The sequence below is a fragment of the Dendrobates tinctorius genome, unplaced genomic scaffold (assembly GCF_039654945.1).
Source record: "Dendrobates tinctorius isolate UK_male_01 unplaced genomic scaffold, ASM3965494v1 ptg000022l, whole genome shotgun sequence".
Lineage (NCBI taxonomy): Eukaryota > Metazoa > Chordata > Amphibia > Anura > Dendrobatidae > Dendrobates > Dendrobates tinctorius.
Window position 1 is genome coordinate 84977216 of NW_027361690.1, and position 72089 is coordinate 85049304.

Here is a 72089-nt window from a genome sequence, read left to right on the forward strand (position 1 = left end):
TAAGCACCTTCTTCTCCACGTTATTCACGGTGGAAAATGAAATGCTTGGTGAAATGCCGAGAGACAAAGAAAACCCTATATTAAGGGTCACCAACCTAACCCAAGAAGAGGTGCAAAACCGGCTAAATAAGATTAACCCCTTAACGACCGCCAATACGCCTTTTAACGGCGGTAGTTAAGGGTACTAAAACCACAGCGCCGTTAATTCACGGCGCTGTGATTTAAGTGAATAGCGCCCCCCAGTGTCGGATTTTCTCCGGGGTCTCGGCTGCCAGGGGTAGCCGAGACCCCAGAGAACATGAATCGGTTGGTTTTTACCGACCCCGCTTTTGCGATCGCCGTTATTAACCCTATAACGGCGACCGCAAAAAAAAAAAAAGCCGCGATTTTACATTTAATTTCTCTCTCCTCTGATGTGATCGCACATCAGAGGAGAGAGAAATAGGGTCCCCGATCCCCCCCCGGTACCTCTCTGTGGCCCTCCGTCCCCTCCCGGTGGTCCCACGTCCCGCCAGCGTCCTCCGATGGGCGCCGCCATCTTGAAAATGCTCCGGCTGGCAGATTCCATTCATTATTTTGATCACTATGATAAACGATCATAGTGATCAAAATAAAAAAAATAGTACATAACCCCCCCGTTTATCACCCCCTTATATAGGCAAATATAATGAAATAAAGAAAATATTTTTTTTCAGTTTTCCATTAGGGTTGGGGTTGGGGTAGGGTTAGGGTTAGTGTTGGGGTAGGGTTAGGGTTGGGGTAGGGTTAAGGTTAGGGTTAGGGTTAGGGTTGGGTAGGGTTAGGGTTGGGCTAGGGTTAGGGTTAGGGTTGGGGTAGGGTTAGGGTTAGGGTTGGGCTAGGGTTAGGGTTGGGCTAGGGTTAGGGTTAGGGTTGGGCTAGGGTTAGGCTAGGGTTAGGGCTCGGGTCACGGCTAGGGTTAGAATTAGGGTTAGGGCGAACTAGGATTAGGGTTAGAATTAGGGTTAGGGTTAGGGTTGGGATTAGGGCTAAGGGTGTGTTGGGGTTAGGGATGGAGCAAGAATTGAGGGGTTTCCACTATTTACCAACTTTGGGGGTCTAAAAATTGGAGTCTAAAAAATCACTTTTGTTGAAATGAAAAAGACTTTTTATTTTCACGGCTCTGCGTTTATAAACTTTTGTGAAGCGCTTGGGGGTTCAAAGTGCTCACCACACATCTAGATAAGTTCCTTAGGGGGTCTAATTTCCAAAATGGGGTCACTTGTGGGGGATTTACACTGTTTAGGCCCATCAGGGGCTCTGTAAATGCAACATGATGCCCGCAGACCATTCCATCAAAGTCAGCATTCAAAAATGGCACTCCTTCCCTTCCGAGCTCTCCCATGCGCCCAAACAGTGGTTCCCCCCACATATGGGGTATCGGCATACTCGGGACAAATCGCACAACAACTGTGCGCATATGATTTCTCCTGTTACCCTTGTAGAAATAAAAATTTGTGGGCAAAAAGATCATTTTTGTGGAAAAAAAATGGATTTTTTATTTTCATGGCTCTACATTATAAACTTCTGTGAAGCACTTGAAGGTTCAATGTGCTCACCACACATCTAGATAAGTTCCTCAATGGGTCTAGTTTCCAAAATGGGGTCACTTGTTGGGGGTTTCCACTGTTTAGGCCCATCAGGGGCTCTTCAAACGCAACATGATGCCCGCAGACCACTCCATTAAAGTCTTCATTCCAAAATGGCACTCCTTCCCTTCCAAGCTCTCCCATGCGCCCAAACAGTGGTTCCCCACCACATATGGGGTATCAGCATACTCAGGACAAATCGCACAACAACTGTGCGGGTATGATTTCTCCTGTTACCCTTGTAAAAATAAAAATTTGGGGGCGAAAAGATCATTTTTGTGGAAAAAAAATAGATTTCTTATTTTCACGGCTCTACGTTATAAACTTCTGTGAAGCACTTGGAGGTTCAAAGTGCTCACCACATATCTAGATAAGTTCCTTAATGAGTCTAGTTTCAAAAATGGGGTCACTTGTTGGAGTTTTCCACTGTTTAGGCACATTAAGGGCTCTCCGAACGCAACATGGCATCCGATCTCAATTCCAGCCAATTCTGCGTTGAAAAAGTCAAACGGCGCTCCATCCCTTGCGAGCTCTGCCGTGTGCTGAAAAAGTGGTTTACCCCCACAAATGGGGTATCGGCGTATTCAGGGGAAATTGTACAACAAATTTTGTGGTGGATTTTCTCTTTTAACACTTGTGAAAATAAAAAAAATTGGTTCTGAAATAAATTTTTTGCAAAAAAAAGTTAAATGTTAATTTTTTCCTTCCACATTGCTTTAGTTCCTGTGAAGCACTTAAAGGGTTAATAAACTTCTTGAATGTGGTTTTGAGCACCTTGAGGGGTCTAGTGTTTAGAATGGTGCCACTTTTGGGTTTTTTCTGTCGTGTACACCCCTCAAAATGACTTTAAATATGATGTGGTCCTTAAAAAAAAATGGTTTTGTAAATTTTGTTGTAAAAATGAGAAATCGCTGGTCAACTTTTAACCCTTATAACTTCCTAGCAAAAACAAATTTTGCTTCTAAAATTGTGCTGATGTAAAGTAGACATTTGGGAAATGTTATTTATTAAGAAATTTGTGTGACACATCTCTCTAATTTAAGGGCATAAAAATTTAAAATTTTAAAATTGCAAAATTTTCAAAATTTTCACCATATTTCTGTTTTTTTCATAAATAAACACCAGACTTATCGAAGAAATTTTACCACTAACATGAAGTACAATATGTCACGAAAAAACAGTCTTAGAATCAGCAGGATCCATTAAAGCGTTCCAGAGTTATAACCTCATAAAGGGACAGTGGTCAGAATTGTAAAAATTGGCCTGGTCATTAAGCTGCAAATTGGCTCTGTCGCTAAGGGGTTAAAATAGATAAATCTCCAGGTCTGGATGGCATACACCCACGAGTACTAAGAGAACTAAGTAATGTAATAGACAAACCATTATTTCTTATTTAGAGACTCTATAGCGAAGGGGTCTGTTCCACAGGACTGGTGCATAGCAAATGTGGTACCAATAATAAAAAAATGGCTCTAAAGTGAACCTGAAAATTATAGGCCAGTAAGTTTAACCTCTATTGTTGGTAAAATATTTGAAGGGTTTCTGAGGGATGTTATTCTGGATTATCTCAATGAGAATAACTGTTTAACGCCATATCAGCATGGGTTTATGAGGAATTGCTCCTGTCAAACCAATCTAATCAGCTTTTATGAAGAGGTAAGCTATAGACTGGACCAAGGTGAGTCATTGGATGTGGTATATTTTGATTTTTTCAAAGCTTTTAATACAGTGCCACACAAGAGGTTGGTACACAAAATGAGAATGCTGGGTCTGGGGGAAAATGTGTGTAAATGGGTAAGTAACTGGCTTAGTGATAGAAAGCAGAGGGTGGTTATAAATGGTATATTCTCTAACTGGGTCACTGTGACCAGTGGGGTACAGCAGGGGTTGTTGTTGGGAAATATTCTCTTCAACAAATTTATTACCAATCTGGTAGAAGGTTTGCACAGTAAAATATCGATATTTGCAGATGATACAAAACTATGTAAAGCAGTCAATACAAGAGAAGATAGTATTCTGCTACAGATGGATCTGGGTAAGTTGGGAACTTGAGCCGAAAGGTGGCAGATGCAGTTTAACAATGATAAATGTAAGGTTATACACATGGGAAGAAGGAATCAATATCACCATTGCACACTGAACGGTAAACCACTGGGTAAATCTGACATAGGGAAGGACTTGGGGATCCTAGTTAATGATAAACTTACCTGGAGCAGCCAGTGCCAGGCAGCGGCTGCCAAGGCAAACAGGATCATGGGGTGCATTAAAAGAGATCTGGATACACATGATGAGAGCATTATACTGCCTCTGTACAAATCTCTGGTTAGACCGCACATGGAGTATTGTGTACAGTTTTGGGCACCGGTGCTCATGAAGAATATAATGGAACTAAGCGGGTACAAAGGAGGGCAACAAAATTAATAAAGGGGATGGGAGAACTACAATACCCAGAGAGATTAGCAAAATTAGGATTATTTAGTCTAGAAAAAAGACAACTGAGGGGCGATCTAATAACCATGTATAAGTATATAAGGGGACAATACAAATATCTCTCAGAGGATCTGTTTATACCAAGGAAGGTGACGGTCACAAGGGGGCATTCTCTGCGTCTGGAGGAAAAAAGGTTTTTCCACCAACATAGAAGTGGATTCTTTACTGTTAGGCCAGTGAGAATCTGGAATTCCCTGCCTGAGGAGGTGGTGATGGCGAACTCAGTTGAAGGGTTCAAGAGAGGCCTGGATGTCTTCCTGGAGCGTAACAATATTGTATCTTACAGTTATTGTTAGGTTCTTTAGAAGGACGTAGATTTGGGAATTTATTCTGACAGAATTTTATAGGCTGAACTGGATGGAGTAATGTCTTTTTTCGGCTTTACTATCTGTGTTACTATGACCTCCGCTTTCACGAATGAAGGTTGGAGCGTGCCCAGTGTAGGCAAAGGTTTCGGCTGGCACCCACCTTCGCCAAACCTCTGGAACCTCCGGTCCAGGCGTCCGAGCCACATGAGGCCATGGAGACGCATCGAGCGGGATCCAAGTCCCGGACCGCTCGTGCACGCTTGGTCTATCATGTCTGCCGACAATCAAGAGCTCTCGCCTCCAGATGTCCTCGGCAACTGGGAGAGCGTCCGCGTTTGGTGACCTTGGGAGCTGGTTCACTAAACACAATGGCGCCTTCTTCCAAGCTGACCTTTAAAGGGACAATTTCCATTGGTCCATCCACCCATGTGGTAGAGCTTTAGATTCCGGGGCGGAGGGCAACTTTGTCTTCTGTCTTCGCCCGATGGCACGCAATTCCTCTTGTTATGCTTGCCAAGCCAGTGACCATACGGGTGATAAATGGATCAACACTACCATCGCAGATAACCCATCCCTTTTTCTTTATCCATGTCTCCTTCCCATCAGGAGATCATCTCCCTGCTAGTCATTCCCGAAGGAATTGACGAGATCCTCTTAGAAATGCCGTGGCTACGATATCATTCCCCTCATATAGAGTGGTCCTCATGGAGAATTCTGGGATGGAGTAAATCCTGTGTTGGTAGATGTCATAGGGAGCGTCTTCAGGTTGCTACTACCAAGGTACCTGCAGATCTCTCCTCTCTCCCCTAGCATTATTGGCCCTATGCGGATGTGTTCTCCAAGAAGGCGGCGGAGACCCTTCCGCCTCAGCGCCCGTTTATCCACTCTCTCTCCCGGAGACGGAGGCAATGTCTCAGTACATCAGGGAGAATCTGGCAAGAGGCTTTATTAGGAAGTCAGTGTCACCTGCAGGGGCCGGGTTTTCCTTCGTGCAGAAGAACGGAGAACTACGTCCATGCATAGATTACAGGGGTCTTAATGCCATCACCGTTAAGAACAAGTACTCTTTGCCCCTGATATCTGAGCTTTTTGATAGGTTGCGGGGAGCGAGGGTCTTCACTAAGCTGGATCTGCGGGGTGCTTACAACCTGATTCGCATCCGTGAGGGAGACGAATGGAAGACGGCCTTTAACACCAGGGATGGGTATTCTGACTCATGGATATGTAAAATGTATGGTACCTGGATAGACCTCTCTTTCTGGGCCCCTTCCGTATTGACCTGTACTCACGTTCATACCGATTAATCAGACAGCTTAACTCAGCCACGATCTCATGTAAGAAGACTCCAGGAAAAGAGGGATGCTTTAACTGAAATTCTTGTATTATGATGAATGCAGCAGGTAAAAAGGAATATTCTTCAGATGACATGTAAAAGGAAGCATACAGATGGAGGGACAATCACATAATGGAGAATAAAGGAGGAAACAAACATACATCACAGGACTACAGGGAGAGAGTTGGAACAAAATACAGGGAAAGGCAAACTTCTGCCTAGCAACAGAGATGCAACACAAACAATGCAAATATTAAATGATTTCCCAAGTCGTGGGACATGACACTCCCCGTCTGAAATGCTTGGATTTCACGATATCCGTAATTCTTCGAAGTCGTTCGAACCTGAAAAACAAGAAAAAAAGAGAAAAAAAACATGTATGCAATAATAAACATCAAGCATTTTTAAAGTCCAACTCGTTGTTGTTGACCCGTAGATCACACCGGGAGATAAGTCCAAGACTATAAACCCATCTTCGGATTGGGGAAGCCGGAAACATGCCAACTCTTCCACCAACCCAGCAATCCAATGGAAAATGTCAATGTTCAATAAAAAACTGGGGAATGAGGAGGAATGCTCCCCGCCGTGAGCAACGTCCAGGAGCAATGTTCAGTTCATGTGACGTCCTCCTTTGGCAGTAGCAGCACGAGATCGGTGACCGGACGGAGGAAGGTTCGGGTAGAGCCCCCTTTTGTCACCTTAACTTCTGTCTTACGAGTCTTTCCGTCCTCGCTGGGCATGACCTTGTTGATAAGACCCATTGGCCAGTAGTTACGATGAGCCTCTTTGTCTTTTAAGAGAACAAGGTCTCCTTCTTGGAGATTGGGACTGGGTGTCTGCCATTTGTGACGGTTTTGAAGCAGGTGCAAGTATTCGGTCTTCCAACGGTGCCAAAACACGTTGGCTATGTGTTGTACTTGCTTCCACTGACGTTTGTAAATGTCCTTGTTATCGAAATTCCCGGGAGGAACTGTAGCAGCTCCAATCTTCTGTGTAAGAAGTGTAGCTGGGTTTAGATCGGTGGAGATGTGATACCACTGCTCGGGGGTAGAAAAACTTCTGATGCGCTCTACTCTGTTGCTCACATATACATAGAACTGCTTTGTTTGGTTGTGTATGTACCCGAGTACCACTCTGCTGTCTGTGTAGAAGGTAAAGGAATCAATTGCAATGTCCATTTCGTCTCTTACAACTTCATCAATTTCTACTGCCAGTACTGCAGCGCAAAGTTCGAGTCTGGGTACAGAGTGTTCAGGCTTCGGAGTTAAATTGGCCTTACCCAGGACGAAACCACAATGCACCTTATCAGCTTCTATGGTCTTCAGATAAGCTACTGCGGCTATGACTTCTGTAGATGCATCACAGAAAATATGGACTTCTCTTCTGGTTGCAGCCAAAGATGATCTTGGAGAATAACAACGTGGGACTTGGAGTTGCTCTAAGAACTTCAAGGACTTCTTCCATGTCTCCCACCTTTGCTGTTTCTGAGTCGGAAGCGGGGTGTCCCAATCAGTGTTCTCGGCAGTGAGCTGTCTTAACAGTATCTTGCCTTGAATAGTGATGGATGCTACAAACCCGAGAGGATCGTAGATGCTGTTTATGACAGATAGGACTCCTCGTTTGGTAAAGGGTTTGTGACAGGGCGACACTCGGAAGGTGAAGGTGTCCTGTTTGATATCCCACAGTAGACCAAGGCTGCGCTGTGTGGGAGGAACATCAGAACCTAGGTTGAGGTCCTTTAGGTTCGTGGCATGGTCCTCAGATGGAAACGCACTCATTACTTCTTGACTGTTAGAGATGATCTTGTGGAGTCTGAGGTTTGATGTGGATAGCATTTCCTGTGTCCTGGAGAGTAGGTCAATTGCCTCTTCACTTGTGGGCAAGGACTTGAGCCCGTCGTCTACGTAGAAGTTCTTCTCTACGAATTGACGAGCATCGGATCCGTACTCTCTCTCACCTTCCTGGGCTGTCCGTCTCAGTCCGTAGATCGCCACAGCAGGTGAAGGACTGTTGCCGAAGACATGGACCTTCATCCGGTAGTCTATGACTTGATTGTTGACATTGTTGTCTTTGTGCCATAGGAACCTAAGAGAGTTTCTGCTGTCTTCCTTCATGATGAAGCAATGAAACATCTGCTGGATGTCTGCCATTATAGCAACAGGTTCTTGTCTGAAGCGGATCAGTACTCCAAGGAGGCTGTTGTTCAGGTTGGGTCCAGTTAGTAACAGGTTGTTGAGAGAGAGGCCTTCATACTGAGCACTGGAGTCAAACACCACTCTGATCTGGTTAGGCTTGCGAGGGTGATAGACGCCAAAGGATGGAAGGTACCAACATTCTTCTCCTTCCTTCAGTGGTGGCACAGGTTCAGCATGATCTTTGTCAAAGATGTTCTGCATAAAGTCAATGAAATGCTTCTCCATCTCTGGTTTCCCCTTTAGGGTACGTTTTAAGGATGAGAACCTTGCAGTTGCTTGCTGCAGGTTGTTTGGCAACCTCGCTCTTGGGAAACGAAAGGGTAAAGGAGCTACCCAACTGTTGGAGTCATCTTGAACAAATTCTTTGTCCATAACCTTTATGAATTCTTTATCTTCCCTTGTGGGTGCTAACTTGTTGTCTTCACTTGTGGAATCGAACACTGTTGACCCGAGGTTTTCGTCCCAGGGCTGGAGCATGTTCATGTTGTTGAAGGATTCCTGTTGCCTCTTGGTGTTGCTCACTTTCTCTTTCACACAGTAATGATGTGGGCATGGCTGAAAATGAGTGCTGCGACCATTTGGCAAGATGTGTGTTTTGTAAGAGGAGATGTTATTAGGTCTCTTCATCTTGTGTATGCAAACATCGCCTATAATTACCCAGCCTAGATCAAAGCGTTGGGCAAATGGTGCGTTGTGTGGTCCGTTAATTTGCTGACGTACCTTGTGCAGCCGGAGAATGTCTCTGCCAAGCAGAATCAGGATATCTGCGCTGTTGTTGAGGGCTGGTATCTTGTTTGCTATCCCCTTGAGATGTGGGTGATGAAGAGTAGCCTCTGGCGTTGGGATCTCTTCTCGATTGGATGGAATCTGGTTGCACTCGACAAGTGTGGGTAAGGGTATCTCCACGGTGTTGTCGAGGGATGTCGCTATAAGACCACTGGCCCTTCTCCCAGAGACCTCTGTAACACCGCTGCAGGTACCTAAGGTGTAAGGGTAAGCATTTCCCTTTAAGTTAAACATATCAAAGAGTTCTGACCTTGCAAGTGATCGGTTGCTCTGATCATCCAAGAGGACGTACACCTTCACGGCTTTCTCTGGGTGACCGTTGGGATATACGTTCACCAGGCAAATCTTTGCACAGGACTTGTCCCAGAGACCTTCTCCGCAGACTTCTGTGCACGAAGAAGATATTGTGGTATGACTTGCAGTTTGAGCTGCGTCCTCCCCGCCATGGCTCGTGATGGGGGAAGGAGTACATGTAGAGTCAGGACGGTATGGGTGGAGTGTTTGTACGTGATCCTCACTGTCACACTCCATACACTTAATTGTAGTTTTACAGTCTTTAGCAAGGTGTTCAGTAGAAGCACAACATCTGTAGCATACCCCGAACTTCTTTAGAAGTTCCTTGCGTTCTTGGAGCGGTTTCTTCCTGAAGCCGATGCACTTTTTTAAGGGATGTGGCTTCTTGTGGATGGGACACTCACGATTTGGGTTCTCTATCTTTTCACCCTTGTTGCTCTTGCCTGGGGCTGATGTTGGTAAGGGAAGAATATCCGTCTTCTTCACTGACACTGGACCCCTGCGGTTTCTGTCATTCGAGCGTGTGCTCACGTATTTAGAGGGAGGTGAAACTGGGCCACTGGATTCTCCGTAGGAAAAGCTTGGGTCGTTCTTACGTTCTGCAATGTCTTTTATAAACTCACAGAAGTAGGAGAACGGAGGAAATGACACTTGATGGTCTTTCTTGTATTTTGACCCTATTGCAGTCCACTTCTCTTGTACATTGTATGGTAGCTTGGAGATAATGGGGTTTACTCCACGAGCAGTGTCCAGGTAGCTAAGGCCAGGTAGGTGGGTGTTTGCCTTGGCCAGCTGGAGCTCTAACAGCAGGTCACTGAGCTCTAGGAACTTTGAACTGTCCTTGCTTGATATCTTTGGAAAATTCTGTAGTCGCTTGAACAGTGCATCCTCTATGGCTTCTGGACTGCCAAAGTTTCTCTCTAGTCTTTCCCATGCAGCCATGAGACCAGCCGTTGGATTACTGATATGTACAGACCTGAGTCTCTTGACACGCTCTGTGGATTGTGGTCCTAACCATCTGATCAGCAGGTCCAGCTCTTCCGCAGCAGTGATGCCGAGGTCACCAGTTACGGTTCTAAAGGCACTTTTCCAACCTCTGTAATTTTCAGGTTGGTCGTCAAACCTTGTGAGACCGGTTTTAGTAAGTTCACGGCGAATCATGTACCTTGCGAAGTCGGACATGTCTGTTCTTTCTGACTTAGGATGCACAATTGTAGGCTGAGCGGTGTTGTACATAGGGGTGGAGACGTCTTGGCCTTGAAACATGGGGAAGTATGGAGTGGCAGATGCATTTAGTCCAGCAACTGGTTTGGTGGGTATAGTTTCTGCTACATGTGGAGGTGGCACTGTGTGGTTGTCGAGGGTATAATGACCTTGAATGCAGGATTCTGTAAGTGGATCGGCATCCTGGTGCTCTAGAGAAGCGTCAACACCATCAAGAGTGTTAGTGATGATCTGCGGTTCGCCATCTTGGCTTAGCACGTAGTCTCTTGTGCGTTCAATAGGGTCTTCTGCCTCCATTTCACACAAACTGACGCTGTCTCTTTGACTTCCACTGATAGCCTGCTCGAGTACCTTTAATTCTGCCATGGCTGTTGCATGCTCACATTCCTTCTCTAGAGCTTCCATTTCCGCTTTCATGTGTGCCGCTTCTGCATCCATTCTGCTCTATTTTGTGCAGCAGCTGCGTCCATTTCTGCTCTCTTTTATGCAAAGGCAGCTTGTACCTTAGTAGTTTCAGCCTTAGCACGTGCTCTTATAAGCTGCTCAGTAAGAGTAGAATATTTTGATGAACTTGACCTAGATGAACGTTTTGAGTGCTTACACGATTTGGATGAGCGAGTTGATGCATCTGGTGTTCGTGCGATTCTAGCCTCTATCTTGGCTTTAATGTCACGTACAGTGCAGTCTCTTTCAGAATTAAGCTGCTGGAAACCTTGCAATTCGTTTAAAGTCTCTGGGAGATTCAGTTTCTTCAGGAGAATAATGTATTGGTCACTCTTCTCCGTATACATTTGGTATGCTGTGCATAATTGTTCTAGGACTCCCTCTGGTGGTAACTCATGAGAAGCAGGCCTTGATACAGTGTCTGTGACTCAGCACTTTCTTCCATACTGGAGACACATCACTATATAATTCACATTTTGCAGTCTCTAAATTCTCCATGACTTTCCATGTGGGTTTGACTGTACGTTTTCCCCTTTCGCTAGATGGTGGATGGGGGTCTGGGTCTCTTTCCTGTGCTTGTAAGTCTGGTAGTGACATTGTATTCCTTGCTTCAGACATGAGTAGATTGCAGGCAGGAAGAGTTGATGATTGGGGTTATACTTCCTCTCTGTTCAGCTGCAGTGTGTGGCTTCTATGCGTGCTGGGGTCTGGCTGGAACTGGGTTACAGTCTATCTGGGAAATGTCCTTTTCCACTGAGATTTAGCACAGACCTTGAGTTACTGTCTCTGAAGGCAGGCTATTTCTTTTTACTATTCTGACTCATGGATATGTAGAACGTATGGTACCTGGATAGACCTCTCTTTCTGGGCCCCTTCCGTATTGACCTGTACTCACGTTCATACCGATTAATCAGACAGCTTAACTCAGCCACGATCTCATGTAAGAAGACTCCAGGAAAAGAGGGATGCTTTAACTGAAATTCTTGTATTATGATGAAAGCAGCAGGTAAAAAGGAATATTCTTCAGAGGACATGTAACAGGAAGCATACAGATGGAGGGACGATCACAAAATGGAGAATAAAGGAGGAAACAAACATACATCACAGGACTACAGGGAGAGAGTTGGAACAAAATACAGGGAAAGGCAAACTTCTGCCTAGCAACAGAGATGCAACACAAACAATGCAAATATTAAATGATTTCCCAAGTCGTGGGACATGACAATGGGCATTATGAATACCTGGTGATGCCCTTCAGGCTCTCTAATGCTCCTGCCGTCTTCCAAGACTTTGTGAATGACATCTTCCGGGATATGCTCACCACCTCGGTTGTAGTCTATCTGGATGATATCCTTATCAACTCTCCAGATATAGACTCCCACCAGAAGGATGTTTGCAAAATCTTCGATCTCCTACGGTCAAACTCCCTATATGCCAAGTTGGAGAAGTGTGTGTTTGAGTAGGAGTCCTTGCCTTTCCTGGGCTATATCATCTCGACCCAGGGGTTGGCCATGGATCCTGCCAAACTACAGGCGGTGATGGATTGGCAGGAGCCTCACTCCATCAAAGCGGTGCAGCGCTTTATGGGATTTATTAACTACTACCGCCAATTCATCCCACACTTCTCGACTTTGGTAGCTCCCTTGGTTGCCCTCACCAAGAAGGGAGCGAATCCTAAATTGTGTCAGAGGAGGTCTCCAAGGCCTTCCTCTCCATCAAGTCCCACTTCGCTAGCGCTCCCATTTTACATCGCCCCAATGTGGATAAGCCATTTATTTTAGAGGTGGAAGCCTCATACGTCGGTGCTGGAGCTGTCCTGTTCCGAAAGGATGCTCAAGGTCGGAAGCATCCTTGCTTCTTCTTTTCCAAGACCTTCTCGTCGGCGGAGAGGAACTATTCCATTGGGGACTGGGAGTTGCTAGCCATGAAGTTGGACTTTTCTGAATGGAGACGCCTCCTGGAGGGGGCTCGCTATCCCTTCCAAGTTTACACTGACCACAAAAACTTGGTCTATCTCCAAACTGCCCAGCGGTTAAATTCTCGCCAAGCCCGATGGTCTCTCTTCTTCTCCCAGTTCCACTTCACCCTACATTTCCTTTCCGGTGAGAAGAATCTTCGGGCCGATGCGCTCTCTCGCTCCGTGGTGTCAGCGGAGGAGGAGGAGCCTCGGTTAATTGTACCATCTGAGAGCCTGAGGACAGTGGCTCTGGTCGCCCTTGAGTCTGTACCCCCGGGCAAGACTTTTGTCCCTGCCCGTTTGCATCCTCTCTTGGGCTCACGCGTCCAGGGTGGGTGGACACTTTGGTACTAAGCGGACAGTGGCAGCACAGTTATTTGGGTCGTCACCGACCATTTTTCTAAAATGGTACACTTGGTGCCTCTCTCTCTCGGCTACCTTCCGCACAGGGCCTAGCAGTGTTTTTCATCAAACACGTTTTCTGGTTACACGGCATGCCAGACAAGATTGTCAGTGACCGGGGTCCCCAGTTTGCGTCTCGGTTCTGGAGAGAGCTATGTCGCTTGCTCAGTATTGAGCTGAATCTCTCCTCGGCCTATCATCCCGAGATGAACGGGTTGGTAGAGAGGGCCAACCAGACCCTGGTCACATATCTATGACATTTTGTCTCGGCCAGGCAGGATGACTGGGCACCCTTGTTGCCGTGGGCAGAGTTCGCCTTGAACAACACTGTGGTCGATTCCACCGGCCAGACCCCATTCCTCCTTAACTACGGCCAACATCCTCATGTCCCTGTGCCCATGCCCGTGTCATCCACCGACTCTAGGGTGGCAGACTGGGCAGTGGAGACACGTGATATTTGGGACCGCACCCAGGCCTCTAAGGAGAGAATGAGGGTCTCCGTGGACGCACACCGGTGTCCTGCTCCCACCTTCTCTCCTGGCGACTTAGCGTGGCTCTCCGCCCGTAACATCAGGCTGCGGGTCGAGTCCACTAAGTTCGCTCCTCGTAACATTGGTCCCTTTAAGGTCTTTGAACAGATCAGCTCGGTGGTCTATCGTCTGGCCCTTCCACCACACTTGGCTATCTCTGACACCTTCCACTTGTCCCTCCTTAAACCTGTTCACATGTCCCGGTTCTCCGAGTCATCTGCCGGGTCATCAGACCTGTCTTCGGATGAGTTTGAGGTCAATGCCATTGTGGGATGCAGGGTGGTGCGTGGTAATAAGTTTTATTTGGTGGACTGGAAGGGTCATGGTCCAGAGGCTCGGACCAGGGAGCCAGTGGTGAAAACCCACGCTCCGCTTCTTATTGCAGCATTTGAGCATGGTGAGGCTCAGAGGGGAGGGGCCCTAGGAGGGGGGTAATGTAAGGCGTCGGGTTCCTGTCGCTGCACAGCAGGAATCCCGAGCCTCGCATCCGGCAGTCTCCCATTCCTCTTCGGCCGCAGAGAAGCCTGCTCAGCAGACTCATCGATCCCGGTGCTCTGCTCAAACCAGCTCTGTGGGTTTGGTTGCTGCTGCCACCTCTGGTCCAACTATAGCAACGCATGCTGGTCAGCAGCAAGCTACTCCAGCTACTAAGTCCTCCTTTTGGTCCACTGAGCATGCCTGTGGGATGATCTCTCATTGGAGATCAGAGGTCACATGCTCAGGTCCTTCTCCAGCTCGGATTGGACCATCAGAAAGGTCAGGAAGGTCCCGGAAGGATGCAGCTATAAAAGGTTTGCATGGCCGCTCGGCCATGCACTAGTATAGACTGCATTATCAGACTATGAGGAGTGAGTGTCGTATGCATGTATGAATGTCTCTGGTGAATGACTCATTAAGAAGCCCCTACCCTTGGTATGCATGTGTTGTGCAGCCTAGCCTGTTAAGCGCCCAGGCTTAGGTGTAGGTAGGACAGAGTCTGAGACAGGCATCAGTGTCCACCTGTGGTTCGGCACGCCACAGTGCACTTGATCGACTCCATAGTCAGTGTCTATAGTGGCGTCTGCAGGTGCGACGCCACATGCTCAGGAGGTCTAGAGGAACTCTGACCCCGTGTCCTTTGGGCAGAGTTCTGTGACCGCTTTCTGTGCGCTCCGTGACCAGGCTCTGTGAGCTATATACAGGCACCGGCATTTATGTTCTGCGGTAGCACGGCTCTGTGAGTTAACAACAGAGTTCGCTTCTGTTCACACTGGGTGACGTTAACCCACGTGTGACCTTTTGTACACCGCTTTATACTTCCACCATTACTAAGCAGCAGTTTACCATCCCTGCATGGTGGACCCCGGGCTGTGAACGCACCTTACTATTATTTTATTTGGTGCGTTCCGCCAGCCCTAACACCTACGACTATCCTATTGACCTCTTGCCTGGTGCTGAGCCTCCCCGGGGTCGAGTCTATCCCCTATCTCTCCCGGAGACAGAGGCCATGTCTCAGTATATCAGGGAGAATCTGGCAAGAGGATTCATTAGGAAGTCGGTGTCACCAGCGGGGGCAGGATTCTTCTTCGTCCAGAAAAAGAATGGAGAATTACGCCCCTGCATCGAATTCAGGGGTCTTGACGCCATCACCGTTAAGAATAAGTATCCTCTGCCCCTGATATCGGAACTGTTCAATAGGCTACGGTCAGCGAGAGTGTTTGCTAAGCTTGATCTGCGGGGGGCTTACAACCTGATTCGCATCCATGAGGGGGATGAATGGAAGACAGCTTTTAACACCAGGGATGGGCACTATGAATACCTGGTGATGCCCTTCGGGCTCTGTAATGCTCCAGCTGTCTTCTAAGACTTTGTAAACAACATTTTCCTGGGTATGCTCACAACCTCAGTTGTAGTCTATCTGGATGATATCCTCATCTACTCTCCAGATATGGACTCTCACCGGAGAGATGTTTGCAAAGATTTCAACCTCCTACGGGCAAACTCCCTCTACGCCAAGTTGGAGAAGTGTGTGTTTGAGCAGGAGTCCTTGCCTTTCCTGGGCTATATCATCTCCACCCAGGGATTGGCCATGGATCCTGCCAAGCTACAGTTGGTGATGGATTGGCAGGAACCCCATTCTCTCAAAGCGGTTCAGCACTTTATGGGGTTCATAAAATATTACCACCAATTCATTCCCCACTTCTCGACGTTGGTAGCCCCCTTGGTGGCCCTCACCAAGAAGGGTGCAAGTCCAAAGCTGTGGTCGCAACCTGTCTCCAAGGCCTTCTCCTCCATTAGGTCCCATTTCGCTAGCGCTCCCATTCTACATCGCCCCGATATAGATAAACCCTTCATTCTGGAAGTGGATGCCTCTTCCATCAGTGCTGGAGCGGTCCTGTTTCAGAAGGACACACAAGGTCGGAAGCACCCATGCTTCTTTTTCTCCAAGACCTTCACACCGGCGGAGAGGAATTATTACATCGGGGACAGGGAGTTGCTAGCGATGAAGTTGGCCTTCTCGGAGTGGAGACACCTCCTGGAGGGGGCTCACCACCCTTTCCAGGTGTTCACCGACCACAAGAACTTGGTGTATTTGCAAACAGCCCAGCGGCTAAATTCTTGCCAGGCCAGTTGGTCCTTGTTCTTCTCCCAGTTTCATTTCACCCTCCATTTTCTCTCCGGGGAGAACGTCCGGGCTAATGCTCACTCCCACTCCGTGGTGTCAGCGGAGGAAGAGGAGGAGGAGCTTTGGTTGATCGTCGCCTCTGAGAGCCTGAGGACTGTGGCTCCGGTCGCCCTTGAGTCAGTACCTCCGGGCAAGAAATTTGTCCCTGCCCGTCTGCGACCGGAGGTCCTCTCTTGGGCTCACTCGTTCAGGGTGGGTGGACATTTCGGGACAAAACGGACCTCTGAGCTTCTGGCGAGGACATACTGGTGGTCTCATATGGCCCGTGACGTCAGGGACTATATTCAGGCGTGCGTCTCCTGCGCCCAGAATAGGTCCTCTTGACAGCAGCCCACTGGGTTACTTTACCCCCTGTCGGTAGCGGACAGGCCCTGGGAGATGGTCGGTATGGACTTTGTGGTGAGGCTGCCCAAGTCCAGTGACAGCATGGTCATTTGGGTTGTCACCGACCATTTCTCCAAGATGGTGCACTTGGTACCTCTCACTCGGTTATTTACTGCACGGGGCCTGGCAGTGTTGTTTAGTAAGCATGTTTTCCGCCTGCACGGCATGCCGGACAAGATTGTCAGCGACAGGGGTCCCCAGTTTGCGTCTCAGTTCTGGAGAGAGCTCTGTAGCCTGCTCAGCATTGAGCTAAATCTCTCCTCGGCCTATCATCCCGAGACGAATGGGTTGGTAGAGAGAGCCAACCAGACCCTGGTCACATATCTACGACATTTTGTCTTGGCCAGGCAGGATGACTGGGCATCCTTGCTTCTGTGGGCGGAGTTCGCTTTGAACAATGCTGTGGCTGTGGTGATCGCACTTTCTCATATTTTATATTTAGTGCGATCCGCAACCCTAACAGTATGTACTCTATGTTATGTGTATGCTCTGTATGTTGTATGTTTTTTTTTTTTTTTACATTCAACACATTAGCTAAGGAAGGACAGAGGAGAGCCAGAGACGGTTACTCGGAGAGGGTGGTGGCCCTGAGAAGGCAGCCGCAGGAAAGGATGGCAGTGACTGACGGAAGGTTTGGGTAACGGACGGCTGGGACACCAAAGAGTGAGTAGGTGTACAGCGGGCAGACTTAGCCAGGGGGAAGCGCTGTGGCCGTGAGCCTAACGGCAGCCACGGTGAAAGAACCCAGAGGGTCTTCGCAAACCGTACCAAACAGAAGGTGACAGGTACCCAGGTCAGTGAGCAGAAGCTGGTGTCTGTTGTGAATGTTGTAAGATAGCGCTCACTGAGTGCTGCAATATTGAGGTACACAGGAACACTTTCACTTAAACAGTCTAATTCAGTTTATTATGCCTTCATAAGCCACTGAGGAACATGTTACATGCTTACACAAACACCATAATCCTTGGTACACGGCTTTAACACGCTGTCACTAAACACGCTGGACCTCTTTGTCCAGTTACCGTGGGTGACCGCATGCCAAACAGTTCATTAGTGTCCATTAGGGTGACCTGATCTCATATGGGGGGGGAAAAATGTCAGAATCTTGTTCGTCTGGACCCCACAAAACGATTCCCCTTTCCAGATATTGAGAGAGCCAAAATTTGAGCTCGATCAAACAACGTTAACCCATGCCGCTCGTCGCTCAAAGTTTGAAAAAATCCAAATTGAGGTATTTTAAGATTTAGGTATTTTGCATAGTCTGTTAGACTATAAAGAATGTGACAACAACATTGCAGAAATAGCCCTGACCAAATTTTCGAACCATTTGTGGTATTTGAATGCAGAGTTGGTGGGATTATCGTTTTTTGATCCCACCATTACAGACAATGAAAAGTTGTTAATGGCTAATAAATTGCTCAGTAGCACAGATGAACCATCAGAGCATGCTAACCTACATGAGTTGATAATTTTACATAGTTATCTAATCTATTCTAGAGCTTTTGTTAAAGTAGTTTTTGAAACGTCAGAATATAATGCTCGGCATTTGCTTACAACTTGCAGGACATATTGCTTTTGTTCTTCATCTTTTGTCAGAAGGTCGATAAAGTCGGTTACTTCCTACCTCTTTTAATTTTTCTTTCCTAACTTTTGGATTTACAACCCTAGCGTGCTCTGATGGTTCAACACACCTCCCTCACAAGGTCCAAGGTCGCAGCACCTGCTCCAGGGATCCAATCCTACTCCCAGGATCTCCCAACACTGACCCTCCAGGACCTTGCACCCTGAACCATTCAGGTACACACTCTCTCCCCCTGTGACCCACCCTGGTCACATTATATGGTCCGCAACCACACCCACAGGTGAGGTATGAATCCCATGGTCATGACCTCACTACAGGTCCTATTCGACACAGCCACACACTCACAAGCTTTACTTTGGGCGTTCAGACACACGCCCCTGGGTGGGTTTGTAGGTGACTGGTCCCACCCATTTCACCAAGCCACCTGGAAGTTTCCCTATTGTAAAACATAAACCATCAGCAGTACCTCTGCTGATCAATAGACGTTTCAGCTGCCATCACAAGGTACCCACCCTTGTGATACATATCGGCCATTTACAATCCTACCGCTCACCATTTCCCCATCACAAAAAGGGGAACACCTGCGTGCACGTCGTGGGAAGCCCACACAGTGCCCCTTAGCTGTCACAGGGGTCACTGCATCACAATGTCAAGAGGACACCGAATAAAGTTTGAACCTGATTAACGGATTTCTGCCTCTGCCTCCAGTCTGTTCCGCGGCTGAAAGGGACCACCCCCCCAGTCGGCACATGTACTACAATTGGTGTAGTCGGCAGGATCATCACCGCCAATACACCAATGTCAGCAGTGAGACCAGGGCTGCCATCAGGGCATTACTGCCATGACTGATGTATTGGGCCCGGTGAGCAGAGGGGGCCCACATCGGGCCCGGTCTCCTCTGCTCACCGGGCCCCTACCGGCAGGTAAACCGGGCCCTTAGCGCGGCGTTGCGGGCAGCAGCTAAACGCTATTGACATGCAGGCCCGCCGGCCGGCACGTCGATAGTTAACAGCCATCAGCCGCAGCGCGCAGCGCGCACCTCGCCGGTGTCTGACGTCAGTGTCAGTCGCTGGCTAGAGAGCGCTTCAGGAGCTTGGAGGGACGGAGCCTCGCCCGCCGCTGGAGCGTGGCCAGGTAAGAAGAACTTGTTTTTGGTTTTTTTGTTTGTTTGTTTTTTTTGACAACGGCGATCTGGGGGGCCCGGGGCAGAATGCTGGAGACTGGGGCAGAATGCTGGAGACTGGGGCAGAATGCTAAACATGGGGCAGAATGCTGTAGACTGGGGCAGAATACTTGACATGGGGCAGAATGCTGGAGACTGGGGGCAGAATGCTGGCCATGGGGGCAGAATGCTGGAATGGGGGCAGAATGCGGGACACTGGGCAAAATGGAGATACGGGGCATGATTGGAGACAGATGGGGCAGGGTTCGAGACAGATCGCACAGGATCATAGGGCAGGATGGACACGATGGAGATCATATGGGGAAGAATGGATACTCATGAGGGCAGGATGGGAGAACATATGGCAAACGCCAGGAATGAGACACACGGGGGTCAAGATGGGGGATATTATTAGCATAGGGGCTATTTAAGGGATATTATTACTGCAGTGATGTAATTAATTTTTTGAGGATACTGTTTTAAATGGGGGGGCGGTCCTGTTACTGTGCAGAGCGACACTATGTCGCCTTTTTTTCTTCATGTGGTGTAATGTAGAAGTTGGGAAAATATAAGTAATGTGTTCTGCAAGCGGAGCTCTAGATAATTGTGTTATTTCCTGCAGAGACGAGCAGTGGCTGGAAGACGGCGGTCTCTGCTGGATGAATGAAAAGCAAGGATGAAGGACTTCACCTAGAGACATCACTGGTGAGTTAGTGTGTTACCTGTACACTGACACTATACATTGTATACTATATATACAGAGGTCCTTTGTATAAAGTCACCAGTGATCACTGTTACCTGTACATTATATAAAGAGCTCCTGTGTATAATGTTATTGATCACTATATTACCTGTACACAGACACTGCATACTAAATACAGATCTCCTGTGTATAATGCCACTTATGGTGATAGTATTATTTTTTTTATTAATGATTAGTATTGTAGTATTCTGTCACCATGTGGTGGTAATATGTGGTCTGGGCATGGTGCGATGGTATTTGTCCCTTGTATGTGCTATTATTTGGTCACTTTGTGGTGGTAATATGTGGTCTGGTCATGGTGCGGTGGTATTTGTTCCTTGTATGTGATATTATTCGGTCACTATAGTAGTAATATGTGGTCTGGTCATGGTGTGGCGGTACTTGTTCCTTGTATGTGGTATTATAGGTCACTATGTGGTGGTAATATGTGGTCTGGACATGGTGCAGTGGTATTTGTTCCTTGTATGTGATATTATTGGTCATTTTAAAAATTGAAAAATAAATAAAAATATACCTAAAGTGTATTGCATATTTTAACAAATATTTAATAGGTTACAGTAGAGTAGAGCCCAGCCAAAAGTGTCTACCCTGTTATGGTGGTGGCTTAAAAAAATATTTTGTCCAAAGCAAAAGCTGCCGGCTATATGTGTGATCTGGTGATGGGAACTGTTAATGTGTGATAGGTGAGAAGTGGCGTTTTTCCAATAGAGAGCGGTGGGACTGTGGACAATTTGAGGGGTGGAGGCAGGGCTGGGGGGAGCCTGGGCGGAGTCTCAAGGGGGCCCCGAAAATTTGGCCAGTATGAGGCCCCAAAATTCCTAGTGGCAGCCCTGGGTGAGACCGCGCTGAAGATTTAAAGGACCTGAGCAGAACAGGTTGAAGATTGTGCCTGAGTGGATTACAATTTGAACTGTGAGTGGAATTGCCAGATTTAGCCCAGAGAAATGCTGCTGGAAAAGCCGTGTACTTTTCTACATTTTCAGACTACAGACTGGATCTGACTAAAAGAAGAAAAGCAAAAAGGAGGAATCTTGAAAGAGACTTTGCGCACCTCCAAAAATGGCGACTGTTGGGAAGGAAGAGGTTGGCGCTAAATTGGACTACTCGGGGAAGCTAAGCCGAGCCCGCTCCTGGGGGAGCGGTGCACATCGAGTGACAATCACCCTGTTGGGAAAGCTGGGTGCTGCCGCAGGAAAGCTGGTCACTCTCCCGTGTTAAAGGACTACAGTGGGAGCTGGGAGTCGTTACAAAAGCAGCAAGGGACGTCCTTACCTGCCGCAGATGGAGTCCTCGACACCGGAGCCTGCAGCCTTAGAGCTAGATCACCTAGCGGAGGCGCACCCATGCTCCTCCACCGTTCGCGCTGAAGACAGTGCGGGAAGCGGGACCCGCTCTTCAGCCATTGGAGCAGCTGTCGATGACATGTCCTGTGGAACCTTCAGGCCTGGAGCCCGGTCCTGCCTGACGGCGGGATGAAGAACAGCAGCGGACACCAGGCGACGGGACCGGAAGCAGCTGAGGACTGGTGGGGCCCTTCCCATGAGTGATGGCTGGTGACATCGAGCCTGTCCAGCGGAAGGAGGCCGCGGTGCCGGGAAAGATCAGCGACTCCCCTCCCTGGCCAATGACACCGCAGGCAGCCTCCGCTTCCCCGCCCCATCCGGATGCTAAGCCCAAAATTCCCGGTAATGATACGTTACCTGCCCAAGGGGGTACGAGGCCTAAAGTCCACACTCCTGAGCCTCAGCCCCCTCGTCCGGCCTCCCCTGACTCACCGACATCGGCGCCCGACAACCCGTGGCCTATGGTGGGCTGGCTGACATCTGCACCATCAATCCCCCCAGCCTCCTCGCCCGGCTTCTCCCCGTCCCGCGTCACCGGCGCAGATCGGGTCTGCGGCCTACGCGGGGCCATCCGTCTGGATTGCTGACACCAACCCCCAGAAGAAGAGCAAGGAGCGGAGCCACAACATCAGAGGGGGTGAGAGCATCCTTATCCCGGCCGGTGGCGGACCGCGTAGCCTCAACTTTGTCACACCGCAGGGACATGAGGCCTAAGGCCCACATCACCGGGCCCCCGTGCTCCCGCTTGGAGTCTCCTGAAACCACCATGCCTGCCAGAGATGATGTTGGTCCCCGTGCAGAGGCAGCGGAGGACGCCTCTGCCCCTGTTTCTTCCCCTCGGTTTGGGGGCTCTGCGGTTGCAGAGTCCACTTCAGCCTGAGCCAGGGTCCGGGTCTCTCGCAGTGATGTGGCCCGTGACGTACGCCGCGGAACTCGCCATGGCCCCTTCTTCCCCTTCTAGTGTATGTTTAGACCCTCTAGGACTGCTCTGCATTCCCCCAGGGTAAGGAACCCTGCAGCGCTTATCTTGAGAGTCCATGACGGTCCATGGGACTTGAGGAAAATTGTCTGGGGGGCGCCTGTTGTACTCCTGTAGCAGAACTACTATGGGGGAAGCAGACACTCGTGTCCCAGGGACTGCAAGACATCCCAGGGGCCCCAAGGCTGTGGGGTGCCCCTCTGCAGGCAGAGAACATCGGCCATCAGGAGATGGCCCGGAGCACCGTTGATGTTCACGGACTACCGGGACTGCTGCGCACCGTTGCGCAGCTCAGGGGACTGTTCCACATCTCCATGGGGTAAGAAGTCCTGTGCCTGAAGCCAAACGGATGTGTTGGGGGTACTGCTCTTAAAGGAAGGGGGCGCTTTTGCGTTTACAAATGTTGTCATAGTGGTAGTTGATAATGGCTATATAAAGATTTGGGGAGTTATTATTGTGACGAAGAATATTAGTAGAAATGCTGAATAGTTAAAAGGGAAAGAGTTAGTTAATAATAATGGCTAATATAAATGTTGTGACGAGGAATATTAGTAGATATGTTGAATAGTTAACAGGGAAAGAGTTAATTAATAATAATGGTTAAATTAAATGTTTAAAGGTAGAGGTAATGAGCGTATTTAACAGAGATAATTCAAATGTTATCGGGAAGTAGGTTAAATTGTTATACTGAAAAATATGTTCAAGAAGGAGGTCCAAAATGTGAAAAAGTGGAAAAATGCTTGCCATGACTAAATTATAAAAGAAGAAATAAGAGAGTTGGTGATTTGGAACAGACAGCGGTCCATCGGTCAGGTCCTAGGTGGAAAATACCCAGAACGGAAGGAAAAGGGCACACAGTGACCTGGTAGGTCAGAGCCTCTGTCATGTTGCCATGGAGTTGAACGCAATTCTGAAGGTGAGAAAAGTGGGGGGAAAGCACTCGTTGAGGAGTCTGGGTGATCCCACCCGAATGAATGAAAATTGCACCGTCTGCTACTCGGAGTTTAACTACTCCCGGCACTGCCCAGCACCCTGTGTTGAGCTAGAGGGCTCCATGCCCTGCTAGGGCAAACTGGCCACAAGGGCAAAAGAAAGTGGAGAAGTACAAAGAAGGGAAAACGGAACCGCAGGATTGTCGGGACGACAATGGTCAAAGGAAGGAGGTATGTAGGGGTGGACTGACCCATGGACCTGTCTAAGATAGAAAGAACATGTAAAGGATGATGTGCACTATGCTTTATTGAATGTGTATGGTTAACAGCTGGGAATTAGTGCAGGACGACGTCGTACCGGGTTTTGGCCACAAGATGGAGACAGAGAGCAGTGAGAAAAGGACTTAACAGCAAGCCTTAGGCTGGGGAAACTGCATAGTCATGGAAGGCGGAGTTATGGGACTGAGAAAGGGATTTCCAGAAAGAGGATATATAAGGAAGGAAAGAGTCCTAGGGGCAGGGCAGAGAGACACCCAAGGGGAAGAAAAAAGTGAGAAGAGCACAGGAGAGGACGGAGAGAGGAGAAGCTCAGGAAGGACAGAGGAGAGCTAGAGATGGTTACTCGGAGAGGGGGGTGGCCCTGAGGAGGCAGCCGTAGGAAGGGACGGCAGCGACTGATGGAAGGTTTGGGTACCAGACGGCTGGGACACCGAAGAGTGAGTAGGTGTACAGAAGGCAGACTTAGCCAGGGGGAAGTGATGTGGCCGTGGGCCATGGTGAAAGAAACTGGAGGGTCTTCACCAATCGTAGCAGAAGGAAAGTGACAGGTACCCAGGCCAGGGAGCAGAAGCTGGTGTGTCTGCTGTGGATGTCAAGAGGACACTGAATAAATATATATATATCTGTCTGGCAAAGAATATATGCTGATAAGGTCCAAAAGACTGAAACTGACCTGTCTGCAGATCAAGTATGTGGCTGAGGTCCAAAAGAAGAATATAGACCTGGATGAGGTAACGCTGGTGGTGTGGACCCAGTGCTCGATGGGCTGGGCTTACATTGGAGTGGTGTGGCTAAGTGGCTAGTGTATCTTCACTAGGGCCTCTGATGGTGAGGATAGGCTTTGCGGCTGATAGACATCATGTACCACTCCAGGGCAGTCCCTGGGACTACAGCAGCTGGAAGAAAGGTCAGAGGCATGGGTACGAGGTACAGGAGGGCAATACAGAAGTGTAGTCAGGCAGTCCGAGGTCAGGGCAGGCAGCACAGGTTAACAGTATAAAGCCGGATTCAGAGATGGAGGAGTCAAATTGACAGGGTAAACAGGCTGGGTCGATAATGGGAGACAGAATTAGGAGATTTGCATAAACAGGTGCTAGCATGATAAGAACCAACATTCCGGCAAGGAGTGGTGGGAGGAGCAGCCTAATATGGAAGCTCACAGATGCAGTTGTGCTGAAGAGTATTGCAAGAGGCAAACTCAGAGAGACGGCCTGACATGAGGAGAAGCCACAAGTGACCACGATAAGTAGGGCGGAGCTGAAGAGGCATGCCAGTTACCGCTGTGACATCTTACAATATATGTTGATAAGGTCCAGAAGACTAGAATAGATCTGTCAATGAATATAGGCTAATGAGAGGTCCAAAAGAATTAAACTTCCCTGTCTGCTGAAAAAGATATATTGTTCAAAAGACTGAAAATTATAACTTTTGTCTAGGTAATACTCTAACCATATTTATGCCTATATCCATCTCATGCGCTTCTACAGCCAAGAGTGCCTAGACTTCTAAAAACTTCTGTTGCCTAAGATTTGATATTAAGGCCATGAGTTAATTGATGGAGCCTTGAAGTCACCATGTTTTAGTTGATGTGAGCCTATCTTTAGCATTTCCACCATGGCCAAATGACATTTAAAAAGGAGATTCTCCAGTTCTGACATAACATACTTCAGTGCTTTTGTTGTGTAGTAAAACTAACGCGCTTCTATCACTGTGAAATGACTCATTCTAAATGTTATTGCCAAGCAAGCCCGGGTGTTTTATGAAAGCGTGGCTATAGTACTCTGCGGTTATGAGCAGTTTATTGATGCTGTCTTTTATAACCACCATTGTAAATGTTTGCCATACGGTTAAGGGCAGAAAGTAATATGTAAGTGAACTTTTTCCTACCAATCAAACATTTTTATGTAGATTGAACTTTACAAACACTTTTCATGTGTTTTGTGAGTTTGCCATTTGGACTTGGACAACACCAAAACCGAGTAAGTTGTTATGACTGGCCCAGTGTAGTTCTCCTATCTATTGAAGTCAGACGCTTATTTGCATTTTTTTTTTTTGGGTAGTACAATCTGTAAAATCAGCACACAGTGAGAGATGAAGTTGTGGAATACAATTTATGAATGTTAATATCAAATCTTTCTTGCCTTTAAAATTCTGGATACACAGCTGTATTGGATATGCTGAAACATGTATACAGATAAACAAGTCTTATTTCCCAGAGACAAACTTAACCCCTTAGTGACCACCAATATGTCTTTTTACTGATCTGTGTTATAAGGGACCAGCATCATTCCACTGGTGACAATCCAGCAGTACACTATAGCTGACAATTTGCTGCATCAGCCACCATCATTGTTGGCACTGACTATAGCCGTGTAACCCCTTAAATGCTACTGTCAATAATGACTACAGCATCTAGATGGTTAACAGAGTGTGGGGCTTCTCTTTAACCCCACTGGCACCCTGGGGTCTTAATTGTGTGGTTCTATTGTTTACCATGGCAATTCATGGCCAAATAATGGCCTAAAGCCCCCGTTACACACTGCGATATCGCTAGCAATATCGCTGTAAAGTCACCGATTTTGTGACGTTACAGCGATATTGCTAGCGATATCGCTACATGTGATACTTACCTCCGACCGGCTCCCCCGCTGGCTATCGCTGATCACGCTCCTGGATCATTTCTCGTCGGCCACTTCCTGCTGGGCTTCCTGTGGCGCCGTCGAGCGACGCGTGGAGCCGGGCGGGAGGACGCAGGATCGCCGCGTCTGACAGGTAAGTAGCGATCCCCGTCCCCAGCGATGTCGCTAGTGAGATCTGCCTGTGTGGCAGCTCACTAGCGACCACCTAGCGATGCACCAGCGATCCTGACCGCGTCATATCGCTGGTCGGGATCGCTGATGCATCGCTAGGTGTAACGGTACCCTTAGAGTCTGCCTGCCACAGTGGCCTATTCAGAAGTTTTCCTGTCATGCCACTTTGCATTAATTCCTGAAAAGCACCTGAAGGGTTAATAGAGTACATATAAGTAATTTTGAATATATTGAGGGGTGCTGTTTTTAAAATGGTATCACTTTGGGGGGTTTCCAATACATAGGATCCCCAAAGTCACTTCTAAACTTAGTAGGTTCCTAAAAAAAAAAGCTTTGGAAATTTTGTTGAAAAAATGAAAAATTACTGCTACATTTTTAACCCCTTCACAACCAGAGGTATTTACTGTGGTGTATCACATCTTTGGGAAACTGAGTTCAATTTCCCTAGCCACACCCAGGCCTGATTACTGCCACACCTATACTTGTTCTCAATCAAGAAATCACTTAAATAGGACCTGCCTGACAAAGTGAAGTGGACCAAAAGATCCTCAAAAGCTAGACATCATGCCGAGATCCAATGAAATTCTGGAACAAATGAGAAACAAAGTAATTGAGATCTATCAGTCTGGAAAAGGTTATAAATCCATTTCTAAGCTTGGAGACTCCAGCAAATCACAGTGAGAGCCATTATCCACAATTGGCAAAAACATAGCTCAGTGGTGAACATTCCCTGGAGTGGCCTGCTGACCAAAATTATCCCAAATGCGCAGCAATGACTCATCCAATAGGTCACAAAAGACCCCACAACAATATCCAAAGAACTGCAGGCCTTACTTGCGTCAGTTAAGGTCAGTGTTCATGACTCCACTATAAGAAAGAGATTAGACAAAAATGGTCTGTATGGCAGAGTTCCAAGACAAAAACCACTGCTGAGCAATATGAACATAAAGGTTTGTCTAAGTTTTGCCAGAAAGCATCTTGATGATTCCCAAGACTTTTAGGGAGGATTCTCAGTGGACTGATGAGACAAAAGTTGAACTTTTTGGAAGGTGTATGTTCGATTACATTTGGCGTAAAAGTAATATTGCATTTCAGAATAGGAACATCATACCAACGATAAAATATGGTGGTGATCATGTGGTGGTCTGGGGCTGGAAGACTTGCTGTGGTAAATGGAACCATGAATTCTGCTGTCTACCAAAGAGGTCTGAAGAAGAATGTCCGGGAATCTGTTCATGACTTCAAGCTGAAGCACACTTGGGTTATGCAGCAGGACTATGTTCCAAAACACACCAGCAAGTCCACCTCTGAATGGTAAAACAAAATTAAGACTTTGGAGTGGCATGACCTTAAAAAGATGGTTAATGCTCATAAACCCTGCAATGTGGCTGAATTACAACAATTCTGGGAAGATGATTGGGCCAAAATTCCTCCAGAGCGTTGTAAAAGACTCATTGTCAGTTATCGCAAACGCTTGATTCCAGTTGTTGCTGATTAGGGTGGCCCAACAAGTTATTAGGTTTAGTGGGCAATCACTTTCTCACACAGGACCCTGTAGGTTTGGATTTCCTTTTTCCCTTAATAATAAGGATCTTCATTTAAAAACCACCTTTTGTGTTTACTTGTGTTATCTTTGTCTAATATTTAAATTTGTTTGGTGATCTGAAACATTTAAGTGTGACAAACGTGCAAAAGAATAGGAAATCAGGAAGGGGGAAAACACTTTTTCATACAACTGTACCTGAGTAGAGTGCTCAGCTATATCTGTCAAATCCATTAGATGTTAAATAAATAGCCAGTGTGCTTGCATGACCACCACCCCTACAGTATATTTAAAAGTGGCATGAGACCTCCAACAATCATACATTATCATGTATCTGGAGGTAGGTGATAAATGTATGTGGGCAACTCTTTCAATAATTTTTATAGATTTTTTTTATATAAGTATGCATGTGTCAATAATTGAGTGAGAATGTCCTCCATGACTGGCTATCCTGAATCTTTTCAGGCAAAAATTAATTTTCCATTGTCCAGGAGCCTGCACAAGATGGAAAAAGTCAGATGTCTGAAAAGGTGTTGTACAAGGGCCGAATTTCTCATCTTATCAAAATGAAATGAGTTTTCTGGACTATGTCAATGAAGATTATTGAATATAACATGGTCATGAATGAGGACTGTGTACTCCTAGATCATTCTATCGATCTAATCCAAGGAAACCCACTTGAGCACCCCTGCCTTTTTTTGTTTACTTTATAATCATTTGGACAATTGGGTGATTGTCTTTAGGCGTACACCCGCATTGATTTGTACAAGAGCTACTTTAATTCTTGTGTGAATACCTATCTATCCATTTGTTCTGCATAAATATACCACTTGTAAATATAAAGAGTAAATCTTCAGACCTGTATTCCCCAAAATCATAGGACAGAATATTGTAAAGTGTGATCACGTACTGTGCTCTGTTCGCTTAACTTTATTGACAGAGCGAGTCCCGGAGAAACCCTTAAATTCAGTTTTTCACTTAGTAAAAACCCTAATAAACTTGTGAAGTTGGAACATTAGTATTCCATATTTTGAAGATACCAATGTTCCTTCAGGTGGGTATGGCAGAATTATTTCAAGTCACCACTATGTGTTATAGCAGACTCATGAATAGTTTATAGGCTTTGTAATCAAGTCAAGCATTAGTCCCTTGGATCCACACTATACGCCTGCAACCTGTTTACATCCATTCTTATGGAGGGACGGTTAATTGAATTCCATACATCTCTCTCTGAAGAGCTACGGAATATTAACCCTCAGACGGTTAGACGCTACTGAGATGCCTATTTGTCAGCGGTTTGCCATCCTCATGGAGAAAAACGGCCTCGCTGTGAAAATAATGAATTGTGGGACTCGGTTGCGCAAAGCCTACAATTAAATTGTGATGTGCCGTACATGACAAATTATTTATGACTACTGAATATAGTTAATGACATTTTTATACTCAAGTTGTATCCATGCCTGTAGCATTATTTTAACCGTCATCGAATTTCTTCACTTTTCTTTAGTCCTGATTTTCTGAACCCTTTTTAACTCTCCGTTTACACAATCTATATTCCAGTCTGCTGTAACAGAATGAGTGGATCATGAGCACTTTCTTTACTTTGATTGAAAGTACCGTTCAGGGATGAAATTGAAAGCATTTTTCTCTGTCTTGGGAATGACAGTGCAGACAACGCCCGAGGGGCAGCTAGACCTGGATGTTTGAGCATCTGCAGAATGGTATTTGCAAAATGATATTGTGAGGTTTTGGGTTCATAGACGAGTCTCTTGGAAGTAGAGCTGAAGAACAGTAAACACAATGAATAACAATGCGATTACGACACAGTGGTGCAAAAAGGAAAAAAAAACAGCTCCGGTTCAAATATCATTCTCTACTCTTTTGTAATAATTTATATCAGACTGAAGATTAACTTTTTCAGCCACGAGCCTGTTTTCACCTTCCTGACCTGGCCAAATTTTACAATTCTGACCAGAATAACTTTATGAAGTAATAACTATGGAACGCTTCAACATATCCCAGTGACTCTGAGATTGTTTTTTCGGGATATGTTGTACTTCATGTTAATGCAAAATTTTGGTCAATATTTTTATGTTTATTTATGAAAATATGGAAAATTTAGCAAAAAATGTGAACATTTTGCAATTTTCAAACTGACGTTTTATGCCCTTAAACCAGATAGTTATACCACACAAACTGGATAATAACATTTACCACATGTCTACTTTACATCAGCATTAATATTGAAACATACAGTAATTATTTTGTTAGGAAGGTAGAAGGGTTAAAAGGTAATTAGCAATTTTTCATTTCTCCAACAAAATTTCGAAAAGTGATGATATTCTAAAAACTGCACCCCTCAAAATGCTCAAAACCACATTCAAGAAGTTCATTAACCCTTTTGTCGCTTCACAGGAATTAAAGGAATGTGGAAAAAATAAAGGAACATTTTAATTTTTCCCACAATGTAGTGCAGTTTCTCCTAAGTATATCGATACTCCATATGTGGTGGAAAACTACACAGGTGCATGGCAGGGTTCGGAAGGGATGGAGCACCATTTGACTTTTGTAGCGCAAAGTTTGCTGAAATAGATAGCGGACGCCATGTTGTGTTTGCAGAGACCCTGATGTGCCTAAACAGTGTAAACCCCCCACAAGTGACCCCATTTTGAAAACTACACCCCTCAAGGAACTTATCTAGAGGCGCTTCACAGAATTTTATTACGTTAAGTCATGACAAATAAAAAATACATTTTTAAGGCAAAAATGTTGTTTTAGCACTAAATGTGTCATTTTTACACAAGGGTAACAAAAGAAAATGGACTGTACAATTTGATGTGCAATTTCCTCTAAGTACATTGATACCTCATAGGTGGGGGAAAACTACACGGGTGCATGGCAGGGATCGAAAAAGAAGGAGCTTCTTCCCTGTCCATAACACTAAGGGGCACCCTAGCTCGCCCTATTCCCCAGGATATTTCTGAAGGTGAAGATGCCAGAGTCTCCACCCTTGCCTTATCTCCTGAGTCAGCCCTCCATCTGTTCTCTTCCCCACCCAGGAAAGAGGGACGCTATTGTGCACCGTAGTACACCAACCCGACAAACAAGGCAACACAAACAAGGGTTAACAGATTAGCAGAAAACTCCAGTTGTGCAAAATATTCACTCACATATTACAGAGGAATGCACCGGGGTGTGGAGATAGGGGAATAAACCAAAATAGAGAAGGATTGGGAATTATCACACATACAAACCAAACAACAGTCACAGATAACTCCTCCAACTTCTCATATGAACTCCTCTACCGCCATTAGCCATGCAGCAAATGCTAGCTCTGACAAGGATTTGTAACAGAGTCCAGATTATAAAGGGGAAAGAAGTGGCTAACCAACTCAGCTGTGAGCACAGGGATTTCCAACATGGTCGATTAACCCCTGTACTGCCAGAAGACATAAAGACATTTAAAATGAAGGAGAATTGCTTCTTCTCAGCACCGGAGTAGGAGCAATCAGATGCTGTGGTCTTCTGGCTCCACACTGCCGCGGTAACCCTGTGACAACCATGTTGTGTTTGTAGAGCCCCTGATGTGCCTAAACAGTGGAAGCCCCCAACAAGTGATTCCTTTTTGGAAACTACACCTCTCAAGAAACTTATCTAGAGGCGCTTCACAGAATTTTATTACGTTGAACTGTGAAAACGAAAAAATACATTTTTCAAGCAAAAAATGTTGTTTTAGCACTAAATTTGTCATTTTTACAAGGGTAACAGAAGAAAATGGGCTGTACAATTTGATGTGGAATTTCTCTGGAGTACATCGGAGGAAAAACTACAGTTTGACCACACGGCAGGTCTCAGAAGGGAAGCAACACCATTTGACTTTTACAGTTCAAAATTCGCTGGAATAATTAGAGGACGCAATGTTGTGTTTTCAAAGACCCTGATGTTCCTAAACAGTGGAAAATCCTCATAAGTGACCCCATTTTGGAAACTATGCCCCTCAAGGAACATATCTAGAGGTGTGTTGTGCACCTTGAACCCCCAGGTGCTTCATGGAATTTTACAGCGTTGAGCTGTGAAAATGAAAAAAATACATTTTCCCCTCAAAAAATGTTATTTTAGCACCAATATTTTCATTTTCACAGGGGTTAGAGGAGAAAATGGACTGTGCAATTTGTTATGCAATTTGTCCTAAGTACACAGATCCCCCTTATGTGGTGGAAATCTATTGTTTGGGCATAGGGCAGGGATCCGAAGGGAAGGAGCGCCAATTGAATTCTCGCGCGCAATTTTGGCTGGAGTAGATTGTGGATGCCATGTCATATTTGAAGAATCCCTGACATGCCAAACATCAGAAACCCCGACAAGTGACGCCATTTTGAAAACTACACCTTTGGAGAAATTCATCTAGGTATGCAGTGAGCATTTATAACCTTTAGGCCGGGATCACACTACCGTGTGTGATGCGAGAAACTTGCACGAATCTCTCGTATCAACACCCGGCAGTCTCTCGCATGAAAACCTGGCACTGCCGCTGGCACTCAGGACCGGAGCTGTGGCTGCATGTATTTCTATGCAGAAAGAAGCGACGGATGTTGATGCTAGAGACTCGTGCGATCCTGGCCTTAGGGTGATTTGCAGATTTGTAAAACATTGGGTCGAGTAAATGGAAAATTACTGTTTTGTCCAGTATAATGTTGTTTTGTCCCCAAGTTTTTAATTTTCTAAAATGATAATAGAAAAAAATAAATGGTACAATTTGTTACACAATTTACCCTGAGAACGCCAATATCCCATATGTTGTCGAGAACTGAAAGTCACTTAGACCCAATTGGCATTAAGGAGTTTAAAGTTTGAATAATCATGTCATGTAAAAGTCAATTATTATTATTTATTATAGCACCATTTATCCCATGGTGCTTTACATGTGAGAAGGGGGTTACATAATAAAAGCAAGTACAGTAATCTTAATCAATACAAGTCACGACTGGTACAGGAGGAGAGAGGACCCTGCCCTCGAGGGCTCACAATCTACAAGTCAATGAAATATGAATGATCACTGATGAGGATTATCATATAATTTCCCAAAATAAAAGAAATCAAATATAAAAGGGAAACAGGTGCTTTTTAATGTCGCTGGTCTTACATCCAGGATGACTGATAAGTGTAGGAGTTGCAATTAGAACGACAGCCTGAAAGCTTAGATTCGCAAGCGATGTGATGAAAATTGAAATGGAGGCATCAATGGATCAAAGAAATCTGTTGCTTAGTGTTCAGTGTATTTATAGAATGGACTCGATACACACAAGACGTCCATGTGTGAAGGGCTATTTCATGGGAATCCATTTAATCTGTCAGAATATTTTTGGACCGTCAGCTGAAACTGGAGCACCTGGAAGAAACATACAGGGAAAACATATACACACCACACAGATGGTGACCTGCTTAAAATGCACATTCACAAATGAATTTCACTTAGGCCTCTTTCACACATCAGTTTTTTGCCTTCAGGCGCGATCCGGCTTTTTTTGGAAAAAACGGATCCGGCAAAATGCAATGCCGGATCCGGTTTTTCCCCATTGACTTGCATTAGCGCCGGATTGTGCCGGATGGCATTGCGTTTCATCCGTTTTTTGCCGGATCCGGCAACTTGTCTCATTCCGGCGTCTTGAAAAAACGTCTACTGTAACGTTTTTTGTCTCCGGCGAAAAAGCCGGAAGCGCCGGATCCGGCACTTCCAGCTTTTTGCTACAATGAAAGTCTATGGGCGCCGGAATGCGCCGGATCCAGAAAAAGACGGATCCAGCAACCGGATCCGGTTTTTTTAAGTCTGCGCATGCTCAGATCCAATTGGCCAGCCTCCAGGAACAGATATAACCTGCTAGACGGATCCAGCAAAAAAACGGATCCGTTTCTACAGTTCTCCAAAATTTATGCCGGATCCGTTTTTTCTAAAAAAAGCCGGATCATGCCTGACGGCAAAAAACTGATGTGTGAAAGTAGCCTAACCCTGGATTTGCTGTATAAAACAGACTTTATTAACATGAGAAGAAACATATCAGAGACACTGTTATAAAATTATCTCATTAATCCAATTTCCACACTGAAGAATTTGTATAATTTTTGGGGTGAGTTCTGTCTCCTCATGTAATAAGCAAAATATTTTATTATATATTTAGTGTTCATCATGGCAGCATTGTTTTGTATACTGTATTTGTTTGCACCACATTGGTACTTTCATATAATAATCTACAGTACATTTAAGGACACCTAACTGAAAATGATGCTATTTACCTATCTATCTAGAGAAAATAATAGCCACAACATATAATATTGGATGCAAGGTCCTGATCCAGAATTGTCAACTGTCCAAAAATTTGAGGACAATCCATAAAAATAAGACCCTTTTTTTGCCCTGTCCATAAAGCATCATTATCCAATATCATCACTTCTAGCAACAGTAGACGTAATGTACACAATGAACAACACACACCATACACTGTAGAAAAAATATGGTATAATATCCCCGCAGTAGTGGATGCCATATAATTATAGAATGTAAAACAAGTATACTATAACAACCCGGATAGTAAGAGGAGGCTATAACTGAGTCTGTGGTATAATAAATAATACCATATAATATAGTCAAAAGTAATATCATCAATGACAGACAATGTGATTGTCTAATACAGTCATAATAAAGTATATTATAACCCCCCAGGATAAAGGTTACTTAAAAAACACCTAGTATATTTAGGTGCCCATTGGCTTGCTATGCAGACAGAAACTGAGTAAGTATAGTAAATTTTACTAGGTATGGTGCCCTAATCAAACAATATAGATGGTCAAAGAGACATGCTAGGAGCCCATCACGTGTATCACTATGGATTACAGCTTCATCAGGGAAAGTGTTTAGGCAAATGAAATACACACCAAGTATATATACATTGATAATTAGGGATGGGCGGACCTGTGGATGTACGGGTCAGGTTCGACCGAACTTTATAAAAATGTTCGATTTGGATACCAGAACGGTACCCAAACTTGATCCCAAACCAGGACCACATTCAAGTGAATTGGGGGCCCGACATCCAGCATTACTAAATGGGGGATGGGGAAAGAGGGAAATTATTGGGGATTTTTTTTCAAATATAGATTTTTTTTCTCTATGCATCTTTTTCTCTATTTACTTACGGGGTTAGTAATGAGGGTTTCTGATAGATGCAGCCCGATTACTAGCCTCTGGGTTTGATGTCAGCGGACATTACGTAGCTGACATCAATCCCAAAATATTACCCCGGTTGCTAATGCACCAGGGCAAGTAGGAAAAGCTGGGCAAAGAGCTACAATTGGCGCATCTAATGGATGTGCCCTTTCTTGGGTGGCTGCGGGCTGCTATTTTTAGACTGGGGTGAGCCAAATATTCATGGACCTTCCCAGCCTGAGAATACCAGAACCCAGCTGTCGACTTTAACTTGGCTGGTTATTAAAAATGGGGGAGGACCCCACACCATTTTTTTAAATTATTTATTTAAATAATTTAAAAAAATGGTGTGGGGGCCCCTCTATTTTTTATAACAAGCAAAGATGAACCAGATATCTGAGGGCTGCAGTCCGCAGCTGTCTTCTTAACATGCGCTGGTTGTCAAAAATAGAGGGGACCCCACATCTTTTTTAATTATTTTTTTTACTCGGTTTGCCGGCTAATTACAGTCATTCTAATATTTGACATGGCTGTGATGGGGCCAGAAGTGCCCAAACAGGAAAACCTTGTTGATTGGCTGCTTGCAGACTTTCAACAAGTTTTGATCGGGCTCCTGAACCTGAACAGTAATATGGACTTCTGGGAGAAGTCCAAGTTCGAGGTCCGTGCACAGACACTAGATGTCCGGTACACACCTCAATCTTTACCATTTGGGTTCGCCCATCACTAATGATAATTAAAATGTTAATTACCAGTTGCTGTGACATCTAATCAGAGGAAGGGAGGCATTCATCAAGCAACCATGCATACTAATCACATGCCACAGGTAAGTATCGTGTGCCGTACTAGACGCCGGTGCATGCGCCCAAACAGCCGGAAATTATGTCACCGTTGTGGGAGCATCTATCAGCAAGGACGCGATGGTAATATCCAGTGAGCTCCTAGCAACGTGGACGCGTCTCTTAAGTGTGAGAGGAGTTTAGGCAAATCCTAATGCAGGGTGTATTAATCCATCACGTCCTGTACCTGTTAAAGGAGCTAATGCCAGTGATTGAAAGCAATGTGTAATTAAAAAGGTAACTTGTTTGAGGAAAAAAAAATACCTCAAACTAATAACAGAATCTTGTTACCAGCAATAAAACCGCACACATATTTTAATTTGATAGCAAGCAATGATCAAGGTAAAATGTGTTCAGGTACAACATCAGACAGTTTTATTAAATCTTCCTGCTGGTTTTATGTTGCAACATAAATGATTATATAAGACCGACGAGGTACAAATAGGACCGGATGCATCCATAATTTTGGGGTCTCTTGACTCTTCCTCTTAAGATATATTGATTAATTTTTTACATTATGTTCATCAACCTTTGGAGATATCTGTATTACAGTAGGGAGTGGTTATAACAGCTACCGGGGGGGTTGCAATATATTTGTTTCATGTTCCATAATTATATGGCAGCCACTACTGCCAGGATATCATACCGTATTGTTTTTCTACAGTGTATGGTGTGTGTTGTTCATTGTGTATATTAAATCTACTTTTGCTAGGAGTGGTGATATTAGATCACGATACTTTATCACGGTGCTATTATATTTTGGCCATGCTTCCTTGGCTCATGTTCGCACCTTATCATGTATGCTTCAGGTTTTTGCACTGATGTTTTATAGGTTTTAGCTGATTGTACAGTAATAAAGTTTTGTAATTTTTAAGGTGTGCGCATCGCTATTGTATTTCTTTCTCTTCCTCTTGTCGTTTATTTTTGATACATGATGGAGCACTCTGTGATTTCAAGTAGGCTATGCACCCATTTTGGATGTTGATTTCTGCTTGTGAAAGGCTCACCACTATTTTTTCTGAAGCCAAAACGTCACATTTGAAATGGGTCAATAAAGTACTTTTTTGTCTACTTTACTTGTATGGCTACCTGCCTTGTTTATGTATTATATCTATCTACCTATAATGTATTTTTGCCTTTGCTGCTAGGAAAAGAAGTGAAGCTGATGGGGGATGTTGCAGTAGGTTTGTATATAATTTTAAGAAGGAAAGTATTGGAACTTAATGTACCTGACCCTGGACACATGTTTAACAAGGGAGACCGGAGTGGTAGTCCTGATCGAGTTCACCCACAAAACATAGTCCGTAGACACCCCAGTCCCTTGCACGTGAAACACAGGACAGCCACAGTTTTCCCCACGGATTACCTTTTCTTTCCAGCCACTGTAGTCCGGGCAATCAAAATCCAGGGTCACAGCTGTGATCCAACAGGGATAATATTTTATGTTTTTCAATATTAACAAAGTAGGAAAAGGTAGTAGAAAAGAAGATACAACATTGGCTTCCTGCTCTTTCCCTGACTGACCACGGCCGTACCCACAATGGTCACTGGAGCCAAGATCAGACAATCAGTCCACTCGCTGGAATCTGGACGCTCACAGTCCCTTCAGCGAGGGCCCAGCCAAAGTCCTGGGGCCCGTGTAGTGGTCCTTTAGTCCTTAGTCCGGGGCAGCAGATTTCCTCCCTTCTGGGAGTCTGGCAATGCTCAGCTGGTATTTACAGTGGACTGGTATTTACAGTGGACTACAACAACAGTACACAGTGAGAACATATGTGAGACATATCATATACACAGTGTATCACATACTTTACACAAGGCACAGGGAAAGGAGAGAGAGAGCACTGAGGTCTTCCACTACCCCCTTACACTCCTCCCTCCTATAAACATGGTCGGGCTCAGGCTCCTCTGTGCATCGGCCATGGATGTCAGCTGGAACAGGTTCGACCTAAGGAAGTGCAGAGGCCATCGCTGCTGCAGATGATGATGGAGGGGAAGCAGGTGAGCAGAGGGTGAGATGGCATGACGGCCAGGAGGGGAGCTTTTACTCACCGCCGCGCCTGGTGACAGTCCTCTAGTGTGGCCGCCAGGGGCAGCAATCGCGACCGCCTTGATGCCTCGCAGGGCTGCCTCCAGAGTCTTCTGTATGCCTGCGGGCTCCCGTCGGGGCAACACCAGTCCTTCATCCTCCTCGTAGTCCTCGGCCTTCACAGGTGGCTGATGTGGCTGCCAGAACAAGGGTCGCTGTTATAATTAGGTCACCGAGGAGGATAGCCGGGGAATAAACTAGGCAACCAAAAAACCAGAAAGGTTGGTAATTTAGCAGATTGCAGACCCCTAAAACTAACAACACAACTAGAATTAGCCGTAGGACATACAGTCATGGCCAAAAGTATTGACACCCCTGCAATTCTGTCAGATAATATTCAGTTTCTTCCTGAAAATGATTGCAAACACAAATTCTTTGGTATTATTATCTTCATTTAATTTGTCTTAAATGAAAAAACACAAAAGAGAATGAAGGAAAAAGCAAAACATTGATCATTTCACACAAAACTCCAAAAATGGGCCGGACAAAAGTATTGGCACCCTCAGCCTAATACTTGGTTGCACAACCTTTAGCCAAAATAACTGCGACCAACCGCTTCCGGTAACCATCAATGAGTTTCTTACAATGCTCTGCTGGAATTTTAGACCATTCTTCTTTGGCAAACTGCTCCAGGTCCCTGATATTTGAAGGGTGCCTTCTCCAAACTGCCATTTTTAGATCTCTCCACAGGTGTTCTATGGGATTCAGGTCTGGACTCATTGCTGGCCACCTTAGAAGTCTCCAGTGCTTTCTCTCAAACCATTTTCTAGTGCTTTTTGAAGTGTGTTTTGGGTTATTGTCCTGCTGGAAGACCCATGACCTCTGAGGTAGACCCAGCTTTCTCACACTGGGCCCTAAATTATGCTGCAAAATTTGTTGGTAGTCTTCTGACTTCATTATGCCATGCACACGGTCAAGCAGTCCAGTGCCAGAGGCAGCAAAGCAACCCCAAAACATCAGGGAACCTCCGCCATGTTTGACTGTAGGGACCGTGTACTTTTCTTTGAATGCCTCTTTTTTCTCCTGTAAACTCTATGTTGATGCTTTTGCCCTAAAAGCTCTACTTTTGTCTCATCTGACCAAAGAACATTCTTCCAAAATGTTTTAGGCTTTTTCAGGTAAGTTTTGGCAAACTCCATTTTCATTCAGATGCCGACGGATAGTACGGGTTGACACCGTTGTACCCTCGGACTGCAGGGTAGCTTGAACTTGTTTGGATGTTAGTGGAGGTTCTTTATCCAACATCCGCACAATCTTGCGTTGAAATCTCTTGTCAATTTTTTCTTTTCCGGCCACATCTAGGGAGGTTAGCCACAGTGCCATGGGCTTTAAACTTCTTGATGACACTGCGCACGGTAGACACAGGAACATTCAGGTCTTTGGAGATGGACTTGTAGCCTTGAGATTGCTCATGCTTCCTCTCAATTTGGTTTCTCAAGTCCTCAGACAGTTCTTTGGTCTTCTTTCTTTTCTCCATGCTCAATGTGGTACACACAAGGACACAGGACAGAGGTTGAGTCAACTTTAATCCATGTCAACTGGCTGCAAGTGTGATTTAGTTATTGCCAACACCTGTTAGGTGTCACAGGTAAGTTACAGGTGCTGTTAATTACACAAATTAGAGAAGCATCACATGATTTTTCGCACAGTGCCAATACTTTTGTCCACCCTCTTTTTTATGTTTGGTGTGGAATTATATCCAATTTGGCTTTAGGACAATTCTTTTTGTGTTTTTTCATTTAAGACATATTAAATGAAGATAATAATACCAAAGAATTTGTGTTTGCAATCATTTTCAGGAAGAAACTGAGTATTATCTGACAGAATTGCAGGGGTGTCAATACTTTTGGCCATGACTGTACCTACGATGCCCTAGACACCTTGGCACAGCCAAAGAGTTAACTAAGCCTAAAGTAAGAAAGGGGAAAGCTAAACTGCCCCGGAGTACAACCCCAAACGAATAGATAGCCCCCAAACCTCTCCCCCACTAGATCAGAATTCTGGTGTGAACTGGAAGCAAAACAAAAGATACTGATATAACAAGGGACTAGCAATATTGAACAGACTGACATAAGCTGTGGCATATGGAACGGGGTCCAGCACAGGTCCCAGCAGGGAACAATGCTGAAACCACACAGCAAAGCAGAAAGCAGGATCAAATGGAAAAAGATTCCAGCAAACAAATAACTTATCTGAACGATGCAGGACCAAGCAGGGGGCAAGCGGACTTTAAAATGCACAGGATGAAAACCAAATCACCAGCAACAACTGAGGAAAGCTTCCTGACTTAAATCTTCTCAGTCTCTAACACCTGACCTCCCATCATCCTCTTCAGGTGACTGACTTCTGTCAACCCGACCAGCTCCATTACCCACAGCAATGACCAGAGAGAGCCCAAACTCAGAAGTCAGGTCAAAAGTGTTCACAACAGGTCGCTCCTCCAGTTCTCCTGACCACAAGGCCTCGAAGCGTAGGCCTGCCTCCGCCCGGCCTTGATTCGCCTCCAATCCGGCGGCCGATGCCACAGCGGTACAGCATGCTATTACTCTCCATGTCAGCTGGCAATGGCGTCCCTCTCACAAGCACACTGTCTGACTCCTTCAGGTGCCACCCATTCGAGGGTGGGGTCATCTTCTGCTGCTCCACCCATTTCTCCTGGTTAGGTTTGGAGGACGGCAGCTCCTTTCTCGCCCACACCAATTTTGGGCGGGTCTTCTTTGCAAAGGAACGTGGCTTTCTTTTTGGCGCAAAGATGCTTCCTTGACGCCCACGAAAAACAGCTCCATCCTCAGTTTTCACGCCAACGGCTGCCATCTTTTCAGTAGAGGTTGATGCTATTTTTAACTCAACAACATCCACCATCTTCACTTCTTTTACAGCGGTCCACATCTCAAAGTCTCTGTTGGCCTCCTGCAAAGCTGTCATGGCGGGCCACAAAATCCAAGTCTCGGGCATTTCTTTATCACAAGTCCCCAATCACAAACTTCAGGCACTTCTTTCATTACTCTCAGAGTTGCGGGGGTCCATCATGCCGACTACGCCAAGTGTAACAAGGGAGAGCGAGGTGGTAGTCTGTAGACATCACGTACCCTTGCACATGAAACACAGGACAAACACAGTTTCCCCCCACAGATTACCTTTTCTTTTCGGCCTATGTAGTCAGTGCAATCAAAAGCCAGGGTCACAGCTGTGATCCAACAGGGATAACTTTATTTTATGCTTTGCAATAGCAACGAAGTAAGAAAAGGTAGTAGAAACGAAGATACAACATCGGCTTCCTGCTCTTTCCCTGACACTGTCCATGGCCGTATCCAAAACGATCACGGGAGCCAATAACAGGCAATCAGACCACTCACTGGAATCTGAATGCTCACAGTCCCTTCAGCGGAGGCCCATCCAAAGTCCTGGCGTACGAAAAGGAGAGGGAGAAAGCACGGAGGTCCTCCGCTACCCCCTTACACATGGACCTATACGCATCAATGTTTTTTGGTGCTTTTTACAAAATAACAATGCCTTATTTGTTGTGTGCAATAACCATTGCACCAGAATTTAGCACCAGGAAAATTGAAGTACTGTAGTTAATGTTTTGTTTATAAATAGATTTAATTGTCACTAATTGGAAAAAAGTCACACAACCACTTCAAGTAATACCTGGTGTAAAAAAGTGCAATCACTTTAGTGATTTTGAAAGTTTTAATGCAGTGATTTACAAGGTACAAGTCACAATTGCCTTACCCGGCTACAAATAAGAAAGCAAAGCAGAACAAATGTATACAGAATTTTATACACTAAACACCTGGGTCTATGAATGGATAAAGGAGGGAACTGATGACCCCTCCATCTACTCTGCTCTCATCGCAGCCTTGTATTTAGAAGCATCAGTTGGTGCTAATTCACCAAAATGGCTTTATATTCAGCTGATTTGGTTCTAAATATGAAAAATTATTTTTTTCATGCATCTCAAATCTTCCACCATTTGGAACCATTGCTTACATGAAGGTGGCTCAGTTCACTTTCCCAGTGCTTATATGGATGCTGTTACTACATTGACATGGTATCTCAGGATTGACTTTCTTTAAAATTTCAAGGGAATATTGTTTAGTGAAGCATAACAAATGACAGTTAAAAGGGAGAGTTTAATCTGTGACAGCTGAAGTAATATTCAAAAGGATTAAAAAATCCTTAAAAGTATACAAAATAGTTCCATCAGCATTCTAATGCCAGCACTGCAATGGTGTAATGGGTATTAATGCATATGATTTTAAGGGAACTCTATACTGTAACGGGAATGGTGGTGGAACCACTGTGCCGTGGAACGAGGAGAGCCTGGAGGGGTGTAAGAGAGTCGAACACCTTACTCTTCATTACTCTTCGCTAAAACCCCTGAAAGTGTGGTTAGATTTGGCTCCAAATGGATGCCAGGTGCTACTCCAGGATGAATGTCAGTCACACGGCAGCTAAGCCCCAAAGGGACAGGAAGCGGGAACAGCCAGGAATGGGAAGGCTCAGTTGGTACAGACAGATATGGGATGTATACTGGAAGACAAGATAGGTGCAGACAGATATGGCTGGTATACAATCAGGCAAGGCAAGTACTGGCAGGTATGGCTAGTATACAGGCAGCCATGGCCGATGCAGGCAGGTATGGCTAGTATACAGTATAGCAATAAGACCAAAAGCAGTTTTATTTGTCAGAAAAAATATACACTTTATTTAACAATAACAAAAAACACACACATATATAAAGAGGACGACAACCAGAAATCAATCCCTAAGTGACAAGTGCCTATAAGGTTACATCATATGACAAAATTGAATGTCTGTCACAGATTTACCATGACGGAGCGAGCCAGAAGACTGCGGCATCTGATTTCTGCTATTCCTGCATTGATTAGAAGCACTTTTTCTTCATATTAAATGGTGCAGGTCTCTTTTAGCAGTGTAGGGGTTAATCTTCTCAGTTGTGAGCTCCTGGAAGCTTTCCTGCATTAAGGCTCTCAGCTGTTCACAGTTAGCCACTCCCATCTCCTATGTAATCTGGGCACTGACAAGCACTCATAGTCAGAGTTAGCTTTTGTTGCATGGCTGGAGGTTGTTGGTTGTTATTTGATAAGGCATTTGTTGGATTTATCTGTGACTGTTGTTAGGTTTTGGGGGGGTGCTAATTCCACTCCTCCTATTTTGGTTTTACCGAATCCTCCACTGCCCGGTGTATAGTACTGTTGTTTGTGTGAGTATATTTGTATGAGTGGTATTTTTATTTATCACTGTTCATATTACTTTGTTAGTCTGGTTGGTCTATTACAGTAGTGTTAGAGACAGGGAAGGAGGAACCCCTGGCCCCGGGATACCCGACAACTTAGTTGTGACTGGTCCCAATTGAAAAAAGTGCAGCAGAAATGTTCTAGGGAAGGCCATGCCCATGGCCCATTGTTTTATTATTATTATTATTTATTGTTATAGCGCCATTTATTCCATGGCGCTTTACATGTAGGGAGGGGTATACATAAAAACAAGTACAATAATGTTGAACAATACAAGTCATAACTGGTACAGGAGGAGAGAGGACCCTGCCCGCGAAGGCTCACAATCTACAAGGGATGGGTGAAAATACAGTAGGCGAGGGTAGAGCTGGTCATGCAGCGGTTTGGTCGATCGGTGGTTACTGCAGGTTATAGGCTTGTCGGAAGAGGTGGGTCTTCAGGCTCTTTTTGAAGGTTTCGATGGTAGGTGAGAGTCTGATATGTTGTGGTAGAGAGTTCCAGAGTAGGGGTGATGCGTGAGAGAAATCTTGTATGCGATTGTGGGAAGAGGAGATAAGAGGGGAGTAGAGAAGGAGATCTTGTGAGGATCGGAGGTTGCGTGCAGGAAAGTACCGGGAGACAAGGTCACAGATGTATGGAGGAGACAGGTTGTGGATGGCTTTGTATGTCATGGTTAGGGTTTTGTACTGGAGTCTCTGGGCAATGGGGAGCCAGTGAAGGGATTGACAGAGGGGAGAAGCTGGGGAATAGCGGGGGGACAGGTGTATTAGTCGGGCAGCGGAGTTTAGAATAGATTGGAGGGGTGCGAGAGTGTTCGAGGGGAGGCCACTGAGCAGGAGGTTGCACTAGTCAAGGCGAGAGATAATGAGGGCATGGACTAGGGTTTTTGCAGATTCTTGGTTGAGGAATGAACGGATTTGTGAAATATTTTTGAGTTGAAGTCGACAGGAAGTGGAAAGGGCTTGGATATGTGGTTTGAAGGAGAGATCAGCATCAAGGATTACCCCGAGGCAGCGAGCTTGTGGGACTGGGGAGAGTGGGCAGCCATTTACTGTAATGGATAGGTTCGTTGGGGGGGGTCACGTGAGATGGGGGAAAGATGATGAATTCTATTTTGTCCATGTTAAGTTTCAGAAATCTGGTAGAGAAGAAGGATGAAATAGTGGACAGACATTGAGGGATTCTGGTTAGCAGGGAGGTGATATCTGGTCCAGAGATGTAGATCTGTGTGTCATCAGCATAGAGATGATACTGAAAGCCATGAGATTCTATAAGCTGTCCCAGGCCAAAGGTGTAAATGGAGAAGAGCAGGGGTCCTAGGACTGAACCTTGTGGGACTCCGACAGATAGGGGGGTGAGGTGAGGAGGTGGTGTGTGAGTGGGAGACGCTGAATGTCCGGTCTGTTAGGTATGATGAGATCCAGGACAAGGCCAAGTCTGTGATGCCAAGGCATGAGAGGGTCTGTAATAGTAGGGAATGGTCCACTGTGTCAAAGGCAGCCGACAGGTCCAGGAGGAGGAGGACAGAGTAGTGTATATAACATAATAATATAACATAAGTATAACTGTCACTATGGATATATAAATACCATGTCCAAAAAAGACCCATATACTATATTTTTTCAGTGTTATATCCATAATATGGCACTCTTACCCATATGGAGTCAAATAGCTGTCACCACAACAGAAGAATAAAGCCCCAATGTGCGTTTTGCATGGTATTTACAGATTCCTTGGAGGGGGATATACGGCTGGTATACAGGCAGGCACAGGAGGTGCAGGCAGCTATGGCTGATATACAGACTGGCAATGCAGGTGCTGGCAGGTACGGCTGGTATACAGGAAGGCAAGGTAAGTGCAGGAAGTTACAGCTGGTATACAGACTGGCACGGCAGGTGCTGACAGGTATGGCTGGTATACAGGTAGGCATGGCAGGCACAGGCAGATACTGGTAAATATACTAGAATAGGTGACCTGAGAACTAGCAAGCATGCAAACAAGCATAAATGAACACGTTGCTCAGGCACCTCCCAATTAGAGTTGAGCGAAACGGGTCGAAAAATTTCAAAAGTCGCCGACTTTTGGCAAAGTCGGGTTTCATGAAACGAAACCCGACCCTAGGATGAGGTCGGCCACGAGGTCGGCGACTTATGCGCCAAAGTCGCGTTTCAAAAGTTTGTTTTGCGCTCTTTTTCAGCCAATCAGGATCCACGGACACTGTGGGCAACGTGATGACATAGGCACGGGTCACCACCATCTTTCAGAAGGGCATGCAAGTGATTGGCTTGCTTTGGTGGGCGTCACAGGGGGTATAAAAGGGCGTGCACGCCGACCGCCATCTTACTTCTGCCGATCTTAGCATAGGGAGAGGTTGCTGCTGATTCTGTAGGGAGAGCGTTAGGCAGGGAAGAAGAAAAAAAAAACTGCTTCTGCTGCTAGCGATTGTGCCTGTACAACACACCAGTCACTGTGTGTGCATTGCAAGGGGAGGCTATATTGTGGCGTATCAGTGGTGTTGGTTGTTGGGCTGCCTTCTAAGGCTTCCTGACAGCTGCATTGCTGTTTACCCACTGCTCTGCAAACTGCTTTTTTAAAAGCAATCCCAATTTTTTTTTTTTTGTCCTGCTGAGGTACTGAGCTGCAAACTGCTTTTTTAAAAGCAATCCCAATTTTTTTTTTTGTCCTGCTGAGGTACTGAGCGTGCATTTTATCACACCATACAGCGGTGTACGCTCCTCACACAGTACCGTGTAACGGCTGTTATCACAGCCACAGTGAAGCTATCTGTGTCACTCTGTGAGAATAAGTCGAGGACATGTTCCGTTCTTACAGTACTGCACTCTAGGGAGATTCCTATTCTGCCCAATTCTACATACACCTTGTAGTTTGTGATACACTAGCCAATTTCTGCCTGTGACATAGCGCTCAGATATTCAGTGGGCCTCACACAATCCAAAAGTGTCCAGTGTCCACAAATGTCTGCAGAAATTCAAAATCTCCGTTATCCTCTAGTCACTTTGGTCACAGCTGTGCCATCGAGCCTGTGACATAGCGCTCAGATATTCAGTGGGCCTCACACAATCCAAAAGTGTCCAGTGTCCACAAGTGTCTGCAGAAATTCAAAATCTCACTTATCCTCTAGTCACTTTGGTCACAGCTGTGCCATCGAGCCTGTGACATAGCGCTCAGATATTCAGTGGGCCTCACACAATCCAAAAGTGTCCAGTGTCCACAAGTGTCTGCAGAAATTCAAAATCTCCCTTATCCTCTAGTCACTTTTGTCACAGCTGTGCCATCGAGCCTGTGACATAGTGCTCAGATATTCAGTGGGCTCACACAATCCAAAAGTGTCCAGTGTCCACAAGTGTCTGCAGAAATTCAAAATCTCACTTATCCTCTAGTCACTTTGGTCACAGCTGTGCCATCGAGCTTGTGACATAGCGCTCAGATATTCAGTGGGCTCACACAATCCAAAAGTGTCCAGTGTCCACAAGTGTCTGCAGAAATTCAAAATCTCCCTTATCCTCTAGTCACTTTTGTCACAGCTGTGCCATCGAGCCTGTGACATAGTGCTCAGATATTCAGTGGGCTCACACAATCCAAAAGTGTCCAGTGTCCACAAGTGTCTGCAGAAATTCAAAATCTCACTTATCCTCTAGTCACTTTGGTCACAGCTGTGCCATCGAGCCTGTGACATAGTGCTCAGATATTCAGTGGGCTCACACAATCCAAAAGTGTCCAGTGTCCACAAGTGTCTGCAGAAATTCAAAATCTCACTTATCCTCTAGTCACTTTGGTCACAGCTGTGCCATCGAGCCTGTGACATAGCGCTCAGATATTCAGTGGGCTCACACAATCCAAAAGTGTCCAGTGTCCACAAGTGTCTGCAGAAATTCAAAATCTCACTTATCCTCTAGTCACTTTGGTCACAGCTGTGCCATCGAGCCTGTGACATAGTGCTTAGATATTCAGTGGGCTCACACAATCCAAAAGTGTCCAGTGTCCACAAGTGTCTGCAGAAATTCAAAATCTCACTTATCCTCTAGTCACTTTGGTCACAGCTGTGCCATCGAGCCTGTGACATAGCGCTCAGATATTCAGTGGGCTCACACAATCCAAAAGTGTCCAGTGTCCACAAGTGTCTGCAGAAATTCAAAATCTCACTTATCCTCTAGTCACTTTGGTCACAGCTGTACCATCGAGCCTGTGACATAGCGCTCAGATATTCAGTGGGCCTCACACAATTCAAAAGTGTCCAGTGTCCACTAGTGTGTGCAGAAATTCAAAATCTCACTTATCCTCTAGTCACTTTGGTCACAGCTGTGCCATCGAGCCTGTGACATAGCGCTCAGATATTCAGTGGGCTCACACAATCCAAAAGTGTCCAGTGTCCACAAGTGTCTGCAGAAATTCAAAATCTCACTTATCCTCTAGTCACTTTGGTCACAGCTGTGCCATCGAGCCTGTGACATAGCGCTCAGATATTCAGTGGGCTCACACAATCCAAAAGTGTCCAGTGTCCACAAGTGTCTGCAGAAATTCAAAATCTCACTTATCCTCTAGTCACTTTGGTCACAGCTGTGCCATCGAGCCTGTGACATAGCGCTCAGATATTCAGTGGGCCTCACACAATCCAAAAGTGTCCATTGTCCACAAGTGTCTGCAGAAATTCAAAATCTCCGTTATCCTCTAGTCACTTTGGTCACAGCTGTGCCATCGAGCCTGTGACATAGCGCTGATATTCAGTGGGCCTCACACAATCCAAAAGTGTCCATTGTCCACTAGTGTGAGCAGAAATTCAAAATCTCACTTATCCTCTAGTCACTTTGGTCACAGCTGTGCCATCGAGCCTGTGACATAGCGCTCAGATATTCAGTGGGCTCACACAATCCAAAAGTGTCCAGTGTCCACAAGTGTCTGCAGAAATTCAAAATCTCCGTTATCCTCTAGTCACTTTGGTCACAGCTGTGCCATCGAGCCTGTGACATAGTGCTCAGATATTCAGTGGGCTCACACAATCCAAAAGTGTCCAGTGTCCACAAGTGTCTGCAGAAATTCAAAATCTCCCTTATCCTCTAGTCACTTTGGTCACAGCTGTGCCATCGAGCCTGTGACATAGCGCTCAGATATTCAGTGGGCCTCACACAATCCAAAAGTGTCCAGTGTCCACAAGTGTCTGCAGAAATTCAAAATCTCCGTTATCCTCTAGTCACTTTGGTCACAGCTGTGCCATCGAGCCTGTGACATAGCGCTGAGATATTCAGTGGGCTCACACAATCCAAAAGTGTCCAGTGTCCACAAGTGTCTGCAGAAATTCAAAATCTCACTTATCCTCTAGTCACTTTGGTCACAGCTGTGCCATCGAGCCTGTGACATAGCGCTCAGATATTCAGTGGGCCTCACACAATCCAAAAGTGTCCAGTGTCCACAAGTGTCTGCAGAAATTCAAAATCTCCGTTATCCTCTAGTCACTTTGGTCACAGCTGTGCCATCGAGCCTGTGACATAGCGCTCAGATATTCAGTGGGCTCACACAATCCAAAAGTGTCCAGTGTCCACAAGTGTCTGCAGAAATTCAAAATCTCACTTATCCTCTAGTCACTTTGGTCACAGCTGTGCCATCGAGCCTGTGACATAGCGCTCAGATATTCAGTGGGCCTCACACAATCCAAAAGTGTCCAGTGTCCACAAGTGTCTGCAGAAATTCAAAATCTCACTTATCCTCTAGTCACTTTGGTCACAGCTGTGCCATCGAGCCTGTGACATAGCGCTCAGATATTCAGTGGGCCTCACACAATCCAAAAGTGTCCAGTGTCCACAAGTGTCTGCAGAAATTCAAAATCTCCCCTGTCCTATAGACACCTTGTACCTTGTTTTACATTACTATATAGTTTTTGTCTACATTTCTACCAAAAATGAGGGAGGCTGGTGGAAGAGGCCGTGGAATTGGGGGGGGTTGGCAGCTGGTAATGATGGTGTTGGTGGTGTATCTGATGGTAGTGGCAAGAGCAAAATAGGACCGAATGCAGGAGGTGTTGAGCCTGCGTCATCGTCTGGCTCCATAAGGCTTCGAAGGCTTAGTTTTCTAGGAGTTGGCAAACCGCTTTTAAAGCCAGAGCATCAGGAAAAAGTTTTGTCTTACATTGCTGACTCAGCTTCCAGCTCTATCGCCTCCTCTTCTTCAGTTGTAAAAAGTAAAAGCACTGAGTCGTCATTGGAGGCTCATGTTCATGAACCACACCTTTCCTTGTGTCCTTCACCCCAACCAAGATTGAAGGATGACGCAGGCCATACTACTGATTACTCCATGGAGCTGTTTTCACATACCATGCCTGGATTATCAAGTGAAATGGTGAATTACCCAGGTCAAGGTGAATCTGACATGGAGTGCACTGATGCACAGCCGCTGATGGATGATTCTGCTGGTACATTCACTCAGAGCACTACATTGTCCTCGCAGTGTACAGAGCCAGATTCTGACCCTGATGAGACTCAGGTGCCCCTTCCCGCACACTATACCACCATACACGGTGACACAGAGAAAGGTGCACATGACATTGAAGAGGAGGTGATGGATGACCCAGTTGTTGACCCAGATTGGCATCCATTGGGGGAAGAGGGTGCTGCTTCCAATAGCTCAGATGAGGAGCATCCACAGCAGACATCGACATCGCAACAGCTTTTATCTGGCAGGCCCGGAGCACTCCAAAGACAGGTTCCAAAAATCAAAAGAGTTGCTGGACAGCTTGTCCAGAGGGTCAAAAGATCACAGCGTGCTAGGCCGCAAAATGTCTGCCAAAGTAGGAAGAGTGCAGTGTGGCACTTTTTTGAACAAAATCCTCATGATCAGGCCAAGGTTATCTGTAAGAAGTGCGCAAAGACCTTTAGCCGAGGGAAAAATCTGAAAAATTTGAATACCAGTTGCATGCTTAGACATTTAAACACCATGCACTTGCAAGCGTGGACACAACACCAAACCTCAAGTGCCACATGTGCAACTGATCACAACGAAGGTAGTCAGCAACGCTACATTGTTTCCCCCACTGTAAGCCCACCGGTTAGCACAGCAGCAAATGATGAGGTGTCGTTGCAAGGCCACAGCAGTCAGGGAATCCCACTGTTATATCAACGAAAGACTGATTCTAGGCCATCAGAAAGAACAACAACTCCATCACCATCATCAACCCTCTCTCAGTCCGCCCTGTCCACCGCTACTTCCACCATATGCAGCTCTCAAGTCCAGCTCACCCTCCCAGACACTATGAGTAGGTCAAGAAAGTACTCAGTCTCTCATCCGCGTACACTGGGTTTGAACGCCCACATTGCCAAACTAATCTCGTTTGAGATGATGCCCTTTCGGTTGGTGGAAAGCGCAGCTTTCCGCGAACTCATGGCCTATGCAGTACCACGCTATGACCTACCCAGTCGCCACTTCTTCTCTCGAAAAGCCATCCCAGCCCTCCACCATCATGTGAAAGACCGCATTGTCCATGCACTCAAGCAGTCAGTGAGCGGAAAGGTGCACCTCACAACTGATGCATGGTCCAGTCGGCATGGCCAGGGCCGTTATGTGTCCATCACTGCGCACTGGGTTAATGTGGTGGATGCAGGGTCCACAGGGAACAGCGGTGGTGGGACAGTGCTGCCTAGCCCACGGTATAGGAAACAGTTGGCTGTAGGCGTTCGACCCTCCTCCTCCTCCTCCAGAAGCGAAAGCTCGTCCACAGAGCACAGTCGTACGAGCACTCCATCTGCAGCTGCCACTGTTGCACACGAGGTGTCCCCCTATCGAGCAGCTAGTGGAAAGCGTCAGCAGGCTGTGTTGCAGATGATGTGTTTGGGCGACAGACACACCGCCGAGGTGCTGGCCGAGTACTTGAAGCGACAAACTGAGTCATGGCTGGGCAGTGTACATCTTGAGGCAGGCAAGGTAGTTAGTGATAGCGGCCGTAATTTTGTGGCAGCCATAGCCCTTTCAAAACTCAGCCATATACCTTGCTTGGCTCACACCTAGAACACCTGGTGGTTCAGTGCTTCCTCAAAAATCATCCGGAGTTAACAGCCCTGCTCCAGAAGGTGCGAAGACTGTGCGCGCACATCCGCCGGTCACCTGTACACTCCGTTCGTATGCAGAAGCTGCAGCGATTGCTCCACCTTCCCAACCACCGCCTCATTATCGACATTGCAACAAGGTGGAACTCCACCCTGCACATGGTGGAGCGGCTGTGCGAGCAGAGGCAGGCCATAATGCATTTGTGGGAGGATACACGGCCAGGCACTTTGAGAGCAGACATGGAGTTGACAGGTGTGCAGTGGTCGAAGCTGAAAGACCTCTGTAAAGTCCTTCAGTGTTTTGAGAAATGCACACGGCTGGTAAGCGCAGACGACGCCATCCTAAGCATGAGCATCCCACTTATGCGTCTGCTCATGCAAACTTTGACGCACCTTAAGGAGCAGGCTTCTGCAGCCAATGTTGAAGAGGAGGAAGAGGAGGAGGGAATCCTTGATGACATTCAGCCATTGTCTGCTCAGGGACCTCTCCTGGACGAGGTGGAGGAAGAAGAGGAGGAGGAGGAGGAGGATGATGGGGATCATTACTTAGGGGAGGAGGATGCATCTCGTGGGGCAAGTGAAAATGTTGGCGTGGCAAGGTCTGGTACAGGGTTTGTGCGTGACTGGAGGGATGTGAATTTGCCAGAAAGTGCTCCTCCAACCAGCACTCGCAGTGCATCATTGACACCGGGAACATTGGCCCACATGTCAGATTATGCCTTGCAGATCCTAAAAAGGGACCCCCGCATTGCCAAAATGATGAACGATGACGACTACTGGTTGGCCAGCATCCTGGATCCACGCTATAAAGGCAAATTACAAAACATCATGCCACAGGACAACCTTGACCTAATATTGGCTAATAAACAAGCAACTCTGGTAAATCGGTTGCTTGAGGCATTCCCAGCACACAGCAGCGGTGATGGTTCTCACACGAGCCGTACGGGCCGGGGGCAGCTTGGCAGAGGTGTTCGTGGTGCACACAGCAGAAGTGGCGTTGGAGACAGGGGTTTCATGACAATGTTGTGGACTGATTTTTCAAGTACCGCTCACACAACTGGTAATACTGCATCGATGGAAAGTGACAGGAGACAGCAGTTGTCAACTATGGTTACAAACTACTTTTCCTCCCATATCGATGTTCTCCCGCACAGGTCATTCCCCTTTGACTATTGGGCCGCTAAACTGGACACCTGGCCTGAATTGGCACAATATGCCTTACAGGAGCTCGCTTGCCCAGCTGCAAGTGTGCTATCGGAAAGAGTCTTCAGTGCAGCTGGATCAATCCGGACAGAAAAAAGGACCCGTCTGTCAACCCAAAATGTGGATGATCTAACCTTCATTAAAATGAACCATGCATGGGTTTCCAAGGATTTTGTCCCACCTTCCCCTGATGACACATAGGGTGACAGAAAAATGGATTGCTTTGGTCCACCTCTTCCTGGGACTTGACCTATTTCACCTTTTGCATCAGCTGAATGTCCAACATCAACATATGCCACTTTCTAAAACTCCCTAACTGTGCTGCCTCCCCCCCCATGGCCGGGGTCACCACCTAGCGCACGACACCGTGCGAGTGCCGTTGCCCTGGACAGGTGGGTAGGCCGACTCTTGGGCACGGGCACTGGCACAGGGTCCCTCATAGTGCAATCAAGTGTCTCTGACGGTGGTGGTGCACACCCGCCGTCAGACACACCGCCGTACTATGAGGGGCCCAGTGCCAGTACCGACGCCCACGAGTGGGCCCCCCTTGCTTGGGCAGGGCCCCAGCATTTGCAATCTTCACCTCTCCCTGCTCCTCCGCTGTGTAGTCTGGGCCGTCAAATCCATACTGTGCCTGACACCGTTTGAGCCTGCCTCCTGATGTATAGACATATATTTTGAATGTGTACGCTATCCATACATGTTATCCGGGGATACGGTACCCTTTCTAACCTTTGTGCAATCACGTGCAATCCATACTGGGCCTAACACCGTCTGAGCCTGCCTCCTGATGTATAGACATATATTTTGAATGTGTACGCTATCCATACATGTTATCCAGGGATACGGTACCCTTTCTAACCTTTGTGCAATCACGTGCAATCCATACTGGGCCTAACACCGTCTGAGCCTGCCTCCTGATGTATAGACATATATTTTGAATGTGTACGCTATCCATACATGTTATCCGGGGATACGGTACCCTTTCTAACCTTTGTGCAATCACGTGCAATCCATACTGGGCCTAACACCGTCTGAGCCTGCCTCCTGATGTATATTTTGAATGTGTACGCTATCCATACATGTTATCCGGGGATACGGTACCCTTTCTAACCTTTGTGCAATTACGTGCAATCCATACTGGGCCTAACACCGTCTGAGCCTGCCTCCTGATGTGTAGACATATATTTTGAATGTGTACGCTATCCATACATGTTAGGCTGGTTTCACATTAGCGCATTTTCAGCGCGCGCACGGCCGGGGGTAGCTCCGCCCCCGAGCCGGCTCTCTGCCCGGCGTGCCCGCCCCTTGCTTGTAGCGCCGCCTACTAGCGGACAGCGGCGCCTGCGATCGGCGCACCCTATCTTTAGCATAGGGTGCGCAGATCGTGCGCAGGCCGTGCGCTAGTTGCGCTTTGACCTGCGCTGCGCACTTTTGACGGTGCGCCGTGCGCGCCAAAATCCGAAAAGTTTGATTTTGGCGCACTGCGCACCTATATTTAACATGATGTGCGCATGGTCTTGCGCATATTTGCGCTTTCGTGCGCATGCGTTTTTTTGTCTTTCGCGCCAGGCGCGTCAGACGCAACATGTTGCATTTTTGGTTCCGCCCTGTCTCGTTAAAACAACGCATGCGCATGGAATGCGCACGGAATGTGCAAAAACACCACATTGGAGCCTATGGGAGCGCAATACTTGCGCATGGTCTTGCGCACGCTTGCGTTTTTATGCGCATGCGTTTTTTAAATAAACATGACTGAAATTTGGTCTAGACAGTAAAAAAAAAAAAAAAAACCAAGGTGATAAAATGGTGTGGGCACTGGGATTCCACAATACTTTAAGGATTGCTCACGAGTGGACACACAGCACAAGCTGCACCAATGTAAGTATGAAAAACCTAATGTCTGGCTGAAATTTCAATACATTTCTATGTACTTATGTCTCTTTTTTTTTTTATTGCAGCATGTCTTCATCTGGTGAGGAATATGTCCCCGGGACAGGGCAAGAGGCAGAAGAAGTGAGTACTATGCTTCCGTATGGATTTGCAAAAATAAACACATGTGATTAATTTTTTTGGTTTAATTTTCAGACCTCATCCTCCATCACGCCACCACCACCGGAGGAACGGCAGGAGCAGCAAGGCCAAGTGCGGGCGGGAAGACGTGATGTAAGTACAGACGGACTGTTTTTTTTTTTTTTACTTATTTTCTAGTCTGGTTTATTTATTTATTTTTTTTTTTGGTATTTTTTAATTTTTTTTTTAAAAATTTTCATGGTTGTTTTTTTTCGACGTTTGTTGCTTTTTTTGGATTTATTTTCATTTAAAACAAATAATTTTTTCATGGCTTGTTTATCAATATATAAAGCTCAAAGTGTGTATGTGTGTGTGTGTGTGTGTGTGTGTGTGTGTATGTTTGTTTGTTTGGGTATATGGGCAGGGGACTATGGGATGGAGGATATATATGATGGGTATATGGGCATGGGATAGAGGATATGTATGATGGTATATGGGCACGGGACTATGGGATGGCGAATATGTATGATGGGTATATGGGCACAGGCATATTAGATGGCGAATATGTATGATGGGTATATGGGCACAGGCATATGAGATGGCGAATATGTATGATGGTATATGGGCACGGGACTATGGGATGGCGAATATGTATGATGGGTATATGGGCACAGGCATATGGGATGGCGAATATGTATGATGGGTATATGGGCACAGGACTATGGGATGGAGGATATGTATGATGGAATATGGGCACGGGACTATGGGATGGAGGATAATTATAAATATCTATAACTAACCACAGTTAGTTAATATGCCCGGGCAGCGCCGGGCTCTTCAGCTAGTTTTCGATATTTTTGTATTTTAAAATCTTTCAAAGATTAATGTTTGTCTTTCTTTTCTAGGCTCCACAGCGGGAGGAGGACCTCGCCCTGGACAACGACGAGCTCATCCGTCTAGTCCAGGAGCGAGTCCCGTTGTGGGACACCCGTCACCAACTGCACTCGGACAATGTGGTGATCCGGCGGCTCTGGAACGAGGTGGCCGCATCGCTGATGGATGGCTGGGACGACGCCTCTCCCCGGGTCCGCAAGGATTTTCGTAAGTATTTAAATGCAGTGTGATGCAGCAGTGATCTTGGCCGGGATCACCCAACTGTGTGTGATGCTATTAACTCCATGGAGTTTCTATCATCACACACAGTTGGATGATCACAGCCTCCAGTGCATAGTCTTACTTTTTTTCTTTTTTTTTTTTCCACCACAGTGAACAAAGTCAGAACCCGTTGGCGCTCGATGAAGGACCGCTTCAACAGGGATATCCGTCAGGAGAATAAGGTTCGCAGTGGTGCTGCGGCAAGGACCGGCACGAAGTACCGATACCATCGTGCCTTGGCATTTTTAAGACCGGTCCTTGCCTCCCGAACGTAAGTATTTTCTAGTTGTATTGTGTTTTATTCTGTGCTTTTCTATTCCACAGGAGTTGGCGATTGTTAATTTATGGTAGTAATTTCTTTCTTTTCTTTTCACAGCACCTGGAGCAGCACCCTGCAACCTGGTCCCGAAGCGGTCCTTCATCAAGCTGCCCCGGACCCCTCCCAGCCATCCATCAGCGAGGAAGCACCTTGCAGGTCTGCACCACAGTCATCTGGAGACCAGGAAGCTGGTCGCTCAGGTGTTCCCCTGTCCCAGGTCTCTGCCACTGGTTTTGCGGGCACTTCCCGCCAGCAGCGGCAGAGGACCTTGGACAGGCCTCTCATGCCCGAGTTCGTTGAATTGAGCTCGGTCTTTCAGAGTAGCCTCAAGGCACTCTCCGATAGACTTGAGAGTGGTTTCCTCCTTTTGGACCAACGCTACAAGTCTATCGAGGGTCGCCTTGAGCGCCTGGAAGTCGACCTCGCCAGACCAGCGCATCATTTTTACACCCAAATAGCTCGGGACACGGCGGAACACCTTACCCCTGACCTCCAGTTGACTGTCATGCATGCCTGCAACAATGCTTTTATGCAGGCTATGCAGCAGAGTAGGATTATGCAGCAGTCAGCGGTGGCATTTCCACCGGTGCCACCACTGACTCGTTTTACAGCATTACCTACTTCTGCTGCATATCACTGCACAGCCATCACACTTCCAAGCCTCGCCGGACACCAATATACCGCCCCAAGTCCGAGTGCAGCTGGACACTTACCCGCCAACACCATGCCAAGCGCTGCTCCTGCCTGGCCAACCACTGCTGCCGCCACCACCACTGGATGGCCCGTCGTCACCACCCCTGCCTGTAGCGCCGCCACCACCACCACCAGCGGGAGGACCACCCCGGTATGGACCGCCACAGCCACCACGCCAGCATGGACCGCCACCACCACCACCTCGGAGCAGCATCAGCTGGGGGACCCGCATTCAATATTTACGGCCCCTGCCAGGACATCCACCACCACCAGCATGCCACAGCCGGTACAAGATCCTGGCAGGCGGTCCACAAGCGCCAGGCGGTCCCCCAGCTCCAGCCAGTCCACAGCCTCCAGGCGTTCCAGAGGCTCAAGGCGGTCCAGAGGCTCAAGGCGGTCCAGAGGCTCAAGGCGGTCCCCGGGGTCTAGCCAGTCCTCAGGCTCAAGCGAGGACAGCAGGAAGACGACGGGCCACCGTCATAAAAAAACAAAGAGGAGGACTCTTACCCTCCCTCCTCCCTCACCTCCCACTTCACAACTTTCCTTGCCTCGGCTCCCTTCCCCCACTTCTTTGGTTCCTCCTTCCCCTAGAACCCCTTACTCCACCCAAAGCCGTTCCTCATCCCTCCACACCCCCCAGTTTCCAGCAACTAAAAAATAAGTTAAATAAATGTTATATTTTTTTTTCAAAAAAATGTTTGGTTATTGTGTCTTTCGCCGCCTGCACACACTGCGCCCTACACTATGGTTTGTTTTTCTTTACTTTATACCGGATGGTCAGCCATCCAACTCTGAAAGGGATACTATATTTCATTTTTTTTTTATATATATATATATATATATATATATATATATATATAAATAAAAAAAAAATGAAATATAGTATCCCTTTCAGAGTTGGATGGCTGACCATCAAGTATAAAGTAAAGAAAGGGAAAACACCAAAAAAAAAAAAAAAATTATATATATATATATATATATATATAAATAAATATATATATATATATATATATAAATATATATAAATAAATATATATATATATATAAATATATATAAATATATATATATATATAAATATATATAAATATATATATATATATATATATAAATATATAATATATATATATATATATATTTATATATTTATATATATATATATATATAAATATATATATATATATATTTATATAAATATATATATATTTATATAAATATATATATTTATATAAATATATATATATATTTATATAAATATATATATATATATATATATTTATAATTTATATATATATATTTATATTTATATATATATATATTAATATATTTATATATTTATATATATATATATTTATATATATATATATTTATATTTATATATTTATATATATATATATATATATTTTTTTTTTTATGGTGGTTTCCCTTTCTTCAATTTAACCTGGGCAGATGAGTAGTGGAGTTTATTAAGACACAGTACACTGGGTACAGGTATAAAAAACCATGTATTTTATTTTTAACAAACAACAAAACTATTAAACCATTTGATCCTGCCATGCTACACGACCAACATCGGATAAAAAGTAGTCCGCAAATTGGTCCCTCATTTGGGCAACTTCGACTGAGGACCGAAGAGGATGCTGAGTAAAATCTGGCAAAGGGTTGGCAGCAGGCTCATCCATGTCAAAGTTCGGCCGGTCCTTTGCCATAACAAAATTGTGGAGAACCACGCATGCCTTCACCACCTCATCCACTGTTTCCATTTTGAGATTGATGGCGGTGCTGAGAATTCGCCATCTGGCCACTAGAATGCCAAAGGCGCACTCTACAGTCCTGCGAGCCCTCGTAAGCCTGTAGTTGAAAATTTTCTTGCGGTGGTCCAAGTCACGGCTGGAGTACGGCTTCAGCAGGTTTGGGCACATCTGAAATGCCTCATCCCCAACCACTACAAATGGCAGTGGTGGAGTTTGGGTTTGGGGAAGAGGCCGTGCCAGTGGAAAATTGAAATGGTTGCCGTACAACCTCCAGCCCATATCAGAGTTCTTAAAAGTCTGTGAATCGTTGCCCCGTCCGAATGCCCCTATGTCCACCGCCACAAACCGGCAGTCTGCATCCGCAATGGCCATTAGGACTGTGGAAAAGTACTTCTTGTAGTTGTAGTACTCGGAGCCACTTCTTGCGGGTTTTGTGATGCGGATGTGCTTCCCGTCCACCGCTCCTAGGCAGTTCGGGAAATTGCAGACTGCCCAGAATTTCTCCGATATTTGAAGCCACTTTTCGGCAGTGGGCAATGGCAGAAACTCCAGACACAGAACATCCCACAGAGCCCTGCAGGTGTCGGCAACAATCCCGGATAAAGTAGAGATTCCCAGCCGGTACTGGAAATGCAGGGATGAAAGACTCTCTCCAGTTGCCAGGAACCTGCCAAACATAAAAAGAAAAAATAATTGTATTTCTGTTTGGGTATTACTAAAAACACTGAAAATAAAAAAGTACATGGCCTAACTATTTTGCATGTTTTTTTAATACAACATAGCAAAAAAACATTTTATAAAGGCTTGGGATTAGTACATGCCACAAGAAAAACCATTATGCAAAAAAGCAATTTCCCAAAAATAATGTTAAAATTCAATAGCCAAAAAAAACCTAATTTTTTGGACCAAAAAAAAAAAAAAAGCAAAAAGCAAAAAAAATTATGCAAACATAACAACATACATACCGTAAGGTGACAAGGAGCCTTTCTTCGGGAGGAATGGCACGCCGGAGCTGAGTGTCCCTTCTCCGGATGTTTCCTTCAACCATACCCAGCAAGTCAAGGAAGCTTTCCTGGGACATCCGTGTATAGTCAGCAAATTTCTCCGGGTTTTCCTGTAGCTCGCTGTACAGCGTGTGATATGCTCCACGGCTTGCCCGGAGTTCGATGATTGGATGCCTCCAAAACCGACGCCGCTGCCGTCTCTGCTGTCTCTCCCTCTCCCTTTCTTGCTGGCAACAAAAGACATACGCCTGAGACAGCGCAATGTCAAGATCCAGCTTGAAGCGGAAATTATCCAGACGCAGGTCCATCTTGACACCGGAAACAGCAGCAAAATCTGATGAATTCAGCAGTACAGGGTCTATAAAACATTCCAATGACACACGCCCACTGGTGACCCATTGGTGGTCAAGGATTTTTCTATTGTGAAATGTCACACCTAAAAACGCATGCGCATAAAAAACGCAATCGCATGCAAAAACGCATGTAAAACGCAAGTAACACTGCGTTATTTTGACGCATCAGCGTGCGCATGAAGAGAAAAAAACGCACATTTGTTTTGCGTTTTTCTTTGCGTTTTTTATGCGCACGATGCGCTGCGCAAAAAAACGCTAATGTGAAACTAGCCTTATCCGGGGATACGGTACCCTTTCTAACCTTTGTGCAATCACGTGCAATCCATACTGGGCCTAACACCGTCTGAGCCTGCCTCCTGATGTATAGACATATATTTTGAATGTGTACGCTATCCATACATGTTATCCGGGGATACGGTACCCTTTCTAACCTTTGTGCAATCACGTGCAATCCATACTGGGCCTAACACCGTCTGAGCCTGCCTCCTGATGTATAGACATATATTTTGAATGTGTACGCTATCCATACATGTTATCCGGGGATACGGTACCCTTTCTAACCTTTGTGCAATCACGTGCAATCCATACTGGGCCTAACACCGTTTGAGCCTGCCTCCTGATGTATAGACATATATTTTGAATGTGTACGCTATCCATACATGTTATCTGGGGATACGGTACCCTTTCTCACCTTTGTGCAATCACGTGTAATCCATACTGGGCGTGAGAACGGCTGGCGAGCTGTTAAGCAAGCTACAGCACCTGTGGTTTGCACATGTAAGTTTTTCATTTTTTCAGGAATGACGGTTAGGCCTAATTCCGGAACTGCGGTTGACCTGCACTTACTGGGAAATCATTGTTCGCGGGTAATAATTGTAATCAGTGATCCCCATCACTAACGTTGTTCAGCGGGTTATCTGCACCTGTAAGCGACAAACGCTGGCCTTTTCAGTGTAGCGCACATGCAGCCACGGACATGTAAGGGCATGACACACCAGTTATTTGCCAATCTCATGTGCCAGAGCCACATGTGTCCCTCTAGTAAGCCGGACTCGGACCGCGGGACATGACGGAGTCTCGTTCGTTAACGGAATTAAGCTTGCAATGTGTGCATCTGTTCTGTAGCTGGCATGTTTGAGGTTTCCCAGGTGGAGTCGAATTTAACCGTAGGCTCCACTCCTGGTGGTGCCCTTCTGGACATTCCTTTAAGGTTCAGCTTTGCAACCATACTGCCCACGTAAAACAAACACTTTGCCTTCATGAACGCTGTTTGGAGGGTCATGACTCGTGGGAATAACGCCGCCCAATCAGTTAACCTGCTAGAGAGATCGTTCGTTGCTCCCAAGCATGACATCACACTCCCTAGGAGGAAGGTAATGCCACTGTGGCGACCGTACTCCTGGGGGTGACACAAGTGCACTGATGCCCAGCCACTGCTCGATGAATCTGCTGGTACATTGACCCAGACCACTACATTCCCCTCTCACGCTACACGGCCTGAATCTGACCCTGATGAAACTCAGGTTACCCTTCCCATATACAGTTCCATCTTACACGGTGACAAAGAGGAAGCTGCAGATGAAAGTGCAGGTTCGGCCCACCCGCCATCAGACACACCACCGTACTATCAGGGGCCCTGTGCCAGTGCCGTCGCCAACGAGTGGGCCCCCCCTGCTTGCTCAGGATCACAGCACTTGCAAAGTTGAAATACTGTGCAGTGAGATGGAAGATGGGGACGACGAGGAGTCCAGACAAGTACAGGGATTCCCTAGCGAGGAGACTTATTTGATTGTTTTCAATGTTGGGACAGCAATTTTTGGGGAGCACTATACTCTGGAGAATGATAGATGGGCCCACCATACACTGGAACATTCCAAAGGTGGACATCAGACACTGGAGCAGCATTTACAGGGCCCATTATACACTAGAGCATTAGAAATGGGGCCCATTATGTTTGGAGCATTATTTGGGCCCATAAGACAGTGGAGCTTCATCCATGGGGACCAACATATACTGTAGCATTATGTGGAGCTCATCATATACTGTTTCAAACATTATATGGGACCAATGATTCTGTATGGAGAAATAGATGGGCCTCGTCATGAGATGTAAAAAGTGAAGTATTTTTCATTGTACTATACCGCTATTTCTCTGCCGTATCGGAGCATGATGAGTTGTGGTATGTGTTAAAGGGGCGCTCTTTCGCCCAGGGCACATGAAAACCTGGAGCCAGCCCTACCCCCCCACAACTTTAGCCAAATAACCCCCATTTTTCAGTGCGTAACTTGTATTATGAAGTTAATTAAGGTTGACAAGCTTAAGTAAGAAGAATTGATGCTTTTGGCATTCAAATGGGCACTGTAGGTGTGTTTCCTGTCCTCCTCTCACTGCCGACTTTTATTCCCCATTGACTTACATTGGGTTTCGTGTTTCGGGACGACCCCGACTTTTCCCTATAATCGGCCGATCTTGCTCGACCCGACTTTTGGAAAAGTCGGGTTTCACGAAACGAAACTCGACCCTAAAAAACCAAAAGTCGCTCAACTCTACTCCCAATAGATAGAGGTTCTTTAAATACCATAATAAGTTTCTCATAGCCATTAGGATGGCGCGCACTGTCTCTTTAAGTGACTTGGAGAACACAAGCTTACCTAAAGTGCAGTGCCCGATGATCTCATAGGTGTGCACAGACCCTGGGAGGCAGGAGTAGGAAGCGGAAGCAGGGACCGCTGGCTGGGGCGGAGAGCAAGTTGGCGCCCCCACCTGGGGAGAGGAGAATGGGAAGCATGCATGGACCCCAACTCAACATATACCACCAAGACAACAATTTATAGCCTGCAAACTAAATATACCTGTAGATAAAGGAGCCAAGCCAAATAGTCTCAAAAGATCATTGGCTGAAAAGTGGCGAGTGCGTTTGCTGGATGAGACACCAATATGGCATAGATTAAGGAGAGATGAAATCTAACTTGGCCTCAGTTAGAACTCAAGGATTTAAATTGGGTGCAGTTTTTATTAATGATTCAAAAGAGGGCCAAGCACAATCCTTTAGAAAATGATAAGCTCGAGAGCAACTACTTATGTTCCACTCGTGGAAGAGTTGGGATTGGGGAAAAATCTGGCTTTTTCAGTATGGGGATGAGAGGGACTAAAAGATAAATAACCAGAGAGTAAGAATTTCTTGGCCATTGCAAACATTAGTGTCATTATGGGGTATTGAGATATTGGGTGTCAAAGGCATCTGATGTCTGTCTGCCATTTTCTGCAGTGCTTAGTTTCTGCATGGCAATGTCAATCTTTCAATGGGAAGCAACATAATATGAGTAGAAGTTAGATATGCCAACCCTGTAAAGAACCAACTTACAATTATGGGAAGGCAATTATTCTAAACAGATTTGATGATAAATAACGATGGCTTGTCAAATAAACATTTAGGGATATGGATTGGTATGGCTTACACAAGATAAAGGATCCTAGGTATGACCAAAGTACCTCGGACTGTTACAGCTTTATTTTGTAGCTAGATAGTTCCACATAGCCAGATAGCTTCAGTAAAATCGAAGGTAGCGATTTCATCAGCTTAGGCCTGTTTCACACGTCAGTTTCTGCTGTTAGTTGCAATCCGCTAAAATGGCGGAAAACGGATCCGTCGGCGGATTGACAGCAACGTGTGGCATCGGACCGTTGCTTCGACAGATCCGGCGAAGGCTGAATCTTAAAGGAACCCGAGCCCGGAAAAAGGAGAGAGAGAGCTTTTTAATCTCACGATCCCGGGACGGCATTCAGGGTTAAAAATCCTCCCTGAGAAAAGGTTTGGCGGACCGTCAATAAAGAAAAAAACGTTGCAGGGTCTGTCTCATCCGCCCGGGAAACGCCAAAATATTGGCGGATCTGTCAAAAAATGGGTGTGACAGACGGCCGTCAGTCAAGATCAGCCACTAATGTAAGTCTATAGGGGAAAAAACGGATCCGCCCCTTTTTTGGCGGATCCGTTTTTTTCAGAAATTGGCGGATTTTGACTGACGCCAAAAAACTGATGTGTGAAACAGGCCATAGGCCGACAATTTGTGTACAGAGTCATTCAGTTTCTAGGAGGAGAATGAATATGAGAGGGGAAAGTGGTCAACCCTGTAAGTTTCGATTCAATGCTTTTTTTAGGTTACGTTGATAATTCTAGTGCTAGGGTAGTAGAGGAAGATATAAGATGTGATTTGAATCCCTCTGGTTATCTTATCTACTGGTATCTACTGGGATTAAGGCCTACTTGATCTTGATTAATTATATTTTGAAGCAGCGGAGTGTGGCAAGTTGATGGGAATTTGGCAATGATTATTTTTGTACACATTTAGGAGGGAGATAGACCTATAGTTAGGACATAAGGTGTGGTGTTTACACTCTAGGAAAAATGGAGATGTCGGCCCTTAATGAGTCTGTTGGGCGAAAGTACCCAATAGGTAAGCAGTTAAGGAAAGCTAATAGGTGAATTTTAAGGATGGGATTAAAAGATTTATAGTAAATTAAAGTAAGTCCATATGTTCCAGGCGCCTTACCAAACTGTGAGTCCTTAACAGTCAAATTCAATTTAAGCTAGCCTGGACTGAATTGGTGAACTCGGTCATTCCATACGAGCGTACCCTGTATCAGAATATGGGTTGTCTGGGAAAATTTGACAGAATCTGGTAAAGATGGAGCTCTTCTCCTCTTACTTTATCAACACGTAATGACTCGACACCACTGTAAAATGTTACATTTCATATTTTGGGGCATCACATGGGGGACAATGTGGTTTAAAGTGCTAGGCGGCAAGATAGTAGTAGTTGTAGTTATAGTTTAAGGCTGTGTGCACACGCTGCAGATTTTGCTGCGGTTCCGCAGCGGTTTTGGCCGCTGCGGACCCGCAGCAGTTTCTGCTGCGGCGTACAGTACCATGATTCCCTATGGGAATCAAAAACCGCAGTGCAGACGGTGCGGAATTTTCCGCGCGGATTATCTGCGGTTTTCAATCCGCAGAAAGAATTGACATGTCAATTCTTTCTGCGGATTCCCCTGCGGTTTGCCATCTCCTCCATTGAGGAGATGAAAAACCGCAGGGCAAAACCACAGAGCAATCCGCAGGTAAAACCGCAGGTCTTTTGACCTGCGGTTTCACCTGCGGATTTTACAAAATCCGCGCGGATGAATCCGCACCTAATCCGCAGCGTGTGCACACAGCCTAAGAACTCCGATGAGTCGTGTACTACCGAACAGGTATAAGATTGAATAATACTCATTGTTCCTTGTTTTATTGTTAAATGGTTTATTACGGTATTATGTTAAAACATGAAACCTGTATAACCATAGTTTATTGTGTAGAACTTATTGTCCATCTGTAGGTGCTTTGCATGACATATGAACATGTACATTCTGCTTTCTGTTTAGTCCTACATACAAGTGTGTACATTCTATTTTTCTTGTTTAATAAATGAATTTAAGAAAAATAAAATTCAATTTAAGCTTTGCATTAGATGATTCAAGGGAGGAAATGTCTCATATGATAACCTGGTAGAGGCTGAGTGGGCAAGATAAGCATTGATAGCCTGATCACGACATTCACTTTCTAGATTACAAAGCAAGTCGTAGAAGAAGTAGTAGGTGTAAAAAGTTTTTGCAATCTGAGATGAAATTCAAACAAAGGTCTGCGACATTAGAATGGATGGTTTCAGCATGGGCCATCAACAAAGACCTACTTTTTTCTCTCAAGGCGCAAAGTTGATTTTTTTTTCCCTTTTCCAGAACTATGGTTCACTTTTGAGCTTTGAGATTTGTGAGATGAGTGTTACTATCAGGTTTTTTGTGTAGTACCAATCTTATGTAAACTCTGATAAAAAAAAAAAAAGCACTGATGAAACTCTGACTGATTTGTTTCTAGAAAAAAAAATCACTGATGTTTGCATGAAACCTGAGCGTTTCCTGGATACTTTATCCTTTAGTAAAGAGTCCAGGAGAAGGTTTTCATTAAAGCACCACCTCCAGGACCATAGCTATGAGATTGTAAGCATCATAGCTAATGTAATCAGAGTATTATTGAGGCCATGGTGGAATGACAGAAATGATCGAGGGACATAGACAAGTAACTAATCTGTGAGCATGTAGGTTGTGACAAATTTATCAAAGAATGCTGTGTGAACATAAATTCAGCACAAAAGTGACTGGCGAGCGCTCTGATAATAAAACTAGACTAGTGGGTGCTAATGTCTTTTCGATAAGACAGCATTCTGTGTATGTGAAATCTGACAATGATTTATTTACTGGCAAACTGTAGAGCCATTCACTGAGAACATTAATACCCACCTGCTCAGTGTTATTGAGGAATCCATTAATTGCACAAAATTAAATGGATCTGTTGGGCAGCAATTTTTTTTTAAATAATAAAAATATCAATTATGGCGTTGTCCTGGGCATGTTTCAATTACGGTAACTTTTACGGTAATTAAAAAAATGCATACGGCCAGGATTTTTTCCACCATTGAAACACATTTCAGAAAGACTCTTCCATGAGTCCAGCAGACCTTTTCTTTTAAATGGAAGTTATCCTAGGCATTTCAGGAGTTACGCCAGAAGAATTCCTAAGATGCCCGTAAGGGCACAGTTCCAGTGCGACTTCACACAACTGCTATTTTTAATATTCAAGAAACGCATTCACTCACCGAATATTCTCTACAATATCAAGAAAACAACCCTAATTATACACTCAGTGTTCATTACATTATTCTGATGGAATATATAAGTGTCTGCCAGTAGAATTAGTATAATTAACCCTTTAATGACAGGCCAATTTCTTTTCCTTTCATTTTTTCTTCTCCATATTCCAAAAATCAAAAATGTATTTTCCCATCAACAACACAGCGGTATGAAGGATTGTTTTTTGGGGCAAATATTTGTGTTTTTCAACAGCCCTAATTAATTTACCACATAGTGTATTGAATAATGAGGAAATAAATCTTTGTTTCACACACTATGTCATGTTTGGTTGGTCGTTCCTGCCTGCCACCACATTATTACAATACACTGATGGTGTGAGCCAACAAGCCAGCAGTAAGATAGACAATAATCATTGGGCATAGAAATCTTTGCTTACACATTAGATGGTCAGCCGATCTGTCAAAATCATCGGGCTCGGCCTTAGATGCTGCAGTTACCAAATGTAGCGGGCTCTCTCTGTCATCCTATCAGTTGCATCTGTGATGCTATTTTAGAGTATCAATTCAGGGCACCAAAACAATTGGGGGCTAACAAAAGATCTCAAGGATTTCATTGTGAAATGCATGTTTTGTCCTTTTCAAGGTAGTTTTTCTCAAAAAAGTGGTGGAAAAAATTTAAAAATCATTTTTTTTAAATTTTTTATTTTGAATTAAAACCTGCATAAAAAAAAAAATAGTACAAACATTGCATTTCTCCATTATTTACTTTCCCCCAAAGATTACATTGTGTTTAATTCTATAATTACCGTTTTTTTCGGACTATAAGACGCACTTCTTCCTCCAAAGTTTTTTGGGAAAAATGGGGGTGCATCTTGTATTCCAAATATAGCTTACTGGGGAGTTGCGGCAGTGGTGGAGCAGGATCACAGTAGGCAGAGTCCCTTACCCAGGAAGCTGGCGGCAGCGGAAGCCGTGCGATGCTGCGGGCCCAGTGCGGGCAATGAAGCAGAGCAAAGTGCATTGCTTTCCCAGTGGCCATTTTCATGAAGATGTGAGCCGGCGGAGGCCGATCTCAGCCTGGCTGGAATCTCAATCTGTGCAAGCGGTGGCCAATTCCCTGAAGCCCATGACTTCAGTAGGATGACTGCCAGAGACGGTGCTTGCACAGACTGAGATCTCGGCTGTGCCGAGATGCCAATCTGCTTATGCACCGACTCTGACAGTCCACGGCTTCAGCAAAATGGCCACCAGGAAAGCAATGCATTCCGCTCTGCTTCACCGCTGACGCTTGGCATGCAGCATCGCACCACTGGGGCATCATCTTCTCCCACCCAGGGCCCGCAGCATTGCTCCACTTCTTCCGCCGCTGGCTTCCTTAGGAAGGTACGAAGCCTCCTGTGACCCTGCTCCACCACCGCCACACCCAGGTAAGATACCCTAAATTTGGACTATAAGACGGACCCCCATTTTATAAAAAAATCTTTTTTTTCCCATTTTCCTCCCCAAAATTTGGGGTGGGTCTTATGGTTCAGTGTGTCGTATAGTCCGAAAAATATGTTACCAGAAATATATAGAAAAATACTCTTCCCAAAAACAAGTTTCATGTAGCTACGTTAATCTGTTAAGGTCAAAATTGGTGAGTAACAGGATAAATATCTTTTATAGCAAAAAACATCAAGACCAGTATTATAATTTTGTTTTTGTTAAATGGTCACATAGTGTATAGTGTCTTCTATATACAGTATAATGATACATTGGGATTGAAGCACTATTTTATTGGATAAGCCAGGATGCAGAAAAACAAACGTATTACCATAGTTTTGGTTTATGAAAATCTCGGCAGTAAAAATAAGATGTGAATATAAGATTTATTTACATATTTTCACAGACCATTAACTTAACAAAAATTAGCAAGAATCATATGCAACTTTTTCATCGTTTTTTTCCTTTACATCTTACACACGCTTTCCAGACGGCTATCAGTCCTCTCGCTTTTTGTAGACAATAACGCTGGATTTTCAGACATAACGTTTGCCAGCCAATAAAAACAACTGGCAGTTTTGTCGCTTTGTGTGAAAATCAAATAACAAAGTGTAATATGTATACATAATTCATAATCTTCTCAGTGCAGCATTTAAAAAAAGAACAAGATTTACTCTGCCGGAAAACAGCGGATTTACTTAGAACTGCGACTTAGAAAGTGATAAAGAGTTCATTAAATCATAATGCAGGAAAATGCAGCAAAAGTTTCCGTAAAGTACATTCAGCTTTGTTTCTACTTTATTGCATACCTGTCCCAGGAAGAGATGAAGAACATGGCCAGTGGCGTAATATTGCTATAATTTATGATATGAACTAATGCATATTACTACACTTTCTCTCATTCTTTATGACAAAATCACACTGATGTTTTAGGGATCTTAAGGGAGCAGTAGTATATGAAAACCCTATGGCATCTTAGCCAGGAACACAGCCAACCTCAACCGGTGGTGGCCTCTTGTATATGCCTGCTAACTTACCGTATGCCTGATCTGCAAAGAGGTGCCAAGCTTTTTCAACATTTGGTTTTAGTATCCTGCATGGTGTCACTAGACAACAAACATGAGAAACTTCACATGGGTCATAATGCCTCTGTATCACAGCTGCCATTTATAAGACCACTTATCCTTTGCACTCATAATTAGAGCATTATTTAACATGTCACCCCCTCCGAGCAAATATAAAACCCATTTTCTATATTATGCATAAGCAGGATAGAAATGACTGGGAATTTACCCCAAGTGCTGATTGTCAAGAATTTTCTCTCCCTACAAGTTTTTACAGTTACATTTTATGTTGTCAGATTGAAAAAACACCTAAAATAATCTTATTATGCTGAGTTACTATTCATGGGCAAGCCGTGAGCCAGGGTAGTCAGAAGGTCTGAGGTCAGATACCAGGAAGGCTAGTAGTACAGAGGCATGGTCAGGTCAAATGCCATGAGGGTACGTCAAGGGCAGAAGGGGAAATCCAAAAGAGTAGTCACAGCAAAATCAAGGGTCATCAGCAAAATCAGAGTCAGACACTGAGCAAGCAAACACACCTACCTAGAGCAAATCTATAACTGACACAGAAAAGTAACAGCTAGCCAGCTAAATACCTTGTAAATGATTAGGGATAGGAGGCGCCTGAGGAAACACCTGCAGACTAAACCATATAGGCAGCAGGGCTAACACACTGTTGAGAATGCAGCATGCCTCAGGATAGCATTGGATAACATTGGATAAGTGGACTGTCACTCACAAGATCAGGCATACTAAACATAAATAGAAAGGTCTCTCCAGACAAGGTGTGAAGGAGGTGATTGATATCACTCTTTTGCAGTCCTTCCTGATATGTCGCTGCAAAAGAGTGGTATCAATCACCTCCTTCACACCATGTCTGTTGAGATCGTTCTATTTATGTTTAGTATACCTGATCTTGGGGTAGCTACTAACATGGTAATGGTGTACAGTGGTTATAGCTTCTATATACCATGGCCCAGTTAGTCATCATCACCTGTGCTATACCTCTATGATTTATGCCTCATCATTGTACCATTTAAAGTGGTTACATGTTGATAACGATGGCATAGCACTAAACGTGTGCTCTAATTATATCTGTCATTTCTAATTCTGCCAGACAGGCATTGTTTTGAATTAGAATTGCAACTGGATTCAGCAGTTGCATTTGCAGATATACTATATGCTCTGTACGCAGTATAGTATCACAAACAGAGTTTTTCATGTATTTATTGTATCTTTGTATTAGATAAGTGGCTTGATCCTCTAATAGATTGTTCTTAGCTGAAGGCATAGCTCCAAATGTTCCTTCAAGAAGAGGCTTTTTCCTTGTGGTCCTCTTTTCTACAAGATATTTGGATATTCTTCATAAACTATAACCCGGCTATACTCTGGGAATTACTAGGAGGACCACAGCAATTACTGTGTGTACCACACATTTTTCTATGGATGTTAGTCTTTGCACTTTGCACTTTGTGGTTTCTGTGTTTTTTTTTTTTATTATTACTTTTTAATTGGTTTATTAAAAGTTCATTGTTATCCCAATTGCTACACTATACTATACTCATTGTTGGGTTTAACAATCTGCGAAAACCCCTTAATGAATGAATTTCCTATAATAGTTGGCGAATCCTAGAAAACGTTGGAACACTTTTAGGTCACTGAACCCAATCAAGTATGGGTTCCACTTACATTTATAAAGTTTTGAAATACTGCTGGTGCATTTGTTAACACAAAAAGGCATGACAAGATTTTCGAATAGACTCTCTGATGTTAAAGACACCATTTTCCACTCATCACCCCTCTTATATCAAGTTTAGAAAACCATTTAGTCCCAGTAAGCTGATTATAAAGGTTGGGGTTGAGAAGTTAGTATGTATTCTTAACTGTGATCTTTTTAAGTTCTCAGAAATCAAAGCAACAAAGGAGAATCCAGCAGCCATCGGGTTTCATGATCCATGCTGGATCATGACAGATTAAAGCACTGGTAACCTTTTTTTTCTTTGAGCTTTTTGCTCAGGTTTGGTTTTGCCCTGGTGGCTACAAGTGTCATTGCACTTGATGTTTTCTGTGCTTAGAGATAGTTTTGCCCCCGGTGGCCAGTATGGTCATTGCACTGGTGTTTTTACTTCTAGTTTTCCCCCGGTGGTGGTTAGTGTAATTGCACGGGGATCACTAACAGGTGTGTTTTCTCAATAAAGGTGTGTCAGTAGTGCTCACTCATGTTGGAGATATTATTTTGGTCTTTCTCTACCAGCCTGGGAGAAGGAGGGAGCTGGAGGAGAGTCCAGGACAGCTCAGTCAGAGTCCTGGAGTGGCAGCTATGGTGTCAGCGAGGAGTTCGTGTAAAGCATGGTGGAGTGGCAGCTATGGTGTCAGTGAAGATTTCTTGCAAAGCTTGGTGGAGTGGCAGCTATGGTGTAGAGCTGCACTCAGTTTGCTGGACTCTGTTACTAGAAAGCTGCGCTCAGGTGCTGGACTCGGTTGCAGGACAGTTGCACTCAGGTGCTGGACTCTGTAGCTGGACAGCTGCTCCCAGATGCTGGACTCTGTTGCTCCAAGGAGGCACTCAGTGCTGGACGCTGTTGCTGTACAGCTGCATCCAGGTGTGGACACGGTCGGAGGAAGATGCACACAGGTGTTGGAGCAAAGCTAAGTGTTTCCCTGTTTGTCACTTTTCCTCATGTTGGTGTAAGTGCAGTGGTGGGATTAGTTTCTGCACCGTCCATTACACTAGTAAGGGATAGGTGCAGGGCGAGCTAGGGTCACAGTTCCTGAGCGTCGCCCGGTGCGAAACCGGCATAGGGAACATTAGGAGTGTGAGGGACACTGACTCAGGGGAGTGCAGGAGGTCTCCAAGTCCCCGATCCCTATCGCAGGGCCCACCGTTGTTAGCTGTTTCCCTTTCCCTTTTGTCTTGTTGT